This window comes from Anoplopoma fimbria, chromosome 5 (assembly GCF_027596085.1).
Source record: "Anoplopoma fimbria isolate UVic2021 breed Golden Eagle Sablefish chromosome 5, Afim_UVic_2022, whole genome shotgun sequence".
Classification (NCBI taxonomy): domain Eukaryota; kingdom Metazoa; phylum Chordata; class Actinopteri; order Perciformes; family Anoplopomatidae; genus Anoplopoma; species Anoplopoma fimbria.
The window spans coordinates 19,028,007-19,100,095 of record NC_072453.1 but is presented as its reverse complement, the minus strand read 5'-3'; the positions used below and the strand labels follow the sequence as shown (position 1 = coordinate 19,100,095).

Genomic DNA, 72,089 nt, shown 5'->3' with positions numbered 1-72,089 from the left:
TCTGAGTCTGTTCTACAGTGTTGAATAAGGACGCCATGTTGGATCTGAGTCTGTTCTACAGTGTTTAATAAGGACGCCATGTTGGATCTGAGTCTGTTCTACAGTGTTTAATAAGGACGTTGGATCTGAGTCTGTTGGATCTGAGTCTGTTCTACAGTGTTTAATAAGGACGCCATGTTGGATCTGAGTGTTCTACAGTGTTGAATAAGGACGCCGTGTTGGATCTGAGTCTGTTCTACAGTGTTTAATAAGGACGCCATGTTGGATCTGAGTCTGTTCTACAGTGTTTAATAAGGACGCCATGTTGGATCTGAGTCTGTTCTACAGTGTTTAATAAGGACGCCATGTTGGATCTGAGTGTTCTACAGTGTTTAATAAGGACGCCATGTTGGATCTGAGTCTGTTCTACAGTGTTGAATAAGGACGCCATGTTGGATCTGAGTGTTCTACAGTGTTTAATAAGGACGCCATGTTGGATCTGACTTAACATTATCTCACTATAGCAACAACTTGGCACCAACATGGATGACGTGGGCTGCACTGCGGCTGAACTGTGTGTGAGCACTACAATCACTGATGCTCACACTGCCAGGATACAAAAACTGTAAAAAATACAAAATGATCATGGTATCAAATTAAGTCTTTACAATTCAAATACACTGTTAAAAATCCCTTCACAGGTCATCTGGGGTCATACAGTAAAAAGGGGGCTTTAAAGGGGAGAGACCCTCTGATAGCTGAGTCAGACCACCGGTGTGTTAAAAGATGCAGTTTCTTCAAGTCACAAACCTCCATCACACAAAGCCCCCAGGGTCAACTGGTAGAAATAACATAATGAAGTGGCACACAGATGGTAAACCAAGTGCATGGAGGGGTAAACGGAGCATATTGATTGGTTAACAGAGTTTATGGATTGGTTAACAGAGTTTATGGATTGGTTAACAGAGTTTATGGATTGGTTAACAGAGTTTATGGATTGGTTAACAGAGTTCATAGATTGGTTAACAGAGTTTATGGATTGGTTAACAGAGTTTATGGATTGGTTAACAGAGTTCATAGATTGGTTAACAGAGTTTATGGATTGGTTAACAGAGTTTATAGATTGTTAACAGAGTTTATGGATTGATAAACGGATAGCAGGTATTGTTTGCCAGCCACCAGTCACTGTGCTTTAAACTAAAAGGTCAGTTTAAGGGTCAGAATATTTGGGTCATCCTCCTGGTCTTTTATCTGGCGGGCTGAGGTTGTTGAAGTTACTCGGTTGCACGGTTTATCAGTATGTGGCTGGGCCAACAGAACAAAGCAGTGGACGGCATTTTGGAGTCCACTTCTTAAGGTACGTGGCCGGTCAGAGCAGTTTGATTTTGTGGGGATGATAGTTTGTTTTAGATATTTCTGGGTGGCATCCTATAAACTAAACAGTGGTACGGAAGGGAATGCTACTTGAAGGCTACTACTGGATTTATTAGCACCACTGGAAGTTGACTAAAAGTCTAAAAGTGTTAGTTTGAAAGTTTCAGATTCTGTTTTTGTATCCAGAGAAAAACTGTTCACTGTCAGTTACTTTATCAATAAATAAAATGAACTCAATGAGTGAATTTAAAGTAAAAGATAGTGAGTTGGTCCTGACTGGACAAACTTAGCTCAGTTTGACGAGAATAAAACAGACAAGTCCTCATCCGGACTAAACATGTGAATCTACCACGGACCAATGCAGATTAATATTATTATAATGGTCCCATAATGACACAGAATAAGAGGTTCAGATTGAGACTAACAGATATAAGAGTGATATGGACCTCCGATAGTTATTCTCCAAAATAACTTTAATTAGAAAGAGACATGTAATATTAAAGACCTAGAGTTAATACTGGCCTTAGAGTAATGACTAAAGGGATTTTTGGACAATATGGCTGACAATAAAAGAACATCTGAGAACAACAAGTCCCGCAGTTAGAACAAAGAAAATGTTTGGATCCACTGTGTTGTCTTCAAATGCCTGATGATGAAGTGATGTGATCATAACTGTACTGTTAATGAAAGCACGCTAAAGGAAACAGGAGGCATTATCTGGGATCGTACTACTACTACTACTACTACTACTACTAGTACTACTAGTACTACTAGTATCACTATCGGTGCCCTAGACAAGATAACACGATGAAGTGATGAAATGAAATGATGTTGAGTCCACATGTGTAAGGGTTAACGGAGACCATTAACATTCAGTTCTCCTAAAAGTATCATTGATGTAGGATTTAGCACTAGATGTTTGGTTGTACTACCATTATTGTAACGTTAATTACTACTTCTGTTGAAGTACAGCAAGTGAAGGATTTAGTAAATAGTTGTACTGTTTAGTGGTATTTGAAGTGTTGTTATATTGTTGTGGGAGTTAGTACTAGTTATTGGTTTGTAGTCCCACTTTTGTAACTTCAAGTACTAGTTGTAACATTAAAGTAGTATCTGTTGAGTTGTAGTACCATTGTTGTAGGATTCAGTGCTAGTTTTACAGTTCTAGTGTTTACTACTAGCTGTAAGGTATATGGTGTAGTGCTTTTTGAAGTACTATTGTTATTGGGTTTATTACTAGTTGTGTGGCTGTTTTAGGACTTTAGTATTTGCAGTGTTGTAGTAACACTTTTGCAGGGATTGTGAAATTTGAAATACCCTTATTATTATTAAGTGCTAGCTGTAGGAAGTACTTTTTATTATTATCTTCATTGTAACATTCAGTACTAGTTGAAGTAAGAGATATTGTATGGTTGGGTACTTGCAAGATTGTCGTACTTGTAAGGTTGTCGTACCATTGTTTAGAAGGGCAGGGTAAACAGTGTAGAATTTCCTTGTTTCACTACCGTTGTACCAGGGATTAGTACTGAGTTGAATTCGTTGAAGTATCTTTGTCTTATAATTTAGCACTAGTTTGATGGTTGTCAAAGGGTTTGATTCTAGCAGAAGTACAAGTTACTATTACGACTAGTATTTACTAGTATATATAACTAATTGTTGATTAAGTACTAGTCAATGTATCATTATTGTAGGATTTAGTAGTGTTAGTTACTGTTGTGTTCTGCTTTTAAACTATTCAATACTAGTTGTTGGGTTCAATAGTAATTTAATTAAAATTGTTATAGGGTGTAGTACTAGTTGTTAGGTTGTTGTAGGGCTTAGTACTCAAGTTCTACTGTTGTAGGTTCTGTTAGGGTTCGGCTGTATCAGCCTGTTTTTTTAAGATAAGGATGTAATGTTGGATCGTCCACCAGGCGGCGCTACAATCTTCTGAGCAGAGCGGCGAGGTATGTGGTCATCGATCTGATTTCCTTGACAGAAGAAGAAGAAGAAGATGATTATCTATATTAGTGAAGTTTACAAACCCAGTCGTCAAGAAAAAAATAGATTGAATACTTGAATGCCAACGATTCTGAACCAAAAATACATTTCATAACCCTAACCCACGTTGTTAATATAGAGAAACATTGTTTTTAGTTTAGGCAACAAGTTTTTATGGTTAGATAAAACATTGTGGTTTGTGTTAAAATAATGACAATAATAATGTATGAAGCGTAACATCCCTATTGTTAGCTAGCATTAATAAAAAACGACCTCAGGGGACATTCTTATATCATCTTCTTCTCATAACAAGTGAAATGTCAACGTTTCAGTACGTCAACAGACTGTCTAGAAGAAGCGGATGTAGTCACCGTGACATCACGTCACAAACTTCATGTGGTCTAGACTGTTTACCCTGAATGCAACACAGAGTCAATCACCTATAATTGATAACAGATTATGGGAACACACAGAATACTGCAGATACATGTGTGTCCTGCGTTTGTGAACACTCCGTTCTCTACACTGGCTCCCTGTAAGAGCATCCAGTTACAGACTCTGGTGCCTACAGGGCAGTGAGAGGAACAGCTCCTTCCTATCTCCAGGCCATGAAGCCCTACACCCCCCCACCACTCCTCTCTGCTGCCTCGGGGTGACTGGTTGTCCCGTCGCTCAGAGGTCCCTGCAGCCGATCCACCCGGTCACAGCTTCTTTCTGTCCTGACCCCTCAGTGGTGGAATGAACTCCCCACTGACCTCAGGACAGCAGAGTCACTGCCCATCTTTAACCTCACCTCTTCAAGAAGTACTACCCTGATAAAGAAGTACTACCTGATAAAGAAGCACTACCTGATAAAGAAGTACTACCCTGATAAAGAAGTACTACCTGATAAAGAAGTACTACCTGATAAAAAGTACTACCTGATAAAGAAGTACTACCCTGATAAAGAAGTACTACCTGATAAAGAAGTACTACCTGATAAAGAAGTACTACCCTGATAAAGAAGTACTACCTGATAAAGAAGTACTACCTGATAAAGAAGTACTACCCTGAGCCTTCCTCTGAGCACTTATTGCATTTGTATTAGTTTGTTGCACTTATTGTATCATATTAGTTTGTTTCTGTACTTTTGCTCTGGCTTATGCTTTTAGATGCTTGTTTAAGAAAGGAGATGCACTCATGACTTCTGGTGACTAGTAGTTCTCTTGAATACCTATGTTGAATACACTTCCTGTAAGTCGCTTTGGATAAAAGCGTCTGCTAAATGACTGTAATGTAATGTAATGTAATGTACCTGCCAGGGTGAATCCTGATTGGTGGAGGTTTCGGAGGCTGGCCTGGGTTTTCGGACAGGTGGGCCCCCTGGTGGACGGAGTGGGTGGGACCGATTTAGTCATGCTGATGACATCATGAACCGGACCATCGTAGTTTCCACGGGGGACTCCGCGAGCCTCAGCCATCTGAGACGAAGAGACAAAAAGTCTGAGGAAAACTGATTCCTAATGGATTGATCGGTCATTTGCGACTGAGGATCTGTGGAGAGCAGGGTCGTCCTTCAATCAGAAGATCGGCGGTTCGATCCCCAGTTTTGCTAGTCCATGCCAGCGTGTCCTTGGGCAAGACAGTTAACCCCAAATTGCTCCTGCATGCTGTGCCATCGGTGTATGAATGGGAATGAATGTTAGTTAGAGTCCTGAGGGGCAGGAGGCGCCTTGCATGGTAGCCCCTCCCATAAGTTTATGAATGGGAGTGAATGAGTGAATGGTGACATGTAGTGTTAAAGCGCTTTGAGTGGTCGGAAGACTATAAAAGAGATAAACAAGTGCAGTCCATTAACCATTTACCATTTATTACATTGATCAGTCCATCAGAAATCAAATAGTTCACCGACTAGACAGAGGCTGAAGCAGTTCGTTGTTGCTTGTTGGCCTCCAACTGTACACAACTTGTTAATCTGACAGTTAATTCACTTCTTAGCCTGATACAAACTGTGAGGCACTTTCATGTACAAGTAGGTCCAGAAAGCTGCAGCTCGTCTGGTTTTCAATGACCCAAGTTCTCCCACACAACTTCCCTTCTCCGTTCTCTACACTGGCTCCCTGTAGGAGCATCCAGTTTAAGACTCTGGTGCTAGCCTACAGGGCAGTGAGAGGAACAGCTCCTTCCTATCTCCAGGCCATGAAGCCCTACACCCCCCCACCACTCCTCTCTGCTGCCTCGGGGTGACTGGTTGCCCCGTCGCTCAGAGGTCCCTGCGGCCGATCCACCCGGTCACAGCTTCTCTCTGTCCTGACCCCACAGTGGAGGAATGAACTCCTTTTCGTAGTAATTTGCCTCTGCACTATACTTTTGCTCTGGTTTATGCTCTTAGATGCTTGTTTAAGAAAGGAGATGCACTTATGACTTCTGGTGACTAGTAGTTCTCTTGAATACCTATGTTGAATACACTGATTGTAAGTGGCTTTGGATAAAAGCGTCTGCTAAATGACTGTAATGTAATGTAATGTAATGTAGGTCAGCTGGCATCTGGTTAACCAGTTAGTCAGGAGGTTTACCATTTGGTTGGTTACCTTGCTACAAGCAATGATCTTCTGTCAGACAGGTTAACCAGTTGGTCAGACAGTAAACTAGGTAACTAGTTAACCGCTTAGTCACCTTGCTGCGGGCCCTGATCCTCTTGTAGACGGTGTCTGGGAAAGCCTTTCTGGGAATGAAGCGTCCTGAACCTTTGGTCACATTGAGTTTTCCGTCCTCCAGAACGACTCGACCGCCACTGATCACCACTGACGCAACGCCTCGAAACTCCAAACCCTCCAGGATGTTCACCTCCACCGTCTACACACAAACAGACAGCATGGGGAGAAGGATGATGGGCAGTTTAAGATGATTGATGATGAATTAGATTCTTGATGATGTTGATTGATGTGTTGTTACCAGGTTGTGAGTCTTTGCAGAGACAATTCGTGTCTCCTTTGGATTCCAAATGACGATGTCAGCATCTGATCCTACAGCGATCCTTCCTGAACATGGGACAGATACACCAGTTTACTGTGTTACAGATGTGTGAATACTGCTTTAAGCAAACAGCACTGCTGCTGGATCTTTGCATAAATATGGCATAGCATTTCCTGAGTTAAAAAAGACAGAATCTTTTAAACTGGTGTGTGGGTAGATAAAGTGCAGCAACAGTGTCTTTATCTTCTCCACACTGGAACGTCTTCCGACTGATGGGATACCTTTGCGTGGGTAAATGTTGAAGAGTTTAGCAGCGTTGGTGCTCGTTACTGCGACAAAGTCGTTCTCATCCATTTTTCCCGTAGACTGGAGGGAAAGAATGACAAAAATCTGAGTCTCCACATTCATATTCCATCATATTGTCCCAATACCTTTGAAGTGGAAACTTTACAATAGTTTAGAGTTTTCATCTATACAGCCCAATGTCTGCATCAACACGCTCGCATGGACCTTACCACGGCTCTATCCCACACCACGGACATCCTCTCCTCAATTCCGTTGGTTCCCTCTGGGATCAGAGTGAAGTCATCTTTACCGACTGCTTTCTGAGCTGTGGAGAAGCTGGCCTGAGCGCTGGATGTCACCTGGAGGTCTCCACTGGAAAAAAAAAAAACAGCTCATTTCAAGTTAACTTGAATCATGGGTTGTATGGCTACATTAATGCTAACCATGCTAACAGAGAGGAGGAGTCATACTAACCATACTATCAGAGAGGTTGAGTCGTACTGACCATACTAACAGAGAGGTAGAGTCGTACTGAACATACTAACAGAGAGGTAGAGTCGTACTAACTATACTAACAGAGGTAGAGTCATACTAGCTATACTAACAGAGAGGTAGAGTCGTACTAACTATACTAACAGAGAGGTAGAGTCGTACTAACTATACTAACAGAGAGGTAGAGCCGTACTGACTATACTAACAGAGAGGTAGAGCCGTACTGACCATGCTAACAGAGAGGTTGAGTCGTACTGACCATACTAACAGAGGTAGAGTCGTACTGAACATACTAACAGAGAGGTAGAGTCTAACTATACTAACTAACTATACTAACAGAGAGGTAGAGTCGTACTAACTATACTAACAGAGAGGTAGAGTCATACTAGCTATACTAACAGAGAGGTAGAGTCGTACTAACTATACTAACAGAGAGGTAGAGCCGTACTGACTATACTAACAGAGAGGTAGAGCCATACTGACCATGCTAACAGAGAGGTAGAGCCGTACTGACCATGCTAACAGAGAGGTAGAGCCGTACTGACCATGCTAACAGAGAGGTAGAGCCGTACTGACCATGCTAACAGAGAGGTTGAGTCGTACTGACCATACTAACAGAGGTAGAGTCGTACTGAACATACTAACAGAGAGGTAGAGTCGTACTAACTATACTAACAGAGAGGTAGAGTCGTACTAGCTATACTAACAGAGAGGTAGAGTCGTACTAGCTATACTAACAGAGAGGTAGAGTCGTACTAGCTATACTAACAGAGAGGTAGAGTCGTACTAGCTATACTAACAGAGGTAGAGTCGTACTAGCTATACTAACAGAGAGGTAGAGTCGTACTAACTATACTAACAGAGAGGTAGAGTCGTACTAACTATACTAACAGAGAGGTAGAGTCGTACTAACTATACTAACAGAGCGGTAGAGTCGTACTAACTATACTAACAGAGAGGTAGAGTCGTACTGACTATACTAACAGAGAGGTAGAGTCGTACTGACTATACTAACAGAGAGGTAGAGCCGTACTGACTATACTAACAGAGAGGTAGAGCCGTACTGACTATACTAACAGAGAGGTTGAGCCGTACTGACCATGCTAACAGAGAGGTAGAGCCGTACTGACCATGCTAACAGAGAGGTAGAGCCGTACTAACCATGCTAACAGAGAGGTAGAGTCGTACTAACTATACTAACAGAGAGGTAGAGTCGTACTGACTATACTAACAGAGAGGTAGAGTCGTACTGACTATGCTAACAGAGAGGTAGAGCCGTACTGACTATGCTAACAGAGAGGTTGAGCCGTACTGACCATGCTAACAGAGAGGTAGAGCCGTACTGACCATGCTAACAGAGAGGTAGAGCCGTACTAACCATGCTAACAGAGAGGTAGAGCCGTACTAACCATGCTAACAGAGAGGTAGAGCCGTACTAACCATGCTAACAGAGAGGTAGAGTCGTACTAACCATGCTAACAGAGAGGTAGAGTCGTACTAACTATACTAACAGAGGTATAGCTGTACTGAACATACTAACAGAGAGGTTGAGTCGTACTGAACATACTAACAGAGAGGTTGAGTCGTACTGAACATACTAACAGAGAGGTAGAGCCGTACTAACCATGCTAACAAGGAGGTCAGGTACTGTGGAGTTGTAGGATCCCTATTCAGAGGTGGGCTCATGACAAAGGCAGCAGCCGTGGCCCAGTCTTTGGACCAATAGTGAGAGCCGTCAGTGGCCAGGCTGGCAGTGATTGGCTCCCCGTACACCACGATACCTGAGGACAGAAACATGAGGATGTTTGACCTACAATCTGTTTGAGTTCCTCTCCGAGAATCACAACAATATGGTAGTGGAGGGTTTTGTGCTTCCCTGTGACTCTGGGAGCTTAAATGTCCTGGCAGTTGCACATCCGGTCTCCCAAAACACAATGGTTCTCAGACAAAGAGCCATTCAAAGACCCTTACTGGATCACCAACATAGTAGTAGCTGCAGCACCTCATCCAGACTAGGGAGACTGGATCTCACTGCTGGCCAGACCTGATAGGAGAGCTCAAGCCTCTGATGGCTGGGTGTGTACTCATCCTGCCCGGTTGGGAACAAGCTAAAACACTGAGCGAGTATCTTGTGTGGTCCACCACCTGCTGGGAGGGGGCAGTGTGGTTGGGAGGAATGTCATCTGGGAAGCAGGATTGTTGGAGAACACACTGAGGAATTCCCATTGACTTGCAGCAATGAATTCTCTGGTTAATAATCAAAATATGGAAAAGTGGAACTGCTGGAGCTACTTGTGCCTTTTTCACTGGCGGACATGTTCGGCCGTGCGAACACAGGATCTATAAGGTCTGGATATGAGTGGGAAGAGAGTTCCAGGGGAAAAGTACTCCAAGGTTGCAGTTGTTGGAAGAAGGGGCGACAGTGGAGCCATCGACGATGACGGACAAGCTGTTGGTGTGATGATGACTTCAGATTTGTTGCAGTTTATCTTGAGGAAATTGGTGCTCATCCAGAATTGTATGTCCTTCAGGCAGTTGGTGATGTTGGATTTGGTGGCGTTGTGGTGATATATATTTAGTAGAGTTGTATAATTAGATGTTGTCGGCATAACAGCGTAACTGGAGACCATGCTGAGTAATGATGAGACCGAGGGGGAGGATGTAAAGGATGAAGATGGGGCGGCTGTGGCGTAGTGGAGAGCAAGGTAGTTCTCCAATCAGAAGGTCGGTGGTTCGATACCCGGCTTCGGCAGTCGATGTGTCCCTGGGCAAGACACTTAACCCCAAGTTGCTCCTGAAGGCTTGCCATCGGTGTGGACTGGATGTTGCATGAATGTTAGTTAGAGTCTGATGGTGGCACCTTGATGGTAGCCTGTCATCAGTGTGTGAATGGGTGAATGATATGTAATATACTACTGATTGTAAGTCGCTTTGGATAAAAGCGTCTGCTAAATGACTGTAATGTAATGTAATGTAATGTAATGAAGAGGAGGGGATCGAGCAGCGAGCCTTGGGGGACTCCTTGTGAACGAAGAAATGTTGTCTCTCTGAGAGGTAGGATTTGAACCATGAGAGGTGTCTTTTGAGACCAAAAGAGGATTCCAGGCGGATGAGGAGGATGAGCCTCACCGATAAACCAAACAGTTCACAGTACCCAGCATTCATGGAACTGCTCTGAGCAGAAAGGCTGCAGCTCCGGTGGTCACTGAGGCAAAAACTCTTTGGGTTTTAGTATAAAGTGGTTCTGACAAATCATGAGATGACTCAGTAGAAAGAGGAAGGACTTGGTCCAGACTGTTCTCAGTAGGGAGGACAACAGCTGACCTGGACTGAAAATGCACTTTCAGGATCACCTCAACCCATATGACTTGTTCTCCATGAAAACCCTTACCCTGAGATGCTGAAAGCTCTGGATATTGTTGGACTGTCTTTGTGGGCTTTGTCTTGTGAGATAGTACCTGTGGACTGGCTGACCGGATCAGAGTTCTTCTAAATGAAAAGTTAAATCTGAACCTGATGTGGATTGAAAGGTGTGAAGAACACATGAGAATGAAGACGTCACCTTTCTTCCTGGCTTTGGCGATGACGTCAGCAGCAGATTTGCTCATCACCTTGGTAACGTATAGCGGACAGTTGGCCTGTTTGGCGATGGTGACAGCCCGATACACCGCCTCCGTCTCCACCTGAAACACAACATTACAACACACACACACACACACACACACACACACACACACACACACACACACACACACACACACACACACACACACACACACATCATCATCATCAGTAATACATACGAGTCACTGGCCCTGACAACCGAGGGTGGGAGTTTATATGATGATGTTGTTACAGGTGTGTGACAGGTATGTGACAGGTGTAATTACAAATGTGTGACAGGTGTAATTACAGGTGTGTGACAGGTGTAATGACAGGTTTGTGTACCTCCTCAGGATGTGATAAAACGTGTCCTTCAGGTCCAGTGATGCCGAGAACGAGAAGCTTCTTCTGTTCCTGAAACACAAACAAGTTTAAATTCACTGTGGAAATATGAACAATAATGACATTTCAGCAGATGTTTGTCCTCTGAGTTCATATTACTGTATTTTTTAATTTACTTTACTCAGGTGTATTACCTCATCAATGATGTCACCATTCTCAGCGTGGACCTGTGCGATGGCTCCAAGATCCCGGAGGACCCCAAACGCCTCATAGAGCTGAAACCCGACACCAGGAAGCAGATTCAGTCAAATAAAGACATTGACCTGCATTAACCCAAACAATCTCAACAACGACAACAACTACAACAAGCAACAAGCAACAATAATCATTCTACTGTAGTTCACCTGAGAGTCGGAGCTCTGGTATTTGTCTTTGTAAGCCATGAAGAAAAGGAACGAGTTCACACCTGAAACACAAATATTACAGTTAATACAGAGTTCACTCAGATGGTTTATCCAGTGTTCCTCCATCTCTTTCCTGTTTAAACACACGTTTCTTAAAAAACAAACTCAATAAATATCATTTTTTCTCAAGCTTGTAGTTAGGTCTAAAATGTGTGGGGTGAAGGTTTTATTTTAAAAGCAGTATCTTTATGATTCTCTTTTAATGATAAAAATCACCTTAATTGGCCCAGTGAGTTTGAACACATATGAGGCATGTGAATCCTGTATTTAGCTACTCTCTATGTACATGCAGAGAAATAGACATTTGGCTAAACACAGAAGAACAAGGCTGAACAAGTTAAAAATAAACTCTGTGCAACGTTCTATGTAGATATATATATATATCTCAATAAGTCATTATTAACTGAAGTTTGTTCAGTGCCTTTAGTATCTTTAATGTCTTTAGTGTCTTTATTATCTTTATTGTCTTTAATGTCATTATTGTCTTTATTTTCTTTATTGTCTTTGTCTTTAGTATCCTTATTGTCTTTATTGTCTTTAGTGTCTTTAGTGTCTTTATTGTCTTTATTTTCTTTATTGTCACTCAAAGATAAATTCTGTATCAACCAGGATTGAGAAGTTGAGGATCAGTACTTCATGGATCAGTACTTCATGGATCTTTCCTCAGACCTTGGTCTTTGATGAGCGTCTCCAGCTCCTCATAGAGTCCTTCATGCCAGCGGGTGATGTCCAGGTGTAGGGAGAAGTCGCAGCACGCCCTCTGCTCTGCCGTATCCCTCCACTGATTGAAGGCTGTCAGTAAACTAGTCCCCGGCTCCACCAGCACATGGTCCACTGAAAACACAACCACCATCGTTACTACTACCGTTATGGGCCTGAGGAGGATTGATGAGTACTGATGGGTAACTATGGATCATCTGACTGATGGTGGTGGTTCCTCCGGACAAGGCGGCTCTGGTTCCCTGGTAGAAGTCGTCGGCGGGGCTCATGCCGCTCTGCGGAGCGTTCAGGTTGGTGTTGGCGTCGACTCCTCCAGGGATCACCAGCTGACCGTACGCATCAACCGTCTTCACGCCAGACGGGACCATCAGGTTCTCACCGATCTGTCTGATCATGACCAAGGAAAGGAAGACTGATGATGTCAGAGACAGTAAGAGGTGTGGGAGGTCTTCTCTCAACACACCTGGAGATCAGGTGGAGGTCAGGTGGACATCCAGCTGGACCACTGAAAACCAGCACTGTCAGCAATATATATGAATATGAATATGAATATATTTACTTAATGGTCCCATCCTCGACGTAGACGTCAGCGTAGAACGACTGGTCATCGTTGACTATCTTTCCTCCTTTGATGATCAGACAGTCACCCTGGAAACAGACAGAGAGGATGCTGGGTAAAACGGGAGCATCTCACCTGAATATTAAAACATAAAACAGCTGATATAAAACCAGATATAATTATAATAAACGTCTCAGAAACATGAAGTCAAAGGCATCTGATGCACACGTCGTTCTTACATTCTGACAGGAACCACAACAAACACCAGATACATTCTGAGATGTCCCATCATCTCAGAATGTATCCATATATAACTATACATAACTATATATATAACTATATATATATATATATAGTTATATATAACTATATATATATATATATATATATATATATATATAATATATATATAGTTATATATATATATATATAACTATATATATAGTTATATATAACTATATATATATATAGTTATATATAACTATATATATATAGTTATATATATATATATATATATATATATATATATATATAGTTTATATATATAATATATATATATATATAACTATATATATATATATAACTATATATATATATTATATATATATATATATATATATATATATATAATATATATATAACTACATCCTCCTGGTCATCATATATCATATCCTTATATCATATATCCTTATCATCCTATCATCATCCATCCTCCTCATCATCCTCCTCCTCCTCATCATCCTCCTCCTCATCCTCCTGGTCCTCCTCATCATCATCCTCATCCTCATCCTCCTCATCATCATCATCCTCCTCATCATCATCCTCATCCTCCTCCTCATCATCATCCTCATCCTCCTCCTCATCATCCTCCTCCTCATCCTCCTGGTCCTCCTCATCATCATCATCCTCCTCATCCTCCTCCTCATCATCCTCCTCATCCTCCTCTCATCATCCTCATCATCATTCCTCCTCCTCATCATCCTCCTGGTCCTCCTCATCATCATCCTCCTCAGAGCTTCATCATCCTCCTCCTCATCTCATCCTCCTCCTCATCTCTCCTCTCGGTCATCCTCCTCATCATCATCCTCCTGGTCCTCCTCATCCTCCTGGTCCTCCTCCTCCTCCTCTCGGTTCGGGTCGGACCTACCGCGGCTCTGACGCTGCTCTTCTTGTTCTGGAACGACATCCTGATCGATCTATCGGCTGATTGATCCGCTCTCTCTCTCTCTCTCTCTCTCTCTCTCTCTCTCTCTCACACACTCAGGATGCTTTTGTTGCTGTCGCTGATGACGTCACGCTCTCGACACTACACACCCCGTTTCCGGTGTAGAGCTTCAAAATAAAGTCCCCTAGACGAACATTATCTCTATTTAAAGGTAAATACTCAGGTAACATCAGGATGTATTTAAAGGTAAATACTCAGGTCACATCAGGATGTATTTAAAGGTAAATACTCAGGTCACATCAGGATGTATTTAAAGGTAAATACTCAGGTAACATCAGGATGTATTTAAAGGTAAATACTCAGGTAACATCAGGATGTATTTAAAGGTAAATACTCAGGTAACATCAGGATGTATTTAAAGGTAAATACTCAGGTAACATCAGGATGTATTTAAAGGTAAATACTCAGGTAACATCAGGATGTATTTAAAGGTAAATACTCAGGTAACATCAGGATGTATTTAAAGGTAAATACTCAGGTAACATCAGGATGTATTTAAAGGTAAATACTCAGGTAACATCAGGATGTATTTAAAGGTAAATACTCAGGTAACATCAGGATGTATTTAAAGGTAAATACTCAGGTAACATCAGGATGTATTTAAAGGTAAATACTCAGGTAACATCAGGATGTATTTAAAGGTAAATACTCAGGTCACATCAGGATGTATTTAAAGGTAAATACACGCACCTTTTAATGAAACCAAGTGCGAATAACACACTGCAAATATAAAAATATGAATTCAGTATAATCAGAAAATGTTGGCTCAGTTACTTAAAGTAATCAGTAATGAATGAATCATTTTAACTTCAGTAAACGGAGAACATCACTGACTTCATGTTCTAAGGTGGGGTGAACTGCTCATACTTTTATTTTGACAGGTGGTCCCAGAAACGTTTCCGGGAGAAGGGTGACATGATGAGAGAAATAAAAAAGCTGCTTCCTCATTTTATTGATAAAATGATGGATGTCATTATTTATGAATTGATTATTTTGTCACATCATCAGTTTGTCTTTAAACTTTAATGTGTCTGAATTCGACTGATTTATTTAAACGTGATTCTTTACGAATACCTCAACCACATAATTATGAGCATTAGTGTATTGATCTTTTATGTTAAATAGCCTTTTTGTTTATTTATATTTATATCGCTTGTATCTATTGTGATCAGCTTTGAAATCACTGAAAACTGATGAGAACAATTTCAATTTGTTTCTCAAATAATTTTTCAACAGACATTAATCAGGTTTAATTATTTTAACGTTTCAGCACTAAATCTGAATTATAAATATTTTTAAATATTTCCATCCTTGTTTTTAAATGACTTAAATATCTAGAAAGTATTCACAAACCGTTGTTTGTTTGTTGAGCAGCGTTCAAACACAGAGACATCTTAATAAAATGTGATATGAATGTCGTCTCTTTAACCTCTCTCTTGCCGTAGTTTTCCCGGGTGTGTCCAGAGGGAAACACCACCGTCGGTCCTCCTCCTCGTCCTCCTCCTCCTTCTCCTCCGTCATGCCCCTGGCTTTGGGTTCCGGCGGCTCTGCGACGCTGTGTTTGTGGACTGAACGACTCGAAGTTCAGAGTTTTGTTCTCGAAAGCTCCTTCGACGCTGCAGAACATCCCTCCATACTTCATCCGAGGACGAGGAGAGTCGGAACCCAGCCGGGAGAGGAGCGAGGAGCAGTCATCCTCCTGAGAACACCTCCTCCCAGACATCATGGAGAGATCTGATCTGTGACGAGACAAGGAGAGGAAGAAGAGGAGTGGGGGAGGAGACCAGAAGGAGGGGGAGGAGGAGGGAGCAACTGTGACCTCAAACTGAGACTGAGAGGAACTGATCGGAGGGAGCAAGAGGAGGAGAAACACGAGTCCTGATGAAGAAGAGGAGGAGAAACACGAGTCCTGATGAAGAAGAGGAGGAGGTCTGAATCAGATGCTCATGAGAGGTTGTTGGTTTGAATCCCAGTTGAACCTCAGGAACTACTTTATCTGTTTGACATAATCATGCTGTAACTGAAGCTGATCCATCTACTATCAGCTGTTATTGGTTATTTATCAAGTCTGACATCATGTGACATCATAATGTGACATCGTCATGTGACATCGTCATGTGGCATCAAGCGAACGCTCTGAAGGTTTCAGGCCCAACGAACACAGAGAGACTTTTTGACTGTTTGACTCTCTAGACTTGATCCTCTCGGGTCAGCGCTCATTTCTGCTGATCTCTGAAGACGCTGCAGTCTGAACTGGATTCTCTCTGCCTGTCACATTCACTCTATCATATCTCTCTCACACACACACACACACTCACACACACTCACACATACACACACTCACACACACAAACACTCACATACACACACATACACACACACACACACACACACACACACACACACACACACACACACACACACACACACACACACACACTCACACACACACACACACACACACACACACACAAACACACACACACACACACACACACACACACACACACACTCACACACACACTCACACACACACACAAACACTCACACACACACACACACTCAGTGGACCGTAACAAAGTCTGTAATTTCATGTGAACATGAAGCTCTCGTTAAACTGAAAAGTCACTTCCTGTCGGACAGAATCTCAAAGGCAAACTGTGACAGTATTTCAATCAGGAGAGAAAATAAAATAAAGAAAATGTATATAAGTTTAGTATAAAAGACGATAATGATAATTAAGTCTTTCTTTGGTCAGACTTTGTTTCTCAACTCAAGTCTTGAAGACTGATTGTCCGTATTTATATTTGCCAGTAATCAGGTGAGAATTGTGTTTCCTACATCAACAAACCATCTGCATGGGTTGTTGTGGAAACTACTCAGGAAGCATTTGTCCTGCAAGCAATCATTATGTCAAGTCGTGATGCAGAACTCCTCCGTTGAGTTTGGATCTAGTTTTCATTGTGAGGGGGAAGCAGCAGGACGATTAATTTAGTCATCTGTCAAAGGACTGTCGATCTCCCCTCAGGACGGGATCCAACCAGGTGCTCAATCAGGGTCCAGCTGACACCCAGTCCTGCTGAGCTGCAGCAGTACCAAGTGCCTGAGCCTCCAGCTGACCTCGGTAAACTATAATCCAGTGGGGTCATGGCTCCATGGTCTTGTTCCAGTGGGGTCATGTCTCCATGGTCTTGTTCCAGTGGGGTCATGGCTCCATGGTCTTGTTCCAGTGGGGTCATGGCTCCATGGTCTTGTTCCAGTGGGGTCATGTCTCCATGGTCTTGTTCCAGTGGGGTCATGTCTCCATGGTCTTGTTCCAGTGGGGTCATGTCTCCATGGTCTTGTTCCAGTGGGGTCATGTCTCCATGGTCTTGTTCCAGTGGGGTCATGTCTCCAGTGTTCCAGTGGGGTCATGTCCATGGTTGTGTTCCATGGGGGTCTCCATGGTTGTGTTCCAGTGGGGTCATGTCTCCATGGTTGTGTTCCAGTGGGGTCATGTCTCCATGGTTGTGTTCCAGTGGGGTCATGTCTCCATGGTTGTGTTCCAGTGGGGTCATGTCTCCATGGTCTTGTTCCAGTGGGGTCATGTCCCCATGGTAGTGTTCCAGTGGGGTCATGTCTCCATGGTTGTGTTCCAGTGGGGTCATGTCTCCATGGTTGTGTTCCAGTGGGGTCATGTCTCCATGGTCTTGTTCCAGTGGGGTCATGTCATTACATTACATTACAGTCATTTAGCAGACGCTTTTATCCAAAGCCACTTACAATCAGTGTATTCAAGAGAACTACTAGTCACCAGAAGTCATAAGTGCATCTCCTTTCTTAAACAAGCATCTAAGAGCATAAACCAGAGCAAAAGTATAGTGCAGAAGCAAATTACTACGAAAACAATAAGTGCAATGAACTGATACGAATACAATAAGTGCTACGAGGAAGGCTCAGGGTAGTACTTCATGAAGAGGTGAGTTTTCAACCTGCGCCGAAAGATGGGCAGCGACTCTGCTGTCCTGACATCAGTGGGGAGTTCATTCCTCCACTGTGGGGTCAGGACAGAGAGAAGCTGTGACCGGGTGGATCGGCTGCAGGGACCTCTGAGCGACGGGGCAGCAGAGCGGAGTGGTTGGGCGGGGGTGCAGGGCTTGAAGGGCCTGGAGATAGGAAGGAGCTGTTCCTCTCACTGCCCTGTAGGCTAGCACCAGAGTCTGTAACTGGATGCTCCTACAGGGAGCCAGTGTAGAGAACGGAGAAGGGAAGTTGTGTGGGAGAACTTGGGGCGATTGAACACCAGACGAGCTGCAGCTTTCTGGACGAGCTCTAGAGGTCTGATGGCCGACGCCGGGGCTCCGGCAAGTAGTGAGTTGCAGTAGTCCAGGCGGGAGATGACCAGAGCCTGTAGAGCACCTGCACCGTCTCCTCAGTGAGGAAGGGGAGAATCCTCCTGATGTTGTAGAGGAGGAATCTGCAGGAGCGTGTGACCGATGCAATGTTTGCTGAGAGCGACAGTTGGTCGTCCAGGGTCACACCCAGATTCCTCACAGTCCCAGTTGGCGTCACCACGGCATCATCAATGGTGATGGACAGGTCTCGGTGCGGGCAACCCTTCCCCGGGAGGAACAGTAGCTCGGTTTTGTCCAGGTTGAGCTTCAGGTGGTGTGTCGCCATCCACTTCGAGATGTCAGCCAAGCACGCAGCAATGCGTGCCTCCACTTGGGTGTCACCGGGGGGAAATGACAAGACCAGCTGGGTGTCATCGGCATAACAATGGTAGGAGAAGTCATGCGAGCGAATAACAGAACTATAGACGTGTTCCAGTGGGGTCATGTCCCCGTGGTCTTGTTCCAGTGGGGTCATGTCTCCGTGGTCTTGTTCCAGTGGGGTCATGTCCCCATGGTCTTGTTCCAGTGGGGCCATGTCTCTGTTGTCTTGTTCCAGAGGGGTCATGTCTCAGTGGGGTCTTGTCCCCATCAGTGGCGGTTCTACATGGAATTACACCCCGGGCGAGACCCCTCCGAGTGCGTTTTTTTTTTTTTTTTTTTTACTAAATAAATGAAAGACAAACTGTGCACAATTGCAACTGTGCGTTTTTTGCAAGAAAGTCGAGGTGTGACTGACTTGCGCCCACTTATTGTATTATAGTATTGCTCTATAGCCTACAGTGGATCCCCCCGTCCCCCCACTTGTCTGTTCCAAGGTGAACTTTTCCCCCGCCCTCCCTCCCCTTCCCCGTTTTCACACATAGATGTCACCTTCTTAGCAAGCAGGGGCGCAAGCAGGAGCGCCTGCAGCCGCAGGGGGCGCCAATTCGCCAATTCCCCACAGTGATATGATAGATAATAGAAAACCGCTTCGCAGCCGAGATTATTATTTATTTATTTACTTGGTCGTTCCGCCCCCCACGTGGCTTGAAAAAGTGCCGCCCGGGCCACCGCCCGGGTGGCCCGTGTCTAAAACCGCCACTGGTCCCCATGGTCTTGTTCCAGTGGGGTCATGTCTCCGTGGTCTTGTTCCAGTGGGGTCTTGTCCCCATGGTCTTGTTCCAGTAGGATCATGTTTCTGTGGTCTTGTTCCAGTAGACATGTCTCCATTGTCTTGTTCCAGTGGGATTATGTCTCTGCGGTCTTGTTCCAGCGGGGTCTTGTGTCTGGGGCACCTCTGGAGGGTTCCGTAACCATCTTCTTTGATCTCCAGATGGGTCTTGTTGTCGTCCTCCTGAGGGATGCAGCCTCCATGAAAGACTTCTGGAGCTTCCTCTGAAGCCTTTTTCCTTAATCTCCTGAGTTACCTAACCCGTCTGGATGCCTTCTGACCTGCCCCGTCCATCAGCCTCCAGAGGGGCTAAACCTGCTACCCAGCCACCCCGACCTTCCTTCATCCACTTTGCCCCAAAAGTCTGCATTTGGGTCCATCCAGTCTGCGCTGCTTAACCATAAAAAGAAAAAACAACAACAAAACACGAACACTGTTTTTTCTTCACTCTCAATTCCACCATTTTAATCTGTATTCACATCAAACTGCCAACTGTTCGGATGTTTAATGAGTTCAGACTCACATCAGAGATAGAAAAATATCATCTGAAATAATACGTAAGTACAAGATCCAGTTTTCAAAAGAACGGATTCATCGTGTTGATTCGGTTCTGAACCGGTTTCCGTTGAGGGAAGATACTTGACATTTAAAATAAATTATGTTCTGTTGTTAAAAGTTAAGAATTAAAACTAAATGGATTAATATTTAACCAACAAATTGGTGGGAAGTAAAACTCAAAGCCCGGATATGCAATTAAAGCTTAGAAGGAGCATTAATCTCATATGATATTTTAATATATATATATATATGTGTATATATATTTATATATATACATAATATATTTGTTGTATCGTGAAACTATCCTCCATTATTCAAGGGGGTCGTTTAAAGACTGACTCTACTCTGTTACTTTCCTCCATCAGTTTGAACTCATGGTTAATGTGTAAAATCTCACCACTGATGACAGTGAACTGAAGACCTTTATTTTTTAAATCAAACGTTTGTGACCAGTTTTTTTAACTTCTTTCTGACTTCTTTATTTTTTCAGATCAGAACATTGTTTTGTTTAGTTCTGCGTTCCTGTTGTTCAGTTGTTCAGCTCTAGCAGACCTCCTGATGCCATGAAAAATAGTTTTCTTCATCAGTGTTTGGTCCCGGGATGACTCAAGGGGGCTGGAAAGTTACACATTGTAACCGTGGATCCACGAGTGGAGCTGAAAGGCTCAACAATGTTACTTCACTCTCCAGTCTGCATGTGGATCAGACAATCAGAAAAAAGGTAAATTCAACTGAACCTATAACAGGACAGAGGAGAACGTTCCCTTCAACAACCGTTTCTAATGTTTTATACCGTGGGATGCTACTGTGTGAGCTCATCACTGTAAGTGAGCAACCGTTTTACTGAACATCTGTTGTCGTTCATCACGCTTTGCTTTTGTCCCTGAAGCTTCATTTACCCACCAACTGGCTGTAACTGACCCAATCAACTACCTCAACACTGAAGTCAACCTTTAGAATTCAGCTAGGTTAGCTCGCAAAGTTTTCCGGCTTAGCGAACACTGTATGACTTCTAGCTAGCTGAGCTAACATTGCATGAAGTCCAGTTGGCTGAGCTAACACTGTATGAAGTATAGCACCACTTTAGTCCAGCGGGCCTTGTTAGGCCAGAATGTGTGTTTATCAGCTGCATATCAGGTTCCTAAACCAGAAGTTCTCAATAAACAGTAGCTAACAGTGAGAGAGTTAGCATTTTGCCGGTTGTGGTTTTCACTGAAACACAACATCAATCTGTGGCCGTGGAAACCATCCGTGTCTTCGTCTTTGATATGTGACTGTGTAGTTCCAAGGTCAGCTGACAGCTGGGTCCTGCTCTGATTGGCTGACAGCATCCAGAGGCAGGTCAGTGGGGCAGTTGAGCTAACATGCCTTAGTCTGTAGGCTGCTGGTTCAAACCCTGAATACTTCTGAATCCTCAGGTTGCTTGGTCTGATCCGGACTGAGCTGACCCTGCTGAGTTTTCAGCTGCTGGACTCTGGAGGCCTGCAGACACTAAAACATAAACTGGAATATTAAAACCTTTACGCTGATGTAATTAATTGATTTGTGTGTGTTGCCCCAGCGTTTACATGTGTTGCCCCAGCGTTTACATGTGTTGCCCCAGCGTTTACATGTGTTGCCCCAGCGTTTACATGTGTTGCCCCAGAGTTTACATGTGTTGCCCCAGAGTTTACATGTGTTGCCCCAGCGTTTACATGTGTTGCCCCAGCGTTTACATGTGTTGCCCCAGAGTTTACATGTGTTGCCCAGCGTTTACATGTGTTGCCCCAGAGTTTACATGTGTTGCCCAGCGTTTACATGTGTTGCCCCAGCGTTTACATGTGTTGCCCCAGAGTTTACATGTGTTGCCCCAGCGTTTACATGTGTTGCCCCAGTGTTTACATGTGTTGCCCAGCGTTTACATGGGTTGCCCAGAGTTTACATGTGTTGCCCAGCGTTTACATGTGTTGCCCAGCGTTTACATGTGTTGCCCCAGTGTTTACATGTGTTGCCCCAGCATTTACATGTGTTGCCCCAGTTTACATGTTTACATGTGTTGCCCCAGCGTTTACATGTGTTGCCCAGCGTTTACATGTGTTGCCCCAGTTTACATGTGTTGCCCCAGCATTTACATGTGTTACATGTGTTGCCCAGCGTTTACATGTGTTGCCCAGCGTTTACATGTGTTGCCCAGCGTTTACATGTGTTGCCCAGAGTTTACATGTGTTGCCCAGCGTTTACATGTGTTGCCCAGCGTTTACATGTGTTGCCCCCCATGTGTTGCCCAGCGTTTACATGTGTTGCCCCAGCGTTTACATGTGTTGCCCAGCGTTTACATGTGTTGCGTTTACATGTGTTGCCCCAGCGTTTACATGTGTTGCCCCCATGTGTTGCCCAGCGTTTACATGTGTTGCCCCAGCGTTTACATGTGTTGCCCCAGCGTTTACATGTGTTGCCCCAGCGTTTACATGTGTTGCCCCAGCGTTTACATGTGTTGCCCCAGCGTTTACATGTGTTGCCCCAGCGTTTACATGTGTTGCCCCAGCGTTTACATGTGTTGCCCCAGCGTTTACATGTGTTGCCCCAGCGTTTACATGTGTTGCCCCAGCGTTTACATGTGTTGCCCCAGCGTTTACATGTTTTGCCCCAGCGTTTACATGTTTTGCCCCAGCGTTTACATGTTTTGCCCCAGCGTTTACATGTTTTGCCCCAGCGTTTACATGTTTTGCCCCAGCGTTTACATGTTTTGCCCCAGCGTTTACATGTTTTGCCCCAGCGTTTACATGGGTTGCCCCAGCAGAAAGCCCCCCAGCAGTAAACCGTGTTGCTGTTTGACTCACCAGCTGCTGTTAGGACCAGAGGATGAATGCCAAAGAGAAGAATAGAAACAGAAATAGAAACTGGAAGAAACAGAAGTGGAGTCAGTGGAAAGTCACAGAAAGCAGATTGTTTACATACTGCCAGCTTTTACAGTGTACGCGTGTTGTCATGGTGATAAAATGAGCTAACTGTACATTAATGTCAAGGCTTCATTGTGTTTCTATTCGCCAGTACCTTCTCCTCCAGCTCTTTAATCTGTCGTTTCTGTGCTTCTATGCATTCTTCCAGCTCCTTGTTCCTCTGTCAAATACAGACATCATGTCAATAATTCACAAAAACATACCTGTGAGTTAAAGGTTACCTGTTGTTTAAAGGTTACCTGTAAGTTAAAGGTTACCTGTTGTCTAAAGGTTACCTGTGAGTTAAAGGTTACCTGTAAGTTAAAGGTTACCTGTTGTCTAAAGGTTACCTGTTGTTTAAAGGTTACCTGTTGTTTAAAGGTTACCTGTAAGTTAAAGGTTACCTGTTGTTTAAAGGTTACCTGTTGTCTAAAGGTTACCTGTTGTTAAAGGTTACCTGTTTAAAGTTACCTGTTGTTAGGTTACCTGTTGTTGTTACCTAAAGTTAAAGGTTACCTGTTGTTAAAGGTTACCTGTTGTTTAAAGGTTACCTGTTGTTTAAAGGTTACCTGTTGTTAAAGGTTACCTGTTGTTAAAGGTTACCTGTTGTTAAAGGTTACCTGTTGTAAAGGTTAAAGGTTACCTGTTAAAGGTTACCTGTAAGTTAAAGGTTACCTGTAAGTTAAAGGTTACCTGTTGATTAAAGGTTACCTGTAAGTTAAAGGTTACCTGTTGTTTAAAGGTTACCTGAAAGTTAAAGGTTAGTTTAAAGGTTACCTGAAAGTTAAAGGTTACCTGTAAGTTAAAGGTTACCTGTTGTTTAAAGGTTACCTGTAAGTTAAAGGTTACCTGTTGTTTAAAGGTTACCTGTTGTTAAAGGTTAGGTTACCTGTAAGTTAAAGGTTACCTGTTGTCTAAAGGTTACCTGTTGTTAAAGGTTACCTGTTGTTAAAGGTTAAAGTTAAAGGTTACCTGTTGTTTAAAGGTTACCTGTTGTTTAAAGGTTACCTGTTGTTTAAAGGTTACCTGTTGTTCTGTAAGTTAAAGGTTACCTGTTGTAAAAGTTAAAGGTTACCTAAAGGTTACCTGTAAGTTAAAGGTTACCTGTTGTTTAAAGGTTACCTGTAAGTTAAAGGTTACCTGTTGTTTAAAGGTTACCTGTGTTAAAGGTTAAAGTTAAAGGTTACCTGTTGTTAAAGGTTACCTGTAAAGTTAAAGGTTACCTGTTGTTTAAAGGTTACCTGTAAAAGTTAAAGGTTACCTGTTGTTTAAAGGTTACCTGTTGTCTAAAGGTTACCTGTTGTTTAAAGGTTACCTGTAAGTTAAAGGTTACCTGTTGTTTAAAGGTTACCTGTAAGTTAAAGGTTACCTGTTGTTTAAAGGTTACCTGTTAAGTTAAAGGTTACCTGTTGTTTAAAGGTTACCTACCTGTTGTTTAAAGTTAAAGGTTACCTGTTGTTTAAAGGTTACCTGTTGTTTAAAGGTTACCTGTAAAGGTTAGTTAAAGGTTACCTGTTAAAGGTTACCTGTTGTCTAAAGGTTTAAAGGTTACCTGTTGTTTAAAGGTTACCTGAAAGTTAAAGGTTACCTGTTGTTTAAAGGTTACCTGTTGTTAAGTTAAAGGTTACCTGTTTAAAGGTTACCTGTTGTTTAAAGGTTACCTGTTGTTTAAAGGTTACCTGTAAGTTAAAGGTTACCTGTTGTTTAAAGTTAAAGGTTACCTGTTGTTTAAAGGTTACCTGTTGTTTAAAGGTTACCTGTTGTTTAAAGGTTACCTGTTGTTTAAAGGTTACCTGAAAGTTAAAGGTTACCTGTTGTTTAAAGTTAAAGGTTACCTGTTGTTTAAAGGTTACCTGTTGTTTAAAGTTAAAGGTTACCTGTTAAAGGTTACCTGTTGTTTAAAGGTTACCTGTTGTTTAAAGGTTACCTGTTGTTAAAGGTTACCTGTTGTTAAAGGTTACCTGTTGTTAAAGGTTACCTGTTGTTTAAAGGTTACCTGTTGTTTAAAGGTTTAAAGGTTACCTGTTTTGTTAAAGGTTACCTGTTGTTTAAAGGTTACCTGTTGTCTAAAGGTTACCTGTTGTTTAAAGGTTACCTGAAAGTTAAAGGTTACCTGTTGTTTAAAGGTTACCTGTTGTTTAAAGGTTACCTGTAAGTTAAAGGTTACCTGTTGTTTAAAGGTTACCTGTTGTTTAAAGGTTACCTGTTGTTAAAGGTTACCTGTTGTTTAAAGGTTACCTGTTGTTACCTGTTGTTTAAAGGTTACCTGTTGTTTAAAGGTTACCTGTTGTTTAAAGGTTACCTGTTGTTAAAGGTTACCTGTTGTTAAAGGTTTGTTAAAGGTTACCTGTTGTTTAAAGGTTACCTGTAAAGGTTACCTGTTGTCTAAAGGTTACCTGTAAGTTAAAGGTTACCTGTTGTCTAAAGGTTACCTGTTGTTTAAAGGTTACCTGTTGTTTAAAGGTTACCTGTTGTTTAAAGGTTAAAGTTAAAGGTTACCTGTTGTTAAAGGTTTAAAGGTTACCTGTTGTTTAAAGGTTACCTGTTGTTGTTAAAGGTTACCTGTTGTTGTTACCTGTTGTTTGTTACCTGTAAGTTAAAGGTTACCTGTTGTTTAAAGGTTACCTGTTGTTTAAAGGTTACCTGTTGTTAAAGGTTACCTGTTGTTTAAAGGTTACCTGGTTAAAGGTTACCTGTTGTTTAAAGGTTACCTGTTGTTTAAAGGTTACCTGTTGTTTAAAGGTTACCTGTTGTTTAAAGGTTACCTGTTGTTTAAAGGTTACCTGTTGTTTAAAGGTTACCTGTTGTTTAAAGGTTACCTGTTGTTAAAGGTTACCTGTTGTTTAAAGGTTACCTGTTGTTAAAGGTTACCTGTTGTTTAAAGGTTACCTGTTTAAAGTTTACCTGTTGTTTAAAGGTTACCTGTAAGTTAAAGGTTACCTGTTGATTAAGGTTACCTGTCATTTACATGTTTACCTGTTGTTTACATGTTTACCTGTTGTTTAACATGTTTACCTGTTGTTTACATGTTTACATGTTTACCTGTCATTAAATGTTTACCTGTTGTTTAAAATGTTTACCTGTCATTTACATGTTTACCTGTTGTTTAAATGTTTACATGTTTACCTGTTGTTTACATGTTTACCTGTCGTTTACATGTTTACCTGTTGTTTACATGTTTACCTGTCGTTTACATGTTTACCTGTTGTTTAAAAGCTCACCTGTCATTTACATGTTTACCTGTTGTTTACATGTTTACTTGTCGTTCACATGTTTACTTGTCGTTCACATGTTTACCTGTCATTAACATGTTTACCTGTTGTTTACATGTTTACATGTTTACCTGTCATTTACATGTGTTTAACATGTTTACTGTCGTTTACATGTTTCTGTTTACATGTTTACCTGTTGTTTACATGTTTACCTGTTACCTGTTTACATGTTTACTGTCATTTACATGTTTACCTGTTGTTTACATGTTTACCTGTCGTTTACATGTTTACCTGTCGTTTACATGTTTACCTGTTGTTTACATGTTTACCTGTCATTAACATGTTTACTTGTCGTTTACACGTTTACCTGTCATTTACATGTTTACTTGTCGTTCACATGTTTACCTGTTGTTTACATGTTTACCTGTCATTAACATGTTTACTTGTCGTTTACACGTTTACCTGTCATTTACATGTTTACTTGTCGTTTACACGTTTACCTGTCATTTACATGTTTACTTGTCGTTTACACGTTTACCTGTTGTATGAGTTGCAGTAACTCCATCCTCTCTCGGAGGATCTGGGCATCTCTCTCTCTCAGCTCACACATCACAGATCTTTTCCATTGGTCCATCGCTCTCCTCAGCCCGTCCCGTTCTTCCTCCGTCAGTGTTTCAGACAGACGGCTGTGCTCCATCTTTAATCCCACCATCCTAAACTCCTCCTCCTGCTGCAGAGCCTCAAACAACATGGCCTCCAGCTCCAGGATCCTCTGTGTCAAGAAAATATTTTATCCGATAATCAGGGTCAGTATTAACTGTGCTTTAATATAATTTAGCTTAAAAATGTTTTTATTAAAATAAATGAGTGAATGCGATACTGTTGTGGGAAAACCTGCAAACCTGAGTTAATCTTTGTAGCCCTGCAGTATACCGGGTTGTATTTTTTAAATCCAACGTATATCTTTAAAATAAATTCATGGAGACACTGAGCTGGAAACACATTCAAGCAACTCTAACAAAGATACTTTGGACGACACATTAATCATTCATTTCTTGTATTTTTGTCTGCGGGGACTGTTCAGGAATGAAAAATGGCCTTTGGACTTTTTGACCCGGCCAACCAACTAAATATGTTTATTTATGTTTTACAAATAATTTCCTAAAAGTTTACAAATCATTTGGTAATCATTAACACATGCTTAATAACTTTTGTAAAATATGATGTGTGCAACAATAAACTCTTATATAATAAAGTTTACTAATGTAATCAGAATGTAATAGTTATTGTGTTTTCTCAGCTATGAGACAATATCTATTTTTCCAATGATACATTATGAAATTACTTATTTTCATATTTATACTTATTTATTACCTAAATTAAAGCATATTTATCCTTATTATTATGACTATTATATTATTATACTAATAATTAGTATACTTCATTAATTATTTCATTGTTTGTTAACAGTAAAAAAACTATTATCTGAAGTTTAATTAAATATCAATTTACCATTTATTAATGGGTTATTTTGAAGTGTTACCCAATATTCATAAGAATAACTTCAGTGAAATAGATGTCAAATAAAACTATGGGGTGTTGTTTTGTATGCATGAATTCTTTGTCCAGGAGAAATTGTCTTCACTGGTGTTTAGTCTCTGATTTGTTAACCAGAATCAGTTTTATTGGTCAATGAAGTTTGTGCACATATTTTGCAACAACACCACAGTGACATGTGGCTTCAGTGAATCATTTCTGTGTAACACCTTTAAAATAAAACACCTCCCACCTCCATGGTTCATGATCACCTGGCTGTTGTGTCTCTTCTTCAGCAGCTTCTCACCTTATGAGCCTGATCCATTGACTGCTTCCTGTAGTCCAACTCTTCGTCCAGGTAACCTTTCTGCTTACTGAACAGATCCTGGTAAACAACACACAGAGGTCAAAGGTCACCTAAAGGTTCTGCTGCGGAGTTGCTGTGACACTTACTTGGAATCAAACAAGCAACTTTGTGTTTTTCTCCACCTTAAGTAAACTTATGTGAAACAGACAAATCTTAACCCAACCAACGGATTCAAAGTTGAACAGCAGAACAACACGGCTGCTGTGGGTTTCTATGTTGTGTATGTACACAACTAAAATACAACCATAAACAATCTCACATGTTCGATCCATTCTATCAAAGGTTTCACCATGACGACAAGCTTCTCTGTTGGTTCAGTGTAAAAGTTCACCAAACGTGTTTTCAAAAGTCATGTTTTTCAGAACACTGTTGCTATGCGGCTTCCTCTTGGCTTTTGGGGTTAGATGTCGACCATAAACTGCAACAGCCCTGTTTGGATCTGTCTTTACTATCACTATCTATTCAAGGAATTTTAAAAAATCTAATGATTTATTGTGTTTTATACATTTGATTTGTTGAACAAGTTGGTTAGGTCAAGTTGAGTTTTCTACCTTCTCGCTTTCAATGTCCAACATTTTCTGCTGCAGAGCCGACTTTGTCCCTTCAATGGACTCCAACCACTGACCGGGGAGAGAGACAGGTAGAGAGACAGGTAGTTGGACAAAAGAGGTAGATTGTTAAAAAGACTGGCAAAAAGTGAAATCGCTCATGTCCCATGCTCAGATAGCGTTTCCATCTTCAGGACCCTTCAGGATGTCAGAGACACAAAGAACGAACAACATCAACTAAAAACAAAGACAGACAGAGACTAGATGAGTGAACAAGACAAATAATCTGTCATATGGTCCATTGTGTTTGTATGATTCAAACAACAATACAAAATGAAATGATGCCACTAACTGAAGCTGTCCTTCTACAAGAACTCTGACTGGATGTCTGGGATCCAAACAAAAGGTGGGGGGACAGCAGGTTGACAGACTGCTGTGTTCAGGTGTGACTGTTACCTTTTCTGCTAGAGTTAGAACCGTCCTGGCCTGGATCACCACCACCTGCTCTTCATTGGACAGATTCTGCAAGAAGACATGCCAACAGCAACACATCAACAATATGGAATTAACATGTCAACAACACGCCAGCAACATGTAAATGAGATGTAAAAACCAAAGCGGTAACATGTAAATAACAGGTAAAAAACACATCATCAACATGTACATAACAGGTAAAAAACACATCAGCAACGTGTAAATAACACGTAAAAAAACACATCAGCAATGTGTAAATAACACGTAAAAAAACACATCAGCAACGTGAAAATAACACGTAAAAAAACACATCAGCAACGTGAAAATAACACGTAAAAAAACACATCAGCAATGTGTAAATAACACGTAAAAAAACACATCAGCAACATGTAAATAACACGTAAAAAACACATCAGCAACGTGAAAATAACACGTAAAAACACATCAGCAACATGTTAATAACACATAAAAAACACATCAGCAACATGTAAATAACAGGTAAAAAACACATCAGCAACGTGTAAATAACACGTAAAAACACATCAGCAACATGTTAATAACAGGTAAAAAACACATCAGCAACATGTAAATAACAGGTAAAAAACACATCAGCAACATGTAAATAACAGGTAAAAAACACATCAGCAACATGTAAATAACAGGTAAAAAACACATCAGCAACATGTAAATAACAGGTAAAAAACACATCAGCAACATGTAAATAACAGGTAAAAAACACATCAGCAACATGTAAATAACAGGTAAAAAACACATCAGCAGCAATAATGTAAATAAAATAACAGGTAAAAAACACATCAGCAACATGTAAATAACAGGTAAAAAACACATCAGCAACATGTAAATAACAGGTAAAAAACACATCAGCAACATGTACATAACAGGTAAAAAACACATCAGCAACATGTTAATAACACATAAAAAACACATCATCAACATGTACATAACAGGTAAAAAACACATCAGCAACGTGTAAATAACACGTAAAAAAACACATCAGCAACGTGTAAATAACAGGTAAAAAACACATCAGCAACGTGAAAATAACACGTAAAAACACATCAGCAACATGTAAATAACAGGTAAAAAACACATCAGCAACATGTACATAACAGGTAAAAAACACATCAGCAACGTGTAAATAACAGGTAAAAAACACATCAGCAATGTGTAAATAACAGGTAAAAAAACACATCAGCAACATGTAAATAACAGGTAAAAAACACATCAGCAACATGTACATAACAGGTAAAAAACACATCAGCAAAGTGTAAATAACACGTAAAAAACACATCAGCAACGTGTAAATAACAGGTAAAAAACACATCAGCAACGTGTAAATAGCAGGTAAAAAACACATCAGCAACGTGTAAATAACAGGTAAAAAACACATCAGCAACGTGTAAATAACACGTAAAAAACACATCAGCAACGTGTAAATAGCAGGTAAAAAACACATCAGCAACATGTAAATAACAGGTAAAAAACACATCAGCAACATGTTAATAACACATAAAATCAAATCGGCAAGATGTAAATAACACGTCAGCAACATGATAATAACAAAACAGTAACATGTAAATAACACGTAAAAAACACATCAGCAACATGTTAATAACACATAAAACGAAATCGGCAACATGTAAATAAGACGTCCACAACGTGTAAATAAGATGTAAAAAACAAAGCAGTAACATGTAATTAAGGCATCTGCAACATGTAAATAACAAAACGGTAACATGTAAATAACATGTCAACAACACATCAGCAACATGTCAATAACATGTCAACATAACTTTAGCAACATGTTAATAACATGTCAAGATCTCTTCAGCAACATGTAAATTAACACATGAACATGTAAATACCATGCTAATTAAACGTCAATAACATGTAATTAACAGCTGTATGACTTAAAAGACAAGTTAACACATCATCATCAACATGTAAAAAACACGTCAACACAACGTCAGCAACATGTTTAATAACACGTCAACATGTTAGATAAAACTCTACATTTTTATCAACATGTAAATAACACCTCAACAACATGTAAATAACACATCAACAACATGTAAATAACACCACAACAACAGGTAAATAACACATCAACAACATGTAAATAACACCACAACAACATGCAAATAACACATCGACAACATGTAAATAACACATCAACAACATGTAAATAAGACATCAACAACATGTAAATAAGACATAAAAAAAAAGTTCATAAAACGTGAACAACACATCAACACGTTCTGGTTCTGCTAAATGAATGGTTCTGCTGGTTCTGTCAGATTTAGTCAAATCCTTCTGTTTTTACGCATCTGTTTGTCAATAATGGGACAACATCTATGTGTTATCGTGGTGAAGTAAGCACATTTTCATCAACATTTTCATATAAAGTATTTCATCAGCCCAGTCAATCACCAGTATAACAGCAGAACTATTAGCGGAGGCACTGGTGTGTTTTCCAGATGGATTGACTGCAGCGGACTGAAGCTCCAAAATAAAGGCTCCAAAATAAAAGGTCTGCTGCTTCTGATGATGAAGATGAAGTTTAGGTCAATCTTGATTGACTTTACTATTATAAACACATACATGTACAAATTAAATTCAACATACACTTACGGCGTTATCTCCCAGAATGTCCAGCTTCTTCATCAACTCACTGATCGAAATGTCCTGAGGAATAATAATAAACGTTATTCAGAGAAATGAATTACTACTCAGGTGTACTCCGATGTGTTTACAGGTGTACTCCGATGTGTTTACAGGTGTACTCCGATGTGTTTACAGGTGTACTCCGATGTGTTTACAGGTGTACTCAGGTGTGTTTACAGGTGTACTCAGGTGTGTTTACAGGTGTACTCCGATGTGTTTACAGGTGTACTCAGGTGTGTTTACAGGTGTACTCCGATGTGTTTACAGGTGTACTCCGATGTGTTTACAGGTGTACTCAGGTGTGTTTACAGGTGTAATCATGTGTGTTTACAGGTGAGCTCAGGTGTGTTTACAGGGGTACTCAGGTGTGTTTACAGGTGTACTCCGATGTGTTTACAGGTGTACTCAGGTGTGTTTACAGGTGTACTCCGATGTGTTTACAGGTGTACTCCGATGTGTTTACAGGTGTACTCAGGTGTGTTTACAGGTGTACTCCGATGTGTTTACAGGTGTACTCAGGTGTGTTTACAGGTGTACTCAGGTGTGTTTACAGGTGTACTCCGATGTGTTTACAGGTGTACTCAGGTGTGTTTACAGGTGTACTCCGATGTGTTTACAGGTGTACTCAGGTGTGTTTACAGGTGTACTCAGGTGTGTTTACAGGTGTACTCAGGTGTGTTTACAGGTGTAATCATGTGTGTTTACAGGTGTACTCAGGTGTGTTTACAGGTGTAATCATGTGTGTTTACAGGTGTACTCAGGCGTGTTTACAGGTGAGCTCAGGTGTGTTTACAGGTGTACTCCGATGTGTTTACAGGTGTACACAGGTGTACTCAGGCGTGTTTACAGGTGAGCTCAGGTGTGTTTACAGGTGTACTCAGGTGTGTTTACAGGTGTACTCAGGTGTGTTTACAGGTGTACTCAGGCGTGTTTACAGGTGAGCTCAGGTGTGTTTACAGGTGTACTCAGGTGTGTTTACAGGTGTACTCAGGTGTGTTTACAGGTGAGCTCAGGTGTGTTTACAGGTGTACTCCGATGTGTTTACAGGTGTACTCAGGCGTGTTTACAGGTGAGCTCAGGTGTGTTTACAGGTGTAATCATGTGTGTTTACAGGGGTACTCAGGTGTGTTTACAGGTGTACTCAGGTGTGTTTACAGGTGTACTCCGGTGCAGAGTTACTTACAGTGACTCCCTCTGCTTCGCAGTAGATCTGTAGGGGACTGAGGCCTTCTGGGAAATGGAGTTGTTGGAAGTTAATGGCAGGTGAGCGTCGCTCCCTCTCCTAAACAGTTAACACGGTGAGTCACACTCATTAGTGTGTTTTAATTGTTTGTTGTTTACGTCTGTTTTAACTTGTTGTTGTTCACGTCGGTCTGACTGATTTAATGGTTATTTATGTCTGACTGACTGTTTTAACTTATTGTTGTTGTAGTTGTTGTTGTTTATGTCCTTCTGTTTTTACCTCAAGCTCCAAGATCCGAAACTCCAGCAGTTCGTTTTGATCTCTGACGTCCTGGATTTCATTTTCTAGCTGCAGCTCTTCACCTTCCATTTGCTTCACCTGCAAATATCAAAAATATACGTAGAGAAGCAGACAAATTATGAAAACGATGTCACATAATGCTGTATGTCTGTGTGTGTGTGTGTGTGTGTGTGTGTGTGTGTGTGTGTGTGTGTGTGTGTGTGCATATTTATATATATATATATACATATATGTGTCTGTTTTATTATTTTCATTTAGTGTCTTATTTGGGACATAGTCGTGCTCTTAGTCCAGGAACTGTAGTTTCCATCCTGCTTTGAAGTATACTGTTGTCATGGAGACAGTGAGGTAGCTGTGTTTCTTTATTAGTGTCCATGTAGTCAAAGTGTCTCCATTAACAGTGTTTCAATGATCTCTATACAGATTGATGAATGACTATAGCTGGAACACTTTGATACTGAAGAAATCTTAGAGACATGATGATTATTTTCTCTGAGATTTCTAAGTGGATTTATAGACCTATATTGTGGATAAACATGAGAGGTTATGAAATCCTCCAGAAGTGGAAGTCTCACTGAAGAACATCAATGTGTTTCATGTGTTCAAACAGAGCTACGGATTCCAAAGTTTGCTTCACCTTCTCAACCAGCTGTTGATTCCTTTGGTACAATGCCTGCTTCTCCTCCACCCACTTCACATCCTGAGAGACAGACAGATAGAGAGACAGACAGATAGAGAGACAGACAGATAGAGAGACAGGCAGATAGAGAGACAGGCAGATAGAGAGACAGACAGATAGAGAGACAGGCAGATAGAGAGACAGGCAGATAGAGAGACAGGCAGATAGTCAGCAGTATCAGTTGCCATACTATAACAAGAAGTTCTGACCAACCAATCTGATTGGTCATTTAGATGTTTGTAACATAACTCTCCTAGCCGTTGAAATATGACTCCATCATTCCCATGGGGACATTTTATCTTTAACTGACAAAACTGCAATACTGATAGAGGTTCATAGTATTGATACAAAATCAATGTCAAATCAAAAATGAACAACAAAGTGATCGATTCTGTATCAATACTATAAACCTGATCGATCTAAACCGATTGGAGCAAAAAAAGTAAAATAAAGATAAAAACTTATTGTGTGTGTGTGTGTGTGTGTGTGTGTGTGTGTGTGTGTGTGTGTGTGTGTGTGTGTGAGTGTGTGTGTGTGTGTGTGTGTGTGTGTGTGTGTGTGTGTGTGTGTGTGTGTGTGTGTGTGTGTGTGTGTGAGAGTGTGTGTGTGTGTGTGTGTGTGTGTGTGTGTGTGTGTGTGTGTGTGTGTGTGTGTGTGTGTGTGTGTGTGTGTGTGTGTGTGTGTGTGTGTGTGTGTGAGTGTGTGTGTGTGTGTGTGTGTGTGTGTGTGTGTGTGTGTGTGTGTGTGTGTGTGTGTGTGTGTGTGTGTGTGTGTGTGTGTGAGTGTGTGTGTGTGTGTGTGTGTGTGTGTGTGTGTGTGTGTGTGTGTGTGTGTGTGTGTGTGTGTGTGTGTGTGTGTGTGTGTGTTACCAGTCCTTGCTGTTTCAGTGCTGACTCCAGGTCTGCAACTCTGGTTTGATATTGAGAGATTTCAGTCAGCAACTGCTCTCTGGTCTGTAAGACGGGGAATGGAACCATAGAACTGTTAGTGCCTTGCTTCATTACAGGGAATAGAACCATCAACATGTTGGTGCCTTGCTCATGGTCTGAGTCACCTTGATCTCCTTCTCAGCGTCGTAGTTGACTCCGCTCGTCTCCGTCAGGAGAGCGTACGCTCGCTGCAGCGCCTGATACTCCTGAGTCAGCTGACGGTAACGAAACTCCACCTCCTCACGCACACACACCTTAAACACACAAACAAGTGAGTAGCAGAACCAGTAACAGAACTAGTGAGACCAGTAACATAATCTGTAACAGAACCAGTGAGACCAGTAACAGAACGTGTCACACCAGTGAGGGGAGGAGCCATGTTACCTCTATGAAACCCCTCCTGGTGGACCACCCTGCTAAAATGAGTCTCCAGAGACCTGGTCTGGAACGAGCTGGTCTTAACTGATCCTAGTCCGAACTGTTAAGACGGTCTTTACTAAGACCAGTGCTTACTGATACTGGTTTTAACTGTTAAGTTGTCTTTATTTAGACCAGTGCTTACTGATACTGGTTTTAACTGTTAAGTTGTCTTTATTAAGACCAGTGCTTACTGATACTGGTTTTAACTGTTAAGTTGTCTTTATTTAGACCAGTGCTTACTGATACTGGTTTTAACTGTTAAGTTGTCTTTATTTAGACCAGTGCTTACTGATACTGGTAACTTTAAGTTGTCTTTATTAAGACCAGTGCTTACTGATACTGGTCTTAACTGTTAAGTTGTCTTTATTAAGACCAGTGCTTACTGATACTGGTCTTAACTGTTAAGTTGTCTTTATTAAGACCTTACTGATACTGGTCTTAACTGTTAAGTTGTCTTTATTAAGACTGGTCTTAACTGTTAAGTTGTCTTTATTAAGACCAGTGCTTACTGATACTGGTCTTAACTGTTAAGTTGTCTTTATTAAGACCAGTGCTTACTGATACTGGTTTTAACTGTTAACTGATACTGGTTGTTAAGTTGTCTTTATTAAGACCAGTGCTTACTGATACTGGTTTTAACTGTTAAGTTGTCTTTATTTGTCTGATTTATCTTTATTAAGACCAGTGCTTACTGATACTGGTTTAACTGTTACTTTATTTGACCAGTGCTTTGAACTGTTTTAACTGTTAAGTTGTCTTTATTAAGACCAGTGCTTACTGATACTGGTCTTAACTGTTAAGTTGTCTTTATTAAGACCAGTGCTTACTGATACTGGTCTTAACTGTTAAGTTGTCTTTATTAAGACCAGTGCTTACTGATACTGGTCTTAACTGTTAAGTTGTCTTTATTAAGACCAGTGCTTACTGATACTGGTCTTAACTGTTAAGTTGTCTTTATTAAGACCAGTGCTTACTGATACTGGTCTTAACTGTTAAGTTGTCTTTATTAAGACCAGTGCTTACTGATACTGGTCTTAACTGTTAAGTTGTCTTTATTAAGACCAGTGCTTACTGATACTGGTCTTAACTGTTAAGTTGTCTTTATTTAGACCGGTCATTACGTCCGTTGCACCAACCAAACTTAAGCTTCGTCTTAACTTCGCCCGGTAAGCCAATGTGCCAATGGCGTAGCAGCATGCGTTGCTAGGATACGGTGTTAACAATCTCCCGCTGACTTGTTGATTTGTGGCAACGTTACGAACCATCAAAAAGAGGAAATGCAGTTCAACAGACACTGAAACAGGAAAATGAATAGAGTCCTTCATCCAGCACCAGAATGTTCTGACTGCCGTCCACTGCCGTCCATATAAAATGATGAAGCAAAGTCCAATTTAAAGACAGATAAGAAGAAGAATTAAAGATAATTCAGGACATAAATGATTGATCGGACGAAGCAAAGAAAGACATCTTCTAAAAGAAGTCCATCAAACCTTCAGCCTAGATGATGCAACCGGACCCTGGATCCTCTGATCCACCACAGACCTGAACGCGGTCCAGGTGGTTCAGTCTGTGTGTGTGTGTGTGTGTGTGTGTGTGTGTGTGTGTGTGTGTGTGTGTGTGTGTGTGTGTGTGTGTGTGTGTGTGTGTGTGTGTGTGTGTGTGTGTACCTCGTCTGGTTCTGTATCAGGAGTTCGGTCGGTGTGAAACGACAAAGATGATCCATCAGAGTCCACAGAAACTTCCTCATCATAGCCATAGAATGTCTCTATAACCTGTGTGAGAACAAGAGAACAGGAGAACATATGAGAAGGAGAACAATAGAGAAAGAGAACAAGAGAGAAAGAGAAAAAGAGAACAAGAGAACAGGAGAACAGGAGAACAGGAGAACAAGAGAACAGGAGAACAAGAGAGAAAGAGAACAAGAGAGAAAGAGAAAAAGAGAACAAGAGAACAGGAGAACAGGAGAACAATAGAGAAAGAGAACAAGAGAGAAAGAGAAAAAGAGAACAAGAGAACAGGAGAACAGGAGAACAATAGAGAAAGAGAACAAGAGAGAAAGAGAAAAAGAGAAAAAGAGAACAAGAGAACAAGAGAACAGGAGAACAATAGAGAAAGAGAAGAAGAGAGAAAGAGAAGAAGAGAGAAAGAGAAGAAGAGAAGAAGAGAACAGGAGAACAGGAGACCAAGATAACAGTAGATCAAGAGAGCAGGAGAACAAGAGAACAAGAGAACAGGAGAACATATGAGAAGGAAAATAAGAGAGGAAGAGAGAAAGAGAACAAGAGAACAGGAGAACAAGAAGGAGGTGACAGGTCTGAAACCTTTTAGACGTCTCACCCTGCAGGCTTTGAAAGTTCGTTTCCTCCTCACTGATTCCTGACGTCTGTATCTCAGTAACATGTCTCTCTCCTGGAGGAAACATGCAGAAACATCATTCATTCATTCATTCATTCATTCATTCATTCATTCATTCATTCATTCAATCATTCATTCATTCAATCATTCATTCAATCATTCATTCAATCATTCATTCATTCAATCATTCATTCATTCATTCATTCATTCATTCATTCAATCATTCAATCAATCATTCATTCATTCAATCATTCATTCATTCAATCAATCATTCATTCAATCATTCATTCATTCATTCATTCATTCAATCATTCATTCATTCAATAATTCAATCATTCATTCATTCAATTCAATCATTCATTCAATCATTCAATCATTCATTCAATCATCAATCATTCATTCATTCATTCATTCATTCAATCATTCATTCAATCAATCAATCATTCATTCATTCAATTCATTCAATCATTCATTCATTCATTCATTCATTCATTCAATCATTCAATCAATCATTCAATCAATCATTCATTCAATCATTCATTCATTCATTCATTCAATCATTCATTCATTCATTCATTCAATCATTCATTCATTCAATCATTCATTCATTCATTCATTCATTCAATCATTCAACCAATCATTCATTCAATCATTCAATCATTCATTCAATCATTCATTCATTTATTCATTCATTCATTCATTCATTCATTCATTCATTTGGAGTTGTGTTGTCTCTTCATATGTTCAGCTGCTTGGTGTTCCATAAAAAAATACATAATTGACCTAAATACACACAGTGAAGTAGTAACAGTCGTAGAAATACTGACAGTAGCAGAAGTAGTGCTGATTAATACTCACTATAACATTCTTTACATAACCAGCTGTCTCCAGAGCCTGGAAACACAAAGAGTTTATTTAAATATTGTTACTTCATCAAACTCTGAACATCAGTGGGTTCAAATCTATCAGCAGCCAAACTGTGCTCCGTTTTCATAAACCATCGACGCTGTCCGTGGTGCTGACGTAGCAGAAGGATTTGTAAAGTGACTTCTGTCAGTCTTGTCCTGGATCTATGATCCATTACCAGGAAAGATGTGTGTGAATGCTGACAGCTGAAATAGTGTGAAAGGAGAAACAGGAAGAAACAGAATTATCTAAAGAAGCAAAGAGCTGAAAACATGGCTGTCAAAAGGTGGAGGCTAAACTGTTGTTCTGTCAAAAGGCGGAGGCTAAACTGTTCTGTCTAAAGGTGGAGGATAAACTGATGTTCTGTCCAAAGGTGGAGGCTAAAGGCAAACTCCCGGAGGACCTTCTTAACTTCCAATCTCTCCTTTCCACTTTTTCCTCCTCTCTAGCTACTGCTAAAGCGGCTTTCCTCCGCTCTAAAATCCTAACCTCTGCTTCCAATCCTAAAAACTCTTTGAAACTTTCTCTTCACTCCTCCAACCCCACCCCCTCCTCCTACTTCCTCCCTTCTCCCTGATGATTTCGCCAACTTCTTTGACAAGAAGGTAAACGATATCAGATCCTCCTTCTCTCAGCCCCCCTCCCTGTCCACCCTCTCTCTACCCTCTCGCTCTCCAGCCTTCCCCTCAGCTCCCCCTTCCCTCTCCACACCCCATCTTACCCTATTTTGCTCCCCTCTCCCCTAAGGAGGTCCTCGACCTTGTTACATCTAACCGCCCCACCACGTGCTCCCTTGACCCGATCCCCTCCCCTCTTCTTCAGTCTATTGCCACTGAACTCCTTCCTTTCCTCACCCACCTCATCAACACATCTCTCGTCTCGGGATGCTTTCCCTCGGCTTTCAAGACTGCCAGAGTCACCCCCCTTCTGAAGAAACCATCACTTGACCCCTCTGATGTCAAGAACTTCAGACCGGTTTCTCTTCTAATTTTGCTGTTGTTCTGTCAAAAGGTGGATTCTGTACATTGGACAAGTTGTCAATGATGTGTTGTTGTAGTAGCAGTGGTATTAATAGTAGTAGTAATAGTATAAGTACCTTGGACAAGTTGTCAATGATGTGTAGTTGTAGTAGCAGTATTAAAGTAGCAGTAGTGGTAAAAGGAATAGTTCGTTTTTCTAGAAGCTGTATTAAAAGTAGTAGTAGTAGTAGTAGTAGTAGTAGTAGTAGTAGTAGTAGTAGTAGTAATATCAGTACCTTGGACAAGTCATCGATGATGTGTTGTAGTAGCAGTATCAAAAGTAGTAGGTAGTAGTAGTAGAAGTATTAGTGGTAGTAGTAGTGGAAGTAGTAGTATAAGTACCTTGGACAAGTCCTTGATGATGTGTTGTTGTGGTAGTAGCAGTATTAATAGTAGTAGTAGTAGTAGTAGTAGTAGTATTAGTAGTAGTAGTAGTAGTAGTAGTATAAGTACCTTGGACAAGTCGTCGATGATGTGTTGTTGTGGTAGTAGCAGTATTAATAGTAGTAGTAGTAGTGGTAGTATTAGTAGTAGTAGTAGTAGTAGTAGTAGTAGTATAAGTACCTTGGACAAGTCGTCGATGATGTGCTGTTGCTCCAGAACTTGTAAACGCAGAAACTCCATCTCTCTCTCATCCTGGCTGTAACCATGGTAACTGGTGGAGTGGCTGCGGTCCAGGTCATTTAAAGAACTTGGTCTCCTCTGGGGACCAAAACAAACTCTGTTGTCATCACGGCAATGACTGTCTTATTACTAATCAATCAATAATCTCACAAGCCATCACTGCAATTATTCTAATTGTACTTTGTTCTTTGTCATTATACTTTTAATAAGATAAGATGTCAACAAGTGTGAACTCATTTTGACCAATCGACTTGTTTCTGTGTTTCTATGGATTGATAACAATCGATCAATCCTTTAAACAACATTACTACTGGTTAGACTGGGACAGAACCAGCTCTACTGCTGGTTTGACTGACACCGAACCTGTCACAATTTTGGTTTTATTTTAGTAAGTTCTCTGCCTCTTGTGTCTTGTGTTCACTTCACTTCCTGCCTTTGTATGTTTTCACCTCTGATGTATTAGTCTCGTCAGCCTTGTTGTGTTTCTCCACCAATCAGCTCTCAGCCCTCATGTCTGCCCACCTGTGTTTGGTTGTCTGATTAGTTTCATGTGTATTTATAGTCCTGTCTTTAGTCTGCTAGTTGTTGGGACGTCTGATGTGTCTACTATGTTCCTGCCTTGTTCCTGTCTATGTTCCTGTCTATGTTCCTGTCTATGTTCCTGTCTATGTTCCTGTCTATGTTCCTGCCTTGTTCCTGTCTATGTTCCTGCCTTGTTCCTGTCTATGTTCCTGTCTATGTTCCTGCCTTGTTCCTGTCTATGTTCCTGCCTTGTTCCTGTCTATGTTCCTGCCTTGTTCCTGTCTATGTTCCTGTCTATGTTCCTGTCTATGTTCCTGCCTTGTTCCTGCCTTGTTCCTGTCTATGTTCCTGTCTATGTTCCTGCCTTGTTCCTGTCTATGTTCCTGCCTATGTTCCGTCTATGTTCCTGTCTATGTTCCGTCTATGTTCCGTCTATGTTCCGTCTATGTTCCTGTCTATGTTCCTGCCTTGTTCCTGTCTATGTTCCTGTCTATGTTCCTGTCTATGTTCCTGCCTTGTTCCTGTTCCTGCCTTGTTCCTATGTTCCTATGTTCCGTCTATGTTCCTGTCTATGTTCCGTCTATGTTCCGTCTATGTTCCGTCTATGTTCCTGTCTATTTTCCTGCCTTGTTCCTGTCTATGTTCCGTCTATGTTCCTGCCTTGTTCCTGTCTATGTTCCTGCCTATGTTCCGTCTATGTTCCTGTCTATTTTCCTGCCTTGTTCCTGTCTATTTTCCTGCCTTGTTCCTGTCTATGTTCCGTCTATGTTCCGTCTATGTTCCTGCCTTGTTCCTGTCTATGTTCCTGTCTATGTTCCTGCCTATGTTCCTGCCTATGTTCCTGCCTATGTTCCGTCTATGTTCCTGTCTATTTTCCTGCCTTGTTCCTGTCTATGTTCCGTCTATGTTCCTGCCTTGTTCCTGTCTATGTTCCTGTCTATGATCCGTCTATGTTCCTGCCTTGTTCCTGTCTATGTTCCTGTCTATGATCCGTCTATGTTCCCATGGATATTCCTGGTTCCTGTTTCGCGTCATTTTCTTCGTTGGACTTTCTGTTATTGGTTTAGTCATCACCTCCATGTACGTTTTGTTTTGGACTTTTGATTATTAAAATCCCTGTTTAATTCTCCCTCTGCTCCTCTCGTGTGTCTGCGTTTGGGTCCATCTCCTGTTGCCTCTTTACCTAAACCTGACCGAACCAGCACGCCGTGTCTGAGTCCGTTGTGAGGGTCCATGAGAACAGGGTCAGAGGTTACGTTATGGTATTCTCAAGATGGCGCCTCCAATGGGAGCCTTTCGTTTGTTCATTCAGTTTTTCATTCGCCAAGGAAGAACTTTTGAACATCCAACAAGGAACCTGTCAAATTTGTTCACAGCTTTTCATCCAGCTGGAATGTTTTGGTGAGCTTTAGTGAGAGGCAGACGGTGGAAACGGGCTGGAGAACTCTTTAAACTGCAACAGTGAGGATTATGAACTGTACATCTGGCAAACATCTGCTCTCTGGCCCAAAAGATGGATGAGCTGCTGCTCCTCACGACAGCACACACATACTGTAAATATAAATCATAAAAGCTATATTTACCTGAACACACTGTACATAATCATCCAGTCCATGTTTACCCATTCAGTATTTATTTATGTCTTTCACTATCTGTATAGTACAACTTACAGAAACACGTATTACTTTGTACCCTCTGATCGGAGGGACCCTCTGACCCTCTGATGGAGGGATCTCTGATTGGAGGACGACCCTCTGATCGACCCTCTGAGGACGACCCTCTGATTGGAGGACGACCCTCTGATCGACCCTCTGATTGGAGGACGACCCTCTGATCGGAGGGACCCTCTGATCCCCCTCTGATCGGAGGATGACCCTCTGATTGGAGGACGACCCTCTGATCCCCTCTGACCCTCTGGAGGATGACCCTCTGATGGAGGACTGGAGGATGACCCTCTGATCGGAGGACCCTCTGACCCTCTGATCGGAGGACTGATTGGACCCTCTGATCCGACCCTCTCGGAGGACGACCCTCTGATCGGAGGATGACCCTCTGATCGGAGGACGACCCTCTGATCCCTCTGATTGGAGGATTGGAGGATGACCCTCTGATTGGAGGACGACCCTCTGACCCTCTGATTGGAGGACGACCCTCTGATTGGAGGACGACCCTCTGATCCCCTCTGATTGGAGGATGACCCTCTGATCTGACCCTCTGATTGGAGGATCGGAGGACGACCCTCTGATCGGAGGACGACCCTCTGATGGAGGATGACCCTCTGATTGGAGGACGACCCTCTGATCGGAGGACTGATCCCCTCTGATTGGACCCTCTGATCGGAGACCCTCTGATCCCCTCTGATCGGAGGACGACCCTCTGATCGGAGGATGACCCTCTGATTGGAGGACGACCCTCTGATCCCCTCTGATTGGAGGATGACCCTCTGATTGGAGGACGACCCTCTGATCCCCTCTGATTGGAGGATGACCCCCTCTGATCCCCTCTGATTGGAGGACCCTCTGATCGGACCCTCTGATCGGAGGACGACCCTCTGATCGGAGGACGACCCTCTGATTGGAGGACGACTCTCTGATTGGAGGACGACCCTCTGATCGGAGGACGACCCTCTGATCCCCTCTGATTGGAGGACGATCCTCTGATTGGAGGACGACCCTCTGATCGGAGGACGACCCTCTGATCCCCTCTGATTGGAGGACGACCCTCTGATCGGAGGACGACCCTCTGATCCCCTCTGATTGGAGGACGACCCTCTGATCGGAGGACGACCCTCTGATCCCCTCTGATTGGAGGACGACCCTCTGGCAGCTGCCCTGGTGTTTCATTACTTGTGTACGTAACAGTTCTGTGTATTCTTTGCTTTAGGGCCTTGTCTCTACCTGTTAATTATTATTCATGTGCAGTGCACTGAGAGAGATGCAAAAATAAAAAATGTATTAAAACTGGGTCATATTCCTCGTATGTGCATGCGTACATGGCAGATAAAGGTCATGTGATTACCATAGTTACCATCTCCATGTTCTCCTGGGTGACGAAGCGAAGCTTGTTGTCGAGGCGACGTAACGTGAGCGCCAGCTCCTCGTTCTTCCTGCTCAGACGTTTGTTTTTGTCCAGAAGAGGAAGGAACTGACTCTCTGTCTCTCTCAGACGCTTCAGCTGCAGACGGCCAATAGAATACAGGAGAGAGAGAGAGAGAGAGATTGATTTCTACATTAGTTGGACATTTCTACATCGTGAGACATTTCTACATTGTGAGGACATTTCCACATTGTGAGGACAATTTTACATTGTGAGGACATTTTTACATTGTGAGGACAGGTCCTCAAATCTGTCTGGCCCTTTATAAGACTGAAGGTTCAGATTTTGTTGCTTAGGTCAGGGTTATGGGACTGCATTATGTCAAAGAGGCCATGAGTCCATTTAATATATTGAAGGTTGAAGAAAGATGTCTATGTTTGTGTCTTTACCAGTTCGTTTCGTTCTTCAGACAGCAGAGCGTTTCGATCCTCCAACTTTCTGACAACGGCACTGAGTTCAGCGATTTTTAACTGAAACCTGCGTGTGTCCCGGTCCTCCTGAGACTGCACACACACACACACACACACACACACACACACACACACACACACACACACACACACACACACACACACACACACACACACACACACACACACACACACACACACACACACACACACACACACACACACACACACACACACACACACACACACACACACACACACACACACACACACACACACACACACACACACACACACACACACACACACACACACACACACACACACACACACACACACACACACACACACACACAGACACACACACACACACACACAGACACATAGATATTCTGTTACAGAGGTATTTCCTGCTATCACTCTTATAAGTCAACTTCATGTTCTCATGTTCAGTGTTGCTGACAGTTTTTGATTAACATGAGAAAAGATGGACGACATTTAGAAAACTGCTTCTTTGATGAAAAGAGCTACAATGAGCCTGTGGACATAAAGACATATAGAGAGAACACTATGACTTTGACTCCCAAGGTGCATTTCACCAACAAACAACCACAGAGTTCTGTCACCTCTACAGAGATACATGTAGCTGGTGTGCTGAGGCTGAACGTAGATGTTGTAGAGAGCTGATCGAACAGCAGCTCAGACTCATGAGCAATGACGTGGTGATTTCGCTAAAAAAAGGCAATGAAAAAGAGCTTCACGGTCTGCTGTGTGTTTTCTGCTAGTAGTAGTAGTAGTAGTGGTCGTAGTAGTAGAAGAGGTAGTGGTATTTGTAACAGTCTGGAAAAGTCACAGATAATTTGTTTAGGTGGTAATAGTAGAAGTATTTTTACAGTCTCCAAGCTTCATAGTCTGTTGATGTATTATTGTAGTAGTGGTAGTAGTAATACTATTTGTACTTTGGAGAGATTGCGATGATGTGTTGTGGTGAAGGTGGATAGGTCTTTTATGATGTGTTGTTGTAGTATTTATACTTTGCTGACAGTCATCGAATCACAAAGCTTCATGGTCTGTTTTAAAACCTCATCACACACTCTAGGAAGAAATATACAGTTTCTACCACTGTTTGTGACATCTTTATGTGAGAGACAACAGGATCTGCCACTGTTTGTGAGATCTTCCACTGAGACTCAACAGTATTTGCACTTTACAAGGGGTAGTGGATTGTGTGATCCTGGGGACCAAAAGATCCACTTTTCTGTACTGGGTGAGTGTTTGGGTGGTTCCAAGTTGAGCAGTGGGCCTGGTGACTCTGAAGAAGGAGGAGCCTGGCGTGGAATGTCATGATTTCAAAGTTCAAAGTTCACCATGACCAGTTAACGAGCTGTGTCTAAACCGGGACATGAAGTGAATTTCTTTCATGCAGAAGGAGCAGGATGAGGTGGAGCTTACGGTGTGAGGAGCAGTGTTAGGGGTGGGGTTAAGAGCTTGGCCAGGGTGGTTTAGTCCAACCCTCTGTGCATCTCTCAGGGCTGCGATTTGCTGCTCAGCAGCCTGAGTCTGCAGCTGGAGGCGGTGGGCGTGTCCAGCCTGCAGCCCCAGGGCTTTATCCAAAACACTGACAGCTCTGTCCTTCAACTTAATTTCATCCATCTGCATACAGAGAGGTAGACAGACAGGTGGAAAGACAGACATGTACACAGGTTAGAGACAGACAGGTAGATGGGGTTGGGCAGATTAGGTCGGATGTGGTCCGTCAGACAGGTAAGGAGCAAGGTTAGTAGGTCACACAGGTAAGGGGCGGGGCCTAAGCACAGCCAGACCCCCCTCACATAGACCCGAGGTTAATGAGACCCGAGACAAAATAACATCGATGCCAACGAGGTGACCAACGCCAGCAGCAGCAACATGATCCAGTCGATCAAACTAGCAACTGGTGGATAAAGAGCAGCAATATGATAATAATGTCCAATAACGACCTCACAGACTCATTTATAGGAACAATTGATGTTAGCAAAGACGATCTCAGGTCACAGATCACAGATCTGCTGTGAAGTGGGACGATCATGATCAGATCTGATACTGGTTCACTTGGGTGCATTTGGATCCACTCAGGTATTTGACTTACTGACAGACAGATCTGCAGAAGTCAAACCAGACCCTAAACAACCTGATTTAGATAGAACTCGGAGCCAGTTCTGTTCTTGGATCCTCAGAACCAAGTGGACCCCTGAAGACCTCTCATACTGGATAAGAGGAAGTGATATCATTCTCCTTATATAAATAACTATTGTTTCCACAGTAGAGATGGCTCAACTAAGCAGAGGACCGCTGGTTACTTCAGTGTGAATGAAGAGCTTATCTTTGAATATGATATGTAACTTATTATAAGTAGTCTTATTATATGAATCATTTATGTCATATACATTGAATGTGTTGTATCTAAGAACTGTTATGCTGTTCATTCTGGTCACATGACATCTATTGCATTCTGTCCATCCTGGAGAAGGATCCCTCCTCTGTCGTTCTCCCAGAGGTTTCTTCCTTTTTTCTCCCTGTTAAAAAGGGAGTTTTTTTAGGATGGGAGTTTTTCCTGTGCCGATGTGAGGGAAGGACAGAGGATGTGAGGGTCTAAGGACAGAGGATGTGAGGGTCTAAGGACAGAGGAAGGACAGAGGATGTGAGGGTCTAAGGACAGAGGATGTGAGGGTCTAAGGACAGAGGATGTGAGGGTCTAAGGACAGAGGATGTAAGGACAGGGTCTAAGGACAGAGGATGTGAGGGTCTAAGGACAGAGGATGTGAGGGTCTAAGGACAGAGGATGTGAGGGTCTAAGGACAGAGGATGTGAGGGTCTAAGGACAGAGGATGTGAGGGTCTAAGGACAGAGGATGTGAGGGTCTAAGGACAGAGGATGTGAGGGTCTAAGGACAGAGGATGTGAGGGTCTAAGGACAGAGGATGTGAGAGGATGTAAGGACAGAGGATGTGAGGGTGTAAGGACAGAGGATGTGAGGGTCTAAGGACAGAGGATGTGAGGGTCTAAGGACAGAGGATGTGAGGGTGTAAGGACAGAGGATGTGAGGGTCTAAGGACAGAGGATGTGATAAGGACAGAGGATGTGAGGGTGTAAGGACAGAGGATGTGAGGGTCTAAGGACAGAGGATGTGAGGGTCTAAGGACAGAGGATGTAAGGACAGAGGATGTGAGGGTCTAAGGACAGAGGATGTGAGGGTCTAAGGACAGAGGATGTGAGGGTCTAAGGACAGAGGATGTCTAAGGAGGGATCTAAGGACAGAGGATGTGAGGGTCTAAGGACAGAGGATGTGAGGGTCTAAGGACAGAGGATGTGAGGGTCTAAGGACAGAGGATGTGAGGGGTAAGGACAGAGGATGTGTAAGGACAGAGGATGAGGGAAGGACAGAGGAGGTGAGGGTGTAAGGACAGAGGATGTGAGGGTCTAAGGACAGAGGATGTCGCATGTGCACAGATTGTAAAGCCCTCTGAGGCAAATTTGTAATTTGTGATTCTGGGCTCTACAAAATAAACTGAATTGAAAATTAACTGTTGAACCACAAATGACTTGTTACGCGCCTTAAACAGCTGCTTTCTATTTCTCTACGAGTTAAACCCAAGAGAAGTGGGACACTGTTTGGTGTGTAAATACAGAGTTCTGTATGAGGTTTGACTCTAACACTGTCTTTTCATTGTACTGTCTGTTTAGCCAGTCTTTGTTTTCCTGTTTGTCCATGTAGGTCATTGTGGATGTGATATTTAAACCATATGTCATATGTCATCATGTGTGTAGACAGTAACGTGTGACGGGACTCGTACCAGCCGGCGGATCTCCCTCTCACAGTCTCTCTTTGTCCTGTTCAGCTCCTCCTGGTGTTGGTGATGAGCTGATCTCAGTTCAGCTGCTCGGGCCTGGCAGGCCTGCTGTGCCGAAGTGAGAGCCTCCTCAGCGTTCCTCTTTGCTCCTCTTTGCTCCTGCACCTCCTGCTGGAGGCGACAACGCTCTGCCTCCCAGCTCCTCCTGGCCTCCTCCACCTCGGCCATTAGGGCGCTCCTCACCTGAAGAATGAGAGGACAGAGTCTTAAATATTCCTTCACACCTGAACACTGATGACCTGCAGCTTCCTGAGGTTAAACTCAGACTAAATTAAGTTTTTGTGCTAGAAATCAATTATCTAATGATATGCAGATATTTATTGAGAAAGACAGGTAGACGTGTAGACAGACAGGTGGATAAACAGACAGACAGGTAGATGTGTAGACAGACAGGTATGAAGAAAGACAGGTAGATGTGAAGACAGAGAGGTGTCTACACAGAAAGACAGACAGATAGATGTGTAGACAGACAGGTGTGTAGACAGATATACATGTTTATATGCAGACAGACAGGTAGATGTGTAGACAGACAGGTGTGTAGACAGACAGACATGTTTATATGCAGACAGACAGGCATATATGCAGGCAGACAGACAGGTATGCAGACAGACAGGTGGGTGTGTCTCCAGGGCTCCACCTTGTCCGTGGATCCGTCCCTAAGCGTCAGCACCAGGCCGTTCAGACGCTGAATCTCTCCGTCTTTGATCTTGATGACTCTCATCAGCTCCATCTCGTGTTGCCGTAGTAACGTCTCCCTGGTAACCGACAGCTCCTTCTGCTTCTCCTCGTGGAGTTTGGTCTTCAGCTCCGTCACGGCGACCGTGGCCCGGTGATGCTCCGCCTTCAGCTCCTGGCTCTTCTCCCTCTCCAGGCGGCTGACCTGTGAGCATTTAAAATTCTTCTCCTCACCTACAAAGCTCTAACTGGCCAGGCACCGTCTTATCTTAAGGAACTTATATTTCCATATTACCCAACTAGAGAGCGATCCATCAATGCAGGGTTACTTGTGGTTCCTAGAGTATCTAAAAGTAGGATGGGAGCCAGAGCCTTCAGTTATCAGGCTCCTCTTCTGTGGAACCAGGTTCCAGTTTCAGTCCGGGGGGCAGACACACTCACCACTAAGAGCAGGCTTAAGACCTTCCTTTCTGATAGCGCTTATAGTTAGGGCTGGTTCAGGTCTATAGTTAGGACTGGTTCAGGTCTATAGTTAGGGCTGGTTCAGGTTTATAGTTAGGGCTGGTTCAGGTCTATAGTTAGGGCTGGTTCAGGTTTATAGTTAGGGCTGGTTCAGGTCTATAGTTAGGACTGGTTCAGGTCTATAGTTAGGGCTGGTTCAGGTTTATAGTTAGGGCTGGTTCAGGTCTATAGTTAGGGCTGGTTCAGGTTTATAGTTAGGGCTGGTTCAGGTCTATAGTTAGGACTGGTTCAGGTCTATAGTTAGGGCTGGTTCAGGTTTATAGTTAGGGCTGGTTCAGGTTTATAGTTAGGGCTGGTTCAGGTTTATAGTTAGGACTGGTTCAGGTCTATAGTTAGGACTGGTTCAGGTCTATAGTTAGGACTGGTTCAGGTTTATAGTTAGGACTGGTTCAGGTCTATAGTTAGGACTGGTTCAGGTCTATAGTTAGGGCTGGTTCAGGTTTATAGTTAGGGCTGGTTCAGGTTTATAGTTAGGGTTCTGGTTCAGGTTTATAGTTAGGGCTGGTTCAGGTCTATAGTTAGGGCTGGTTCAGGTTTATAGTTAGGACTGGTTCAGGTCTATAGTTAGGGCTGGTTCTGGTTCAGGTCTATAGTTAGGACTGGTTCAGGTCTATAGTTAGGACTGGTTCAGGTCTATAGTTAGGACTGGTTCAGGTTTATAGTTAGGGCTGGTTCAGGTCTATAGTTAGGACTGGTTCAGGTTTATAGTTAGGGACTGGTTCAGGTTTATAGTTAGGACTGGTTCAGGTTTATAGTTAGGACTGGTTCAGGTCTATAGTTAGGACTGGTTCAGGTTTATAGTTAGGACTGGTTCAGGTCTATAGTTAGGGCTGGTTCAGGTTCTCCTTGGTCCAGCCCCTAGATATGCTGCTATATGCCTAGACAGCCGGGGGACTACCTAGGATACACTGAGCTCCTCTCTCCTCTTCTCTCCCTCCATCTTTATGTATTAATCTCTATTTATGCACATTACTGATTTTGCTTCTTCCCCGAAGTCTTTGTGCTTTCTCGCCTCGCAGGTTCCCAGGAATCGGGGTTATATCTGGACCGTGATCGTGCCACCTGCTGTGACCCTGCTGACACCCACTGCTACTACCACTATTATTATTAGTCACATTACTATTATTATTATCATTACTAGTCACATTACTATTACTATTACCTGTACCATTAAGCATTTTAGCTTTGCTTCCACCCTGAAGCCCTTTTTGCTGGTCACATTATTATTATTATTATTCCGTATATCATTATTTTAATTCTACTATAGTCATTGCTGCTTTTATTATAAAAGTAGTCTTAATTGTTTCCTTGGTTACTCTGCTTACTACTGTGATTATATGAATCATTTATGTCATATACATTGAATGTGTTGTATCTCTGTTATGCTGTTCATTCTGGTCACATGACATCTATTGACTTCTGTCCATCCTGGAGAAGGATCCCTCCTCTGTCGCTCTCCCAGAGGTTTTTGTGCTGTGCCGATGTGAGGGTGTAAGGACAGAGGATGTGAGGGTCTAAGGACAGAGGATGTAAGGACAGAGGATGTGAGGGTGTAAGGACAGAGGATGTGAGGGTGTAAGGACAGAGGATGTGAGGGTGTAAGGACAGAGGATGTGAGGGTCTAAGGACAGAGGATGTGAGGGTGTAAGGACAGAGGATGTGAGGGTCTAAGGACAGAGGATGTGAGGGTCTAAGGACAGAGGATGTGAGGGTCTAAGGACAGAGGATGTGAGGGTGTAAGGACAGAGGAGGTGAGGGTGTAAGGACAGAGGATGTGAGGGGGTAAGGACAGAGGATGTGAGGGTCTAAGGACAGAGGATGTGAGGGTCTAAGGACAGAGGATGTGAGGGTCTAAGGACAGAGGAGGTGAGGGTGTAAGGACAGAGGATGTGAGGGTGTAAGGACAGAGGATGTGAGGGTAAGGACAGAGGATGTGAGGGTGTAAGGACAGAGGATGGAGGGTGTGAGGATGTGAGGGTGTAAGGACAGAGGATGTGAGGGTGTAAGGACAGAGGATGTGAGGGTGTAAGGACAGAGGATGTGAGGGTCTAAGGACAGAGGGTGAGGGTCTAAGGACAGAGGATGTGAGGGTCTAAGGACAGAGGATGTGAGGGTGTAAGGACAGAGGATGTGAGGGTGTAAGGACAGAGGATGTCTCATGTGTACAGATTGTAAAGCCCTCTGAGGCAAATTTGTAATTTGTGATTCTGGGCTATACAAAATAAACTGAACTGAATTGAATTGAGCAGTTTTACACGAGCAGTGAGTTAACAGGGATCCCAATGGTACTCTGGGTGTTGTAGTCCTTACCTTGTTCTTTTCATGTTGTAGTTCTATCTGGATTTCTGTCAGTTTGGCTCTCAGCTCCTCATTTGCTGCTTGAAGGGTTGCCATGGCGTCAGGTCTCTCCCCCTTTCCCCGCCCCCCTGCTCCTCTCTTTGACATCACCACCAGCAGGCTCCGCCCCCAAACAGCTGTCTGTCAATCTGAGGTTTGTCTACATCTGGATCGGTGGACACAAATACACAACCGTCAACACTGAAGGAATTCATAAAGTCTCATCTGATTGATCAAGTGTTGCCTTATGTTAACTGATATTATCCTCGTTGGTCTTTGTGGTAAAAAACCCAAAAACACAGTTCAGAGATGAGAAAATACATGAAAGCAAATACTACAATTAGATTACTTTGTTATATAAACATCAACATGTGACATGTCACATGTTGATGTATTCGCCTCTCATGGGCTGACAGATATCACATCGCATTTCCTTTATATCGTATAATTCCAACATAAAATACTCTGAGTGTTACAATACAAGTAGTACTACTATATATTAATATAATAAAGGAATATAATAATATTCAACACTGTAGTGACTCAAACCAAGACCAAAGAGCAGTAGTAGTACACATAATGTCTCTAGTACTAGTAGCAGTAATAGTAGCAGTATCAGTAGCAGCAGTATAAGTAGTACTCGTATGTGTACCCTGTGGTTGTTCTGCAGTAGTATAAGTAGTACTCGTATGTGTACCCTGTGGTTGTTCTGCAGTAGTATAAGTAGTACTCGTATGTGTACCCTGTGGTTGTTCTGCAGTAGTATAAGTAGTACTCGTATGTGTACCCTGTGGTTGTTCTGCAGTAGTATAAGTAGTACTCGTATGTGTACTGTGGTTGTTCCTGTATGGTTGTTGTTCTGCAGTAGTATAAGTAGTACTCGTATGTGTACCCTGTGGTTGTTCTGCAGTAGTATAAGTAGTACTCGTATGTGTACCCTGTGGTTGTTCTGCAGTAGTATAATATTCAACACACTGCACAAAACAGTGCGTTGAATATTAGCTGAACATGATTATTCACATACGGAACACCATCAACATGCAGCATGCTCACACACACACACACACACACACACACACACACACACACACACACACACACACACACACACACACACACACACAGGCCTAACTAAGCACACAGAGATGAAAAGATGTAGATCACTCACCGTCCTATAGGAAGCCTCAGACACTGCATAACTGAGTGTGTGTGTGTGTGTGTGTGTGTGTGTGTGTTTATGTGTGTGTTAGTGTGTGTGTTTTTGTATTTGTGTGTGTCTATAGGTTAGCTTTATATCCTGAGCATGCTAACCAGCTAGCCTCACTACAGCTCCCTCTGTGTCAATGTGTGTGTTTGCGTGTGTGTGTGCAGCATCAGCCGCCTTCCACCTGTCTGTCTGTCTGTCTGTCTGTCTGTCTGTCTGTCTGTCTTTCCATCCGTATCTGTTAGCATATAGCTCTTGTCAGTGTGTGTTTGTGTGTTGATGCTGTTAGCATCTCTGCAGCCTCTGCTGGCGTCCTCCTCCTCCTTCTCCTCCTCCTCCTCCTCCTCCTCCTCCTCCTCCTCCTCCTCCTCCTCCTCCCAGCATCCTTCAGTGTGACACAGAGCTCAACCACTGGAGGACTGACGCCCTCTGCTGGGCTCTCACAGTCAATACATCATCCTCACATCCTCTGTCCTTAGACCCTCACTTCCTATGTCCTTATATCCTTCTCCCAGGATGGACAGAAGTCAGTAGATGTCATGTGACCAGAATGAACAACATAACATATCTTTTATACGGGTAACGAGTTGAGACAGGTGTCTTTTATACGGGAGTTGAGACAGGTGTCTTTTATACGGGTAACGAGATGAGACAGGTGTCTTTTATACGGGTAACGAGATGAGACAGGTGTCTTTTATACGGGTAACAGGTGTTGAGACAGGTGTCTTTTATACGGGTAACGAGATGAGACAGGTGTCTTTTATACGGGTAACGAGATGAGACAGGTGTCTTTTATACGGGTAACGAGTTGAGACAGGTGTCTTTTATACGGGTAACGAGTTGAGACAGGTGTCTTTTATACGGGTAACGGGTTGAGACAGGTGTCTTTTATACGGGTAACGAGATGAGACAGGTGTCTTTTATACGGGTAACGAGATGAGACAGGTGTCTTTTATACGGGTAACGAGATGAGACAGGTGTCTTTTATTTAACGAGTTGAGACAGGTGTCTTTTATACGGAGATGAGACAGGTGTCTTTTATACGGGTAACGAGATGAGACAGGTGTCTTTTATACGGGTAACGAGATGAGACAGGTGTCTTTTATACGGGTAACGAGATGAGACAGGTGTCTTTTATACGGGTAACGAGATGAGACAGGTGTCTTTTATACGGGTAACGAGTTGAGACAGGTGTCTTTTATACGGGTAACGAGATGAGACAGGTGTCTTTTATACGGGTAACGAGATGAGACAGGTGTCTTTTATACGGGTAACGAGATGAGACAGGTGTCTTTTATACGGGTAACGAGATGAGACAGGTGTCTTTTATACGGGTAACGGGTTGAGACAGGTGTCTTTTATACGGGTAACGAGATGAGACAGGTGTCTTTTATACGGGTAACGAGTTGAGACAGGTGTCTTTTATACGGGTAACGAGATGAGACAGGTGTCTTTTATACGGGGTGAGACAGGTGTCTTTTATACGGGTAACGAGATGAGACAGGTGTCTTTTATACGGGTAACGAGATGAGACAGGTGTCTTTTATACGGGTAACGAGATGAGACAGGTGTCTTTTATACGGGTAACGAGATGAGACAGGTGTCTTTTATACGGGTAACGAGATGAGACAGGTGTCTTTTATACGGGTAACGAGATGAGACAGGTGTCTTTTATACGGGTAACGAGATGAGACAGGTGTCTTTTATACGGGTAACGAGTTGAGATTCGGAGTACTTTCTTAAAGCGAGAGGACTAATCTAACCGGTCTGTGGGTTAGGGTTATTCAGTTTATTTTGTATAGCCCAGAATCACAAATTACAAATTTGCCTCAGAGGGCTTTACAATCTATGCACATGTGACATCCTCTGTCCTTACACCCTCACATCCTCTGTCCTTAGACCCTCACATCCTCTGTCCTTACACCCTCACATCCTCTGTCCTTAGACCCTCACATCCTCTGTCCTTACACCCTCACATCCTCTGTCCTTACACCCTCCACCCTCACATCCTCTGTCCTTACACCCTCACATCCTCTGTCCTTCACATCCTCTGACCCTCACATCCTCTGTCCTTAGACCCTCACATCCTCTGTCCTTACACCCTCACATCCTCTGTCCTTAGACCCTCACATCCTCTGTCCTTACACCCTCACATCCTCTGTCCTTAGACCCTCACATCCTCTGTCCTTAGACCCTCACATCCTCTGTCCTTACACCCTCACATCCTCTGTCCTTACACCCTCACCTCCTCTGTCCTTAGACCCTCACATCCTCTGTCCTTAGACCCTCACATCCTCTGTCCTTAGACCCTCACACATCATCCTCTGTCCTTACACCCTCACATCCTCTGTCCTTACACCCTCACATCCTCTGTCCACCCTCACATCCTCTGTCCTTAGACCCTCACATCCTCTGTCCTTAGACCCTCACATCCTCTGTCCTTACACCCTCACATCCTCTGTCCTTAGACCCTCACATCCTCTGTCCACCCTCACATCCTCTGTCCTTACACCCTCACATCCTCTGTCCTTACACCCTCACATCCTCTGTCCTTACATCCTTCTCCAGGATGGACAGAAGTCAATAGATGTCATGTGTACAGAATGAACAGCATAACAGAGAACACATTCAATATACACTCACCGGCCACTTTATTAGGCACACCTGTTCAATTGCTTGTTAACACAAGTAACTAATCAGCCAATCACATGGCAGCAGCTCAATGCATTTACGCATCTAGACGTGGGGAAGACGACTTGCTGAAGTTCAAACATCAGAACGGGGAAGAACGGGGATTTAAGGGACTTTGAACGTGGCATAGTTGTTGGTGCCAGACGGGCTGGTCTGAGTATTTCAAAAACCTACTGGGATTTTCACGCACAACCATCTCTAGGGTTTACAGAGAATGGTCCGAAAAAGAGAAAATATCCAGTGAGCGGCAGTTGTGTGGACGAAAACGCCTTGTTGATGTCAGAGGAGAATGGGCAGAGTGGTTCATATGATAGAAAGGCAACAGTAACTCAAATAACCACTCGTTACTACCAATGTATGCAGAATACCATCTCTGAACGACAACACGTCCAACAAAGAGGGAAGAAGCAAAATCAGTAATGTGCATAAATAGGAGATTAATACATAAAGATGGAGGGAGAGAAGAGAGAGGAGCTCAGTGTATCCTAGGTAGTCCCCCGGCTGTCTAGGCATATAGCAGCATATCTAGGGGCTGGACCAAGGAGAACCAGAACCAGTCCTAACTATAGACCTGAACCAGTCCTAACTATAAGCGCTATCAGAAAGGAAGGTCTTAAGCCTGCTCTTAAAAGTGGTGAGTGTGTCGGCCCCCGGACTGAAACTGGAACCTGGTTCCACAGAAGAGGATCAATTTATAACTTTTATATGTGATTTTCTGCATTCTTTTTTGATATTCTGTCTCCCACTGTTAGAATAAACCTACCAACAATTATAGACCGTTCATTTCTTTTTCAGTGGGCAAACTAACAAAATCTGCAAGGGATCAAGTAATTATTTTGTTCACTGTATATCACCATAGCAACAACAATAACCTCTGACCCCTCTCCTGTGTAGAAAACATTTGTACTTAACATAACTGAGTCTCTGGTGTGATTATGTGTTAACAAGTCTTAATAATTCATATGATGGTTTATGATGGATGAAATCAATTAGTATATTTTTCAACTTCAAGTGCCAATTATCCAGCTGACAAGAGTAAGAACAGAGGACCCAGAGATTCAAAGAAACACATTTTTGAGTTCTACGTGACACTGGAGGTTTCCCATGGCCTTAAAAGAGGAGAACTAGTTCAGGTAGAAACCCCGAGTTACTGTTCCTGACCTGACACTGTATTCAAATCTGTATAGAGTATGGATAGGATTACTCAAGCAATGAATATCACAATATACTGGTGGATTCATTTCTAAATGCTGCAGGGACAGTTAAGAACCAACCCAAAGAAATACCACTGTGGCTTTATGTCCCAAAATGCAACTTGACAGCACTTTACTTAGCCCCTCTGAGTCTAACTTCATGGCCCTAGCTCATAACCCCAGCTTTCTGTGGAAAATATGAGGCTCCAAGATTTGTATTTTTCAGCAGAGTAGGTATGCCTGTGAATTTAAAAAAAAAAAAAAAAAAAAAAAAAAAAAAAAAAAAAAAAAAAAAAAAAAAAAAAAAAAAAAAAAAGTAAAGGCCCCCCCCCCCCCCGTCCACGACACGTTAGCAAACACAACGATCCGGTTCAAGACATAAAAGATTAAATGTGTGTATTTCACCTAAACTGATAATCTATGAAGATCTTATCGAAACAGTGAACACAACTTTATATCTCAATCCAGCTGAAGACATTTTTATATACAGAAAACAGACTTATTTTCAAATTACAAAACAGACTTCTTGTTCAGGTATTTACAGCTGAAAGAAAAAACAAAAACAATAAAATGTATATAAAAAAAACAAAAAAAGTCCTTTCTTTGCACGTCCATTATTCTAAAACTCCTGAACGCTTCGTGTTCAGACAGGTGTGTCAGTGGGCGGAGTCACAGTTTCCTGTCCATCTGTTGATCCACCGTGGTCACTCTGGCGAGTCGCCGTCTTTTAGTTTCTTTTTCTTCTTCTTCTTCTTCTCACTCACAACCTACAAGATACACATTACAATTCACTATTAATACAATTATATTCAACACATCTGAAATATGGCTGTTTATTTCCAGAGGTCAGTCTGACGAACTGATTATTGTTTTAAGTTTAGAGCTTATTCTTAAATCTAGTGGGGATCATTTTGTAATAGTCAGCTGTTCAATCATTAAAGAAAAAAAGAAAAAAAAAAAATTCAGTTACCAGTTCACTGATTTAATGTAAAGATCACTTTCACAACCAGAAAGCAGATAAAATTTAACTAGTGGACGGATTTAATATTATGATTATAATATAATATCAGATCAGTGATCGTTTTTAAGTGGTTTTAAAGATAAACATAGAGTTCCTTTATTAGTTTGTTATATTCACATGGATGTCTGATTAAAACCTTGATAGTAATTTCTCACCTCCGTCTCAGGCTCCGCCTCCTCAGGCTCCGCCACCACCTCCTCAGGCTCCGCCTCCTCCAGTTTCACCCTCTTCTCCTTCTTCTTCTTCTTCTTCTTCACCTCCTCAGCCGTCGGCGTGCTGGGCGTCGTTGGTGCTTCGCCGTCGCTGTCCGTCACCTCCCTCTTCCTCTGTAGAGCACAAAGGTCAGAGAACATCAGGTAAGTCTGCTCCGATTGGACGACATGTTGCCACTGTCACTTACAACCAGTGACATCATGCAAACAGCCAATCAGAGATTAGTGACCAGTGACAACACCTAGAGGTGAGTCAGTGAACTGCTGGTGATGCTTTGAGCGATTATGATCAATAAATATTGATTATGTTAGGAATTGTTCTTATTAGACAAATTAACCAGCTTTAATACATGCTGCTGAAACAGTTGTAAAGTCGTAATCATGTACACATTTATACTCTGATCTACAGTGTACACAACCTATTCATATACTTGTGTTTTTATTGACATATAGTTTACCTTGGCTGAAGTGTCACATGACTCCGCAGTCGCCTTGGAAACACTGTCAATCAAAACAAAAACAGTTTAAGAAACAAGACTTTAATCTAAACATTAAAACTGAACCTGCAAAGCAGTGTGACATCACCACGGTCAGTGTGACATCATCACGTATTGTTTAGTTTAAAAAGCATTACAGTGATACCAGAGTACTTCATTCATCCCCAACATGTGACCCAGAAACAGACGGGGATCAGATCAAACACTAAGACCTTCTAGAAGGAGTTTAGAAGAACCATTAACTGCCACAGTCTGGTATCAGTTGATCACATTTACTGGTGATATTAAGAGTAATAAGGACAATCACATCTCATGTATACAATCCCAGTGCTAGAAAGGTCAAACTAAGGTCAGCCAGCATGGAGCCGCTACTTTGACCTCATCTTTCTCTTTATCATCATTTGAACTTTAAGGGTTACAGTCTGTCACTAAACCACCATGTGACCATTTAAAACAGTCTGTCACTAAACCACCATGTGACCATTTAAAACAGTCTGTCACTAAACCACCATGTGACCATTTAAAACAGTCTGTCACTAAACCACCATGTGACCATTTAAAACAGTCTGTCACTAAACCACCATGTGACCATTTAAAAACAGTCACTAAACCACCATGTGACCATTTAAAAACAGTCACTAAACCACCATGTGACCATTTAAAACAGTCTGTCACTAAACCACCATGTGACCATTTAAAACAGTCTGTCACTAAACCACCATGTGACCATTTAAAACAGTCTGTCAGTCACTAAACCACCATGTGACCATTTAAAAACAGTCAGTCACTAAACCACCATGTGACCATTTAAAACAGTCTGTCACTAAACCACCATGTGACCATTTAAAACAGTCTGTCAGTCACTAAACCACCATGTGACCATTTAAAACAGTCTGTCACTAAACCACCACCATTTGTGACCATTGACCAAAACAGTCTGTCACTAAACCACCATGTGACCATTTAAAACAGTCTGTCACTAAACCACCATGTGACCATTTAAAACAGTCTGTCACTAAACTACCATGTGACCATTTAAAACAGTCTGTCACTAAACCACCATGTGACCATTTAAAACAGTCTGTCACTAAACCACCATGTGACCATTTAAAACAGTCTGTCACTAAACTACCATGTGACCATTTAAAACAGTCTGTCACTAAACCACCATGTGACCATTTAAAACAGTCTGTCACTAAAAACACTAAACCATGTGACCATTTAAAACAGTCTGTCACTAAACCACCATGTGACCATTTAAAACAGTCTGTCACTGACCATTTAAAAACTGTCACCATGTGACCATTTAAAACAGTCTGTCACTAAACTACCATGTGACCATTTAAAACAGTCTGTCACTAAACTACCATGTGACCATTTAAAACAGTCTGTCACTAAACCACCATGTGACCATTTAAAACAGTCTGTCACTAAACCACCATGTGACCATTTAAAACAGTCTGTCACTAAACCACCATGTGACCATTTAAAACAGTCTGTCACTAAACCACCATGTGACCATTTAAAAACAGTCTGTCATTTAAAACAGTCTGTCACTAAACCACCATGTGACCATTTAAAACAGTCTGTCACTAAACCACCATGTGACCATTTAAAACAGTCTGTCACTAAACCACCATGTGACCATTTAAAACAGTCTGTCACTAAACCACCATGTGACCATTTAAAACAGTCTGTCACTAAACCACCATGTGACCATTTAAAAACAGTCTGTCACTAAACTACCATGTGACCATTTAAAACAGTCTGTCACTAAACCACCATGTGACCATTTAAAACAGTCTGTCACTAAACCACCATGTGACCATTTAAAACAGTCTGTCACTAAACCACCATGTGACCATTTAAAACAGTCTGTCACTAAACCACCATGTGACCATTTAAAACAGTCTGTCACTAAACCACCATGTGACCATTTAAAACAGTCTGTCACTAAACCACCATGTGACCATTTAAAACAGTCTGTCACTAAACTACCATGTGACCATTTAAAAACAGTCTGTCACTAAACTACCATGTGACCATTTAAAACAGTCTGTCACTAAACCACCATGTGACCATTTAAAACAGTCTGTCACTAAACTACCATGTGACCATTTAAAACAGTCTGTCACTAAACCACCATGTGACCATTTAAAACAGTCTGTCACTAAACCACCATGTGACCATTTAAAACAGTCTGTCACTAAACCACATGTGACCATTTAAAACAGTCAGTCAAACCACCATGTGTCCATTTAAAAACAGTCACTAAACTACCATGTGACCATTTAAAACAGTCTGTCACTAAACTACCATGTGACCATTTAAAACAGTCTGTCACTAAACCACCATGTGACCATTTAAAACAGTCTGTCACTAAACTACCATGTGTCCATTTAAAAACAGTCTGTCACTAAACTACCATGTGACCATTTAAAACAGTCTGTCACTAAACCACCATGTGACCATTTAAAACAGTCTGTCATTTGACCATTTAAAACAGTCTGTCACTAAACCATGTGACCATGTGACCATGTTTAAAAACAGTCAGTCTGTCACTAAACCACCATGTGACCATTTAAAAACAGTCTGTCACTAAACTACCATGTGACCATTTAAAAACAGTCTGTCACTAAACTACCATGTGACCATTTAAAACAGTCTGTCACTAAACCACCATGTGACCATTTAAAAACAGTCTGTCACTAAACCACCATGTGACCATTTAAAAACAGTCTGTCACTAAACTACCATGTGACCATTTAAAAACAGTCTGTCAGTCACTAAACCACCATGTGACCATTTAAAAACAGTCTGTCACTAAACTACCATGTGACCATTTAAAACAGTCTGTCACTAAACTACCATGTGACCATTTAAAAAGTCTGTCAGTAAACTAAACCACCATGTGACCATTTCAGTCACTAAACCACCATGTGACCATTTAAAAACAGTCACTAAACCACCATGTGTCCATTTAAAAACAGTCACTAAACTACCATGTGACCATTTAAAACAGTCTGGCCTGATACCAGATCATCACCAACGTCATCTGATAAGTCTAGTAATAATTATATACATAATATTAATAATAATAAACTTAATTCTCAGCCAAAGGGAATAAGGAGAATGTTTAATATTTGAGGTATCAGCCTGATGACATCACTGTTCTCAGGTGAGCTGCAGCTCAGCAAGCAGCAGAGTGAAGAAGCTCAAGCCTGAAAGTTCCTGTAGCAGACTGACTCCCTTAGAGACCACGTCAGATCAGTAAGGGATAACTGTCTGCACATGAGATACAACGAACACACCTAACTACTGGCCCCGCCCCCTCAGCTGAGGCTTACCTGTAGTCCACGTATTGACTCTTCCAGTCGTTGGGCGTGCTGCCGTTGGCCTTTCCGTGTTTGTCGAGGAGTCCTTTCTGAATCATCATCTTCTTCTGACTGGCCTGAAGAAACAAGCTGTTAGTTCCGAGACTAAATGTGTAAAGAACCTTTATTTATCATCATGAAGCGTCACAGTTCAGGTGTTACCTTCGGACCTAGACCCCACTTCCGAGGATAGGTGTCCCTCTCCATGATGACCCTCTTAATCTTGGCCACGATGCCGTGATCACACGTGGAGATCACCGCCGTGGTCATCAGAGCGACCGCTGGAGGAGAACGGCCTCGTTAAATAAAGTCACATGCGATTGGTTCATATGTTTGTGTGGAAATATTCATGAGCCATCAGAAAAGGGTGATAGATAGCAGGTCATCACGGCCCGAAGGCTGCTGCATCTACTGAGCTCATCATGTGGCCACACGCACGCACGCACTCACACACACCTCACCTGTGCAGATGGCCTCTCCCTTGGTCGTTATGACAACGATGTCCTGGTTCATCTCGATGCCGTCTTCGTACCGGAGGACACCCGGCAGCATGATCTTGGCTCCGTAACAGATGGCGTTCACCTGGAATCAACAGTCAGAGCGCTCAGGTGAGTCTCATGAAGGAGCAGATGAACAGGTATTTAATAAATGACGTTTCCCTCTCTGGTTCACTAGCTCATCACGTAAACAGCTTGAACATTAAAATCAGAGCTTGTTGAACAAATGATGTCATCATGAGCCTCAAACATGGCGGCTCCACGTTGTCGTGGTTTCAGTTTCTCCTCAGCAGAGAGAAGTGAAGTCAAAGGACCAGAAGTAAAGAAATAGATTTGAGTTTTTCAGTGAATATATTTGATGGTATATGTCTCCACCTGCTGGTCGACGGGTGTTTCAGTTCATGTTTATGGAGTAAATTTAAATATATATATGCTTTTTATTTTTTTGAGATTGTAGGTCAACTCCACCAACCAATCAGAGCTCGGTATGTAGAACGTTAAAGACTGAAAGTCACAGGTGGTTATTAATTCTATAAAATAATGCTTTATTAAATCAAAGGGTTGCTGTATTATGAGAAAAGACTGGAGGAATTATTCTGTGAAACTGACTTTGATCAAATAAAGTATAAAAAACATAATATATTAATAAAGGTTCATTGAGCTGCATTACTGAATACAAATATATATATATATATATATATATATATAATATTAACATAATATATGTACCGTATTTTCCACACTATAGGGCGCACTGTCAATGAATGGTCTATTTTCGATCTTTTTTCATATATAAGGCGCATTAAGCGAAACAAAACAGTCAGTCAGTCAAACTTCCTCCACTTCCGTACCATTGATTCATTAATGTTGGATTCTCTCGCAGCTGCTCTATTCCCATGTTCTCCTGCGTGACTGACAGCCTTGAGTTTGAAGTCCGCGTCGTAAGCGTGTCTCTTGACCGGAGCCATGTTGGGTCCTTATACACACACACTGTGATATTATGGTGAAGCACAGTGTGTATTACTCCGTGACGCTCCTGACTACGGTGGCCGTGATGCTGCTGCGGTGCGGCTTTGTAGTTTACCAAAGTCGTACTAAAACATGTTGACAGAGCGCCGTGTACCACACAAAATCGCTTCGAGGTCAGTAAACAACCAGAATTAATCCATATATAAGGCGCTCCGGTTTTTTGAGAAAATTATCGCTTCGAGGTCAGTAAACAACCAGAATTAATCCATATATAAGGCGCTCCGGTTTTTTGAGAAAATTAAAGGCTTTTAAGTGCGCCTTATAGTGCGGAAAATACGGTAAGTGAGAGGAGGACTACTCACGGCGCTGTCCTTCATCACCAGACGTTTGTGAGACACCAGCAGCTTCTCCAGAGGAAACACGACTCTCCTCAGATACGTCTCGTCTTTGTTGTGGTCAAACTGCCACTGAGCATCCAGAACGTCGTGCATCGTCACCATGTGGTCCTGAACACACACAAACAATATATATATATATATATATATATATGAGGGATGTCATGATGATGTCATCAGCAGAGAGCGTGATGTCATGATGATGTCAGCAGCAGTGATCCTCCAGACCCCACAGAGGATCAGGTCTGGACCTCCGCTGCAGGTTTCTGTTCCAAAGTCTAATTAACAGACCGGCACCGAGCAGCAGGCCTGAACTCAACACTTTGAATGTGACATCACAGGAAGTGACACTGACCTTCTCTCCCAGCACTCCAGAACGGACTCTCCTCAGCTCCTGCATCTGACCTACCCCGAGCATCAGGCCCAGGTGGACACACAGAGTCCGGATGTAAGTTCCTGCTTCACAGCTCACCCAGAAGATACCTGCAACGCAGAACCATGTGACCTTGACATCAGTGCGATGCTGACATCATCGCGACAGCGCCGACATATGACCCCCATTAAACCAGTAATAAAAATATAGAGAGTACTTTTCACTACTCTGACAGATGTGTATTGATTATCGATCTTACCTAATCTCCTCTCAGGGTCGTATTCGATCAGTTTGCTTTCGTAGACTGTCCGAACCCTGAGTTGACGTTTCACGGCAGCGATCAGCGGCGGTCGCTGGAACAAAGCGCCCGTCAGCGTCTCCAACGCCTGCAGATAGAAACTGCGTCAGCAACAGTCACATGACAAACACACAGCCAGCCAATCAGAGCACGCCCCAGGCCAGAGAATGCGTTTTCTGGCCTGATTGGATCATTTTCTAAAAATCAAACTGCAGATTTGTGTACAGACCATAATTATAGCCATCAAATGTATCTTGTTTCTATATAGGAAACCTTAAAATAATGTTAGAATAATTATAATAATGTTAAAACAGGAGCTCTGGCATAAATCCACATTCCTTTCTGTTCCTGAATGAATTTCTAATTTAATGTTTAGTTTCTGAGTGACCGTTCATGACGTAACGAGTAGTCGGACTCACCCGGGCCAGGGTGTGCTCGCTCTCTATCGCATTGTGCAGCCGAACGATCCCCACATACTCTTTACCTGCAACACACACAGAGAGTAGTGAGGGGGGCTGCTGGGTTTTACTGTGCTCACACGCCTGACAGCCGGGTGGAGACATTCAGCACCACGCAGATTAATAACCATCAGTTACAGAACAAACAGGAAGTGGTCATCTCTGTACCCGCGCTCTGCTGGGACTTGACCAGTCGTGTGGCTCGATCCACACAGACGATCAGGCAACCGGTGACCTTTGGGTCGAGCGTCCCGCTGTGACCCGTCTTCTCGACCCGCAGGATCCTCCGAATCCACGCCACGACCTCGTGAGACGACGGGTTCGCCGGTTTGTCCAAGTTGATGAAGCCCGACCTGACAGGAAGTTCAATCAATGGTTAGCATAAGTCATGACATAATCCTGGATGTTGTTAGCGTAGCATTACATGATCCTGGATGTTGTTAGCGTAGCATTACATGATCCTGGATGTTGTTAGCGTAGCATTACCTGACATAATCCTGGATGGTCCTCTTCAGAGGGTTGCTGCCGTTCGGTAGAGGAGTGTAATGAGCCGTCCGGATGTTCAGTTTATCAAAATTCTGCACAAAACAAGTTTAAGTAAAATGAGACTTCAGTTTTATAACGAGGACTAACTAACTGTTCTTCTGTTGAACTTGTTGCTCAACATCAAACACTAAGCTTTAGATATTATTTATGTATAAACAGAGTCGTCATGGGATCAGAACAGTCAATCGTCTTGGCAGCGGTCAAGTCGCGTCGTTCTCTCTGTGCAGTTTCGGGTCGCCGTCCGGCAGAACGCCAAGACAACGCCGGCACCACGGCAGAGAGGCCCCGCCCCCAGAACGAGGGCAGAGGCGATGACTGGGACAAGATGGCCGCTCTGAGAATGGATAAACTTCTTCATCACTTCACATGCGTAAGACTCGTGTTTATATTACAACATTCCTCTACAACACAGGAAAACTAAATGAACAGATTCATCAATTCTGATGCATGTGTCACCTTCAGGGGACTGTTTACCTGGTTCACCTGTTCTGTCAACAGGTGAACTCAGGAGCTTCACCTTTAGGTACAGGTGAACTCAGGCGCTTCACCTTTAGGAACAGGTGAACTCAGGAGGTTTACCTTTAGGAACAGGTGAACTCAGGAGCTTCACCTTTAGGAACAGGTGAACTCAGGAGCTTCACCTTTAGGAACAGGTGAACTCAGGAGGTTTACCTTTAGGAACAGGTGAACTCAGGAGGTTTACCTTTAGGAACAGGTGAACTCAGGAGCTTCACCTTTAGGAACAGGTGAACTCAGGAGGTTTACCTTTAGAAACAGGTGAACTCAGGAGCTTCACCTTTAGGAACAGGTGAACTCAGGAGGTTTACCTTTAGAAACAGGTGAACTCAGGAGCTTCACCTTTAGGAAACAGGTGAACTCAGGAGGTTTACCTTTAGAAACAGGTGAACTCAGGAGCTTCACCTTTAGGAACAGGTGAACTCAGGAGGTTTACCTTTAGGTACAGGTGAACTCAGGAGCTTCACCTTTAGGTACAGGTGAACTAGGTACAGGTGAACTCAGGACTCAGGAGGTTTAGGTACAGGTGAACTCAGGAGGTTTACCTTTAGTAACAGGGGCCACTGTGACGTGTCCAGAGAGGCCACCTTGGACTCGGGTTGGATGAGGAAGTCTCCGCTCTGCTGGATCTCCTGTGAAACAAAAGACACTGTTATCTTCATCCAGAGGAGATGTAACGGGTTCCACGTGACGGGTTCTTCTTCACACTCACCCCAACGTCTTCTTCATTGACTCTCTTTGCCTTTTTCCTCTTCTTCACCGAAGCTGCTGAAACACAATCACAGATTCTTTAGTTTAAGAAGGTTGTTTTAAGTTAAATGAGGCTCCTAGATTATAAAACATCAGGCAGACTTTCCCAAATCAACTTTCACAATCGTTCAGATTTCACCTTCAACTTCGAGGAGAAATCAGTGAATGTAGTTTATTCAGAATGAAAGCAGCAAGTGTTGGACTGACCTTAATAAATGTAACATAACGCTATAAATATAATATAAATATAATAATGTAAATATAATTATATAAATATAACGCCATAAATATAATATAAATATAATAATGTAAAGATAATTATATAAATATAACGCCATAAATATTATATAAATATAATAATGTAAAGATAATTATATAAATATAACGCCATAAATATTATATAAATATAATAATGTAAATATAATAATGTAACATAACGCTATAAAATAATAATAAATAATATAAATATAATTATATAAATATAACGCTATAAAATATAATAATGTAAATATAATTATATAAATATAACGCCATAAATATAATATAAATATAATAATGTAAATATAACTCTATAAAGATAATTATATAAATATAATAATGTAAATATAACGCCATAAATATAATATAATAATGTAAATATAATAATGTAAATATAATAATATAAATATAACTATATATAATATAATAATGTAAATATAACTATATAAATATAAATATAAATATTATATAAATATAATAATGTAAATATAATAATGTAAATATAATAATATAAATATAACTATATAAATATAACAGTGGTTTGCAGAGGAGTTCAGGTCATGAATGGAGGAAAGAGAAGCAGCCACGTGGCCTCCTCCTCCTCCACGTGGTCGTTAGCCTAAGCTAAGCTAACAGGCTGCATGAAGGACCTGCTGTTACACTATTACATTACGTTACATTACGTTACACTATATTACATTATATTACATTAGATAACACTACACTACACTGTGATCGATACAGCTGATCAGTCATCAACAGCACACTGTGATCGATACAGCTGATCAGTCATCAACAGCACATATAAAGCTAACATCACGTGCGTCCTGCCGCGGCCCGTGACATAAAAGCTCTTTAACATCAACATAAAACACACACATATAACCCTTTAACATAAAACACACACATATATAACCCTTCAACATAAAACACACACATATATAACCTTTAACATAAAACACGTCTCTGGAGGAGAACCGCCGACCAGAGACGAAGAAGATTAAGATAAAGATAATAATAAATGATAATAATATGATAATAATAATAATAATAATGATGATAATTAAGCCTTTATTAGTCCCACACTGGGGAAATTACAATAATCAATAAGATGATCCTCCATTAGCTGAGAACAATATATATCAACATATATAAATATATATCAACATATATAAACATGTTAAAGTGTAAACGGACCCGTTACTTCAGAGTATATACATATATGTTTATATACATATATAAACATATATTGTATATATACACACACGTGTGTGTATATACATATATGTATGTATATACATATATATACATACATACACATGTATATACATACATACATATATCATATATATATATATATATACACACATGTATGTATATACATATATATATATATATATATAGTATATATATATACATACATGTATATATATATATACATATATGTATATATATATACATATATATATATATATATATATATATATATATATATATATATATACATACATATGTATATATATATACATATATATATATATATATGTATATATATATATACATATATGTATATACATACATATGTATATACATACATGTATATACATGTATGTATGTATATACATGTGTATATGTATATATATGTATATACATACATACATGTATATACATATATATATATGTATGTATATATATATAAATACATATATACATACATGTATATATATATAAATACATATATACATACATATACACATGTGTGTTAAAGTGTAAACGGTCAGTTCCAGCAGCACGTGGAGGACTCACCTTCTGTGTCCGACATCTTTTCGCAGAGACTGAACGAGCTGCTGAGTCTGACTAAGAACCTCCTCCAGAGAAGAAGAAGAACCTCCTCCAGAGAAGAAGAAGAACCTCCTCTAGAGGGGAGCGCCCCCTGCTGGAGGGAGGCTATGTGTACACACATATATATATATATATATATATATATATATATTATATATATATATATATATATATATATATATATATATATATATATATTACATATATATTTATATACATATATACATATATATGTATATATATATATATATATATATATATATATATATATATATATATATATATATATATATGATTAAAAAAATGACTAAAACCATGTTCTTTAAAATGTAGATATAAAACCGTGGCTCTGTCACCTTTTTTAATAAGATGTATGGGTTGTTTCAGTCTGCACTCTAATGTGTTCTGTGTCTCCCCTATGTATAGTTTTTTGCAGAGAGAACATCTGATGGCATATACCACATTGGCTGTCTTGAGGCTGACCTTCTGCCAAATAGGTGCTCCTAGACCCGAATATTTGTTGCCTATGTATTTATTGCTATGATGGTTCTCCTGCAGGGAAACTCTCTTGGACCTCTTGGTGAGACTGGAGTGTACTAAAATATCTCTCAGGTTTTTGTTCCTCCTAAAAGCAGAGATTACTTTAAAATTTCTCAGGGCCTCACACTCATTCTGAGCCTGCTGAAAGTGAATTTTAAAACTGGAGCTGAGGCAGGCTAAGGTATGCGAGTAGGTTGTTACCATCGGTATTAAAATACAGTTCTCCTGTTCTGCTGTATGCTGGCCCTTGTCCTTGAATGCCTGCTTGACCTCTGCTTTTATCTCCCTCAGGAACCTTTTCGAATAGCCCTGTGGTTTTAAGGCTGAAAAAGCGTTTGTGTGGCCTTTTCCACGTCCTCTGGAAAGCTGCAGATTCTATGGAACCGAAGTAATTGTGATTTTATTATGCCCCTAAATGTGTGTTTGGGATGATAACTGGATTTGTGGAGGAGAGCATGCCTGTCAGTTTCTTTTAAAAACACTCTGGTTGCCAATTATTTGGTTTCTCCGATCCCTGGAATAAAAAACACTTGTCTAAAAACTCCAATTTCTCCTTTTGTATATTGTGTGTGATCGTAATGGCAGGATGTTGTGAGTTCAAAACCACTAAAAAGTTTTCAAATTCTGTGATAGAGTTACCCCAGATACCAAATATGTAGTATAGTAATGGCAGGGTTTTGCATTTGATAAAAGCTGTTTCCTCCCAAAAGCACATATACAGGTTGGCAAAAGATGGGGCAAATGTTTTGCCCATAGCTGTGCCGTGGATCTGGAGATAGTACTTTTCGTTAAACTGAAAATCATTCCTTGTTAGACTTAGTTCCAATAACTTTAAAATGGCTTCATCCGGCCGTTTAAAATCAGGATATTTGTTAAAAACATTTCGAACCGACTGTAGGCCCAGAGCCGTGTCAATGTTAGTATAGAGTGAATTTATGTCTATGGAAGGGAGGAATGCATCTTTTGATGTAGTCAAGCTCTTTAGTTTATCCACAAAATCATACGTGTCTTTCACATAACTGGCATGTTTTTGTGAAAGAGGGTTGATAAACGAATCAATGTACTCTGCAACACGGTAGGACTCTGAGCCACAGTCACTTACAATAGGCCGACCACATGGAATTCTAAAAGGGATTGTCCACTTCTCTGGGGCTTTGTGTATCTTTGGGAGGAGATAGAACTGTCTCGGTCTGGGGATGCCTGGTCCAAACAGATAAATCATTTGTTTATTTTGTTAGTCTGTTCTGAATAATTCTGATACTACTTCCTGTATCCTTTTCTGTGTTCCAGGTTGAATCAGGTGAGGCAGTGGAGCATCGTGTTTGACGTTGCTTAACTGTCTGTCTGCCTCCTGTAAGTACTGCACCCTATCCATAATTACAATTTGAGAACCTTTAGCAGCTGGTTTTATAACAATCTCTGGGTTACTGCCTAGGTGTGTTAAGGATTCAGTAGAAAAGGACCCACTAGCAGACACACAGCTCTTGGTTCAGAGTAGATTTAATAAAGATCTCGAGCAACAATCCAAAGGGCAAAAACAGTCTCGTAGTCAATAGGCAGGCAGAGGTCAAAAATCCAAAAGTCAGAACAGAGTCCAAGGCAAAGGTATCCAAAACACAGAATCAAAACAGGGCAAAGAAATCACAGGCAAACAGAGTATAACAAAACTTACTAAACGCTGGAAAGGCTCAGGTATTAACTGGCACGATCTGGCAGAGACTATAAGGCACACCGGGCTGAAATACCCACAAACCAATCACCACAAACATTCTGATTCTGATTGGGGACGAGACAGTTTCCGATCTAGGTTCCCATGTGGAGGGATTAGTGAATGGTGTTTTAACAAAATTAGTCTCATAATTAAAATGATCCAAAAGTTTGAGTCTCCTATGGTAGATATGCAGGTCTCTGTATAGCTCCATACGGTCTGGCTGTTTTGGAGTTGGGATAAAAGTGAGGCCCCTCTCTAGCACCTCCCTCTCTATTCCAGATAGTTTAAAAGATGCCGAGAGGTTGGTAATGTTCACCAGGGGAGTTGTGTCATGACTCTGTTCTCCCCTCACATGTTTAACTGTACCAGCCATTGATGGAGGATGCTGTCAGCTGTCTCTGCGGTCCAATGGACCGGGTCACTGGGCTGCGTGTGGAACTGCAAACTGTCGAGAGCAGGTAGGTGGTTGCATCTCTCCTGAATGGTTTCATTTAATCTGTGGAGGAGGGCCTGTTGGTCCCTTTCCAGCCTATCTGAGAAGTTTATGACTGGAATATATAATGTAGCATTTGGGAAGTTTGTCCCTGTCATTTTTAAAAGCTGTTGCAGTTGTTTCCAGGAGGTGATGGAAGTCTGCCTGGAAAGGCAGTTGTTGAGGCCTGCCGATAACACAACTTTCTCGATGGCAGGGTTTGGTTCCAATTTCTCTATAACACCCTTCAAGTGATGGAAGTTGGGTGAAACGGGCAAAAAATGAAAAAGGATCAAGACGCTTTTTTGAATAACATTCTTTCTGAAGATCCTACAAACTTGGTTCTAGTGTACATCTATAGTAACTAGGGCATGGGCTTTCCAACCCCGAGTCTCTAGCACCTTTCTGTGATATAGCTGCCATAGACTCCCCATGTTAATTTTTGGGGAAGGGTTTGGGTTAGGGTTAGGGTTAGGGTTAGGGTTAGGGGGTTAGGGTTAGGGTTAGGGTTAGGGTTAGGGGGTTAGGGAATAGGGATGAAAAAATATTGGTTTTTCGTGAATAACTTTTTCATGAAGGTCCTACCGTCTTGTAAGTGGTCTGTACT

The 72,089-nt window shown here is 41.8% G+C and overlaps 3 protein-coding genes and 1 non-coding gene across 5 annotated transcripts; all 4 read right to left on the bottom strand.

The window, feature by feature from the left end:
• Window positions 1–3,231: 3,231 nt before the first annotated feature.
• Window positions 3,232–13,939, bottom strand: dpysl4 (dihydropyrimidinase like 4). Its single transcript, XM_054598342.1, has 15 exons — window positions 13,901–13,939; window positions 12,754–12,842; window positions 12,397–12,581; window positions 12,144–12,308; window positions 11,415–11,476; window positions 11,205–11,285; window positions 11,014–11,082; window positions 10,628–10,748; window positions 8,690–8,846; window positions 6,804–6,945; window positions 6,570–6,654; window positions 6,268–6,353; window positions 5,989–6,168; window positions 4,628–4,793; window positions 3,232–3,323 (listed from the first exon to the last, which is right to left on the bottom strand). The coding sequence occupies exons 1-15, from the start codon at window positions 13,937–13,939 to the stop codon at window positions 3,232–3,234; spliced, it is 1,719 nt and encodes a 572-aa protein (XP_054454317.1).
• Window positions 13,940–22,887: 8,948 nt separating this feature from the next.
• jakmip3 (Janus kinase and microtubule interacting protein 3) lies at window positions 22,888–51,773 on the bottom strand. The gene is made up of 23 exons (XM_054598609.1): window positions 51,639–51,773; window positions 48,769–49,011; window positions 48,075–48,314; window positions 45,695–45,895; window positions 44,222–44,329; window positions 43,764–43,910; window positions 41,926–41,948; window positions 40,155–40,290; window positions 38,524–38,559; window positions 37,648–37,719; window positions 36,978–37,082; window positions 35,016–35,144; window positions 34,831–34,914; window positions 33,920–33,982; window positions 33,262–33,360; window positions 32,983–33,081; window positions 31,761–31,820; window positions 29,097–29,162; window positions 28,644–28,712; window positions 28,033–28,110; window positions 26,728–26,961; window positions 23,093–23,158; window positions 22,888–22,938 (listed from the first exon to the last, which is right to left on the bottom strand). Exons 1-23 carry the CDS (start codon window positions 51,771–51,773, stop codon window positions 22,888–22,890), a joined length of 2,544 nt encoding a protein of 847 aa, XP_054454584.1.
• Window positions 51,774–57,099: 5,326 nt separating this feature from the next.
• Window positions 57,100–68,783, bottom strand: LOC129091271 (H/ACA ribonucleoprotein complex subunit DKC1-like). Of its 2 annotated transcripts, none has more exons than XM_054598834.1 (15): window positions 68,724–68,779; window positions 66,622–66,674; window positions 66,455–66,541; window positions 65,334–65,425; window positions 65,016–65,200; window positions 64,809–64,873; window positions 64,351–64,477; window positions 64,074–64,201; window positions 63,686–63,829; window positions 62,319–62,439; window positions 62,020–62,138; window positions 61,831–61,934; window positions 58,445–58,487; window positions 57,930–58,100; window positions 57,100–57,520 (listed from the first exon to the last, which is right to left on the bottom strand). In XM_054598834.1, exons 1-15 carry the CDS (start codon window positions 68,737–68,739, stop codon window positions 57,458–57,460), a joined length of 1,518 nt encoding a protein of 505 aa, XP_054454809.1. In that variant the 5' UTR covers window positions 68,740–68,779; the 3' UTR covers window positions 57,100–57,457. The 2 variants fall into 2 exon arrangements, with proteins under 2 accessions (XP_054454809.1, XP_054454808.1); XM_054598833.1 differs by having other exon boundaries at window positions 57,101–57,520; window positions 66,622–66,677; window positions 68,724–68,783.
• LOC129091864 (small nucleolar RNA SNORD83) lies at window positions 62,210–62,286 on the bottom strand. Its single transcript, XR_008531242.1, has one exon. It is a non-coding gene; the product is annotated as a small nucleolar RNA SNORD83 (small nucleolar RNA).
• Window positions 68,784–72,089: the final 3,306 nt, after the last annotated feature.

Excerpts from the sequence above, each read along its gene's own strand:
- dpysl4 (XM_054598342.1), bottom strand. The coding sequence starts at position 13,939 with ATGTCGTTCCAGAACAAGAAGAGCAGCGTCAGAGCCGCG. Across the intron at positions 11,477-12,143 it reads GACGCTCATCAAAGACCAAG|GTGTGAACTCGTTCCTTTTC; the intron begins GTCTGAGGAAAG and ends TTTGTGTTTCAG. Across the intron at positions 6,655-6,803 it reads TGGTGTGGGATAGAGCCGTG|TCTACGGGAAAAATGGATGA; the intron begins GTAAGGTCCATG and ends CTTTCCCTCCAG.
- jakmip3 (XM_054598609.1), bottom strand. The coding sequence starts at position 51,773 with ATGTCAAAGAGAGGAGCAGGGGGGCGGGGAAAGGGGGAGAGACCTGAC. Across the intron at positions 43,911-44,221 it reads CTGAAGAACGAAACGAACTG|CTGAAGCGTCTGAGAGAGAC; the intron begins GTAAAGACACAA and ends GGCCGTCTGCAG. Across the intron at positions 31,821-32,982 it reads GCGAAGCAGAGGGAGTCACT|GACATTTCGATCAGTGAGTT; the intron begins GTAAGTAACTCT and ends ATTATTCCTCAG.
- LOC129091271 (XM_054598833.1), bottom strand. Across the intron at positions 66,542-66,621 it reads TCAATGAAGAAGACGTTGGG|GAGATCCAGCAGAGCGGAGA; the intron begins GTGAGTGTGAAG and ends TTTGTTTCACAG. Across the intron at positions 64,202-64,350 it reads CGACCCTGAGAGGAGATTAG|GTATCTTCTGGGTGAGCTGT; the intron begins GTAAGATCGATA and ends TCTGCGTTGCAG.